Source organism: Canis lupus, chromosome 1, assembly GCF_003254725.2.
Source record: "Canis lupus dingo isolate Sandy chromosome 1, ASM325472v2, whole genome shotgun sequence".
Classification (NCBI taxonomy): domain Eukaryota; kingdom Metazoa; phylum Chordata; class Mammalia; order Carnivora; family Canidae; genus Canis; species Canis lupus.
The window spans coordinates 97,420,635-97,492,723 of NC_064243.1; the positions used below are offsets into that span (position 1 = coordinate 97,420,635).

The window sequence follows — 72,089 nt, forward strand, 5'->3', positions numbered from 1 at the left end:
CCTCTCCCCGTGCCATCGCACAGGTGCCCCCGAATGGCCTCATGTGTGAGCACGGTGTCCCCTGCTTCCTGTCGGCAGCATCTCTGCTGCGGTAACACATTCAGCCCATGTGTGGACACAGTCCCCAGGCTCCATGTGCACGGCCACCAAAAGGGTCCCCAGGGGCCCCGAGCTGTGTTTGCCGAGGGCATTCTCATCCTCACTGCCCCCACCTCGGGCTTCCCAGAATCCTCATTTGCTATCAAATCCTCATTTGGGGACACACCTCTGACATGGCCTTGCCTGCTCCAGGAACATCACACTAGCTGCCACATGGCTCATGGATCTACAAGCTGTCCCCAAACGCGCCCCCTGGGTGTAGTAGGTGCTGCTGCCGCCTGGAATGGACTGTGTCCACCCAACTGTTGGTCTGGAAGCCTCCTCCTCATGCTCAGGGACTCAGCTTAGCTGTTACCTCTGCCAAAACATCTTCCTGATGGCTGGCATGCAGGGATGCCTCCACCCTGCGCGCCCGGTCTCGGGCTCTGCACCCCCGTGTCCCATCTCTGTCTCATCTCCGGAGGTACTCCCAATGGTGGGCACATCTCCCCTGCTGATTCTGCTCTTTCTGTACCATGTGTTTCCCGTGGACAGGCGGGTGCAATCAAGGTAGAATTTGGGGGTCTGATGAGCACCTGCTATTTAGTGACAGCTCCAGCACTTCTACTCAGGAACTCAGGAGAGTCTTAGAGGTGACAGTGGTGCTGGAAGTGAACTCAGTACAGCTCTTCATATTATAGTTTGGGTACAATGGACACACACGTCCCACGTCAGTGCTTGGCAGGGAGCTGGCAGAGACTGGCTCCAGGGAGCAGCTCCCTGGGACACCAGAGCCATGTGAGGGCACAGCTCTGTGACCGACCCTGCAGTAGCCGCTGGAGGTAAAGAGGGGAGGAGGGCTGTGAACGAGGGCCTCGGGGGGAAGAACAGAGACACGGAAGGACAGAGGTGTCTCCAAGGGGCTTTACACTAAGGGCAGATGTCTTGAAGAAGGAATGTTCCCAACCCGAAGCAACACAAGTCGCTGGGGTTGGGGGACCTGGAGACAGTCCTAGAAAAATTGAGGAAGGGGGTGAAAGGGAGAGTGTGAATTAATCACCATGTTCCATATGTTTGAGGCAGACCGAGAGTTTATGTGGGGGATGCATCAGATGACATGAAGGAACCCAGTGATGAGAGCCTTAGCATGAGAGGCAGGGGGAGCCATGCATGGCACTCTAGGAGGGACTTCGTGCATGACAGGAGGGACCGCGTGCATGAAAGGAGGGACCACGTGCGTGGCGGGAGGGACCACTGCCATGACCAACGCTGCCGTTGGTGCTCCTTATTCTGTAGAGCCGGGCGCTGAGTGCACTCGTGGGGAGCGTGGGTGAGAGGCACAGAGTGCACCTGTGTCCATTTCATGGTCCCTACCTTCCAAGGTTCACTCCAATTGGGATTATCCGACTCTGGGAAGAATGGGAAGCTAAACACAAGACACACTGGAGCTTTTAGGTTGGAACCAGGGGGCAGAGTATTAAGAAGAGGAAGGGGTGGGAAAGGATGGATTCTCAAGGTGCACGAGTAGATGCACACACACCACATCTTTCCTTCCTCGTGTGCACCGACTCTGTGCTATGACTCTGGCAACTAAACAATTAATATGCACATCTTCATTTTAACTGCACACAAATGACCAGGAGAGTGCATGCGCAGATTCCTGGAGGGGAGGCTCCCAGATTACATTTGCTCCTCACATTCCGTAGACTCCAGGTGTTTGCTCTGATTGCAGACCAGCTGTCTCCTCAAAGAGGTCTTGCCTCAGGAATTGGGTCCATGGACCATCAAAGCACCCATGACACCCCTTTGCTGTGGGAAAGAACATCCAGCCCTAGCAGCTGAGCTGAAAATCCTACACTCACCTCCCTGTCACTTGCCATCCATACAAATGGTGATTTGAACATTGGGCATTAAAATATCAGGTTCAAAATTCTTTTACAACAGTAATCCAGCTATTGATTAGACCTGCCTTCAGTTTACCTGGTTGCTCATCAGCTTTTCTTTTTTTTTTTTTAAGATTTTATTTATTTATTCATGAGAGACACACACAGAGAGAGAGAGAGAGAGAGGCAGAGACACAGGCAGAGGGAGAAGCAGGCTCCATGCAGGGAGCCCAATGCAGGACTTGATCCCAGGACCCCAGGATCATGCCCTGAGCCGAAGGCAGACGCTCAACCACTGAGCCCCCCAGGCGTCCTACGATTTTATTTCTAATGCAGACATTTCTGATCCAGTGACCCAGGAAGGGCATGCTCTCCACCAGGCATCACCTCAAGGATCTGAGGCCCCTTCATCATGTCCTCACCGTCCCAGAGTTCTTCATTGTCCCCACGGCAAATGGCTGATGGAGAGCGGCCCCAGCGCGCTGAGGTCAGCAAGGGCGGGCGAGCACACATCACTGCCCCCCACACTCCACCAGCCAGAACTCTCTCCTGTGCTGTGTCCCTGCTGGGGAGGTCGGCGTCCTGTGTGCCCAGGAGAACCGGCGCACAGTCTGGTGGACAGCAGCCTGTCTCTGCTACAGCTCTGGCTTTGTTTCTTGCTTCAGAAATGCTTCCCTGCTCTCCAAGGGCTGAAATGTTTCCACCCCATTCCCTTCCGCTGTTTCCAGGTGGTGTCCCCTTTTTAATCCATCTGGAGCTGATTTTTGATAATACAGGAAAAGTCTCAATGGATAACCACGCATCTCAAAACCTCCGACTGAATGGTCCTCTCCCTACTATTTTAATACACCTTTCCCCCAGTTTTAGAGACCCAACTGACACGTAACATATATTTGTTCACCTTGTTCTACAACATAATAATTCCATGTTTGTGCATATTGAGAAATGATCACAATAAATCTAGTTAACAACCGTGACCATATATGATTACAAAAGAATTTTAAAGTCTATTCTCTTAGCAACCTCCAAATATAGAGAAGAGTGCTGTCGGCTAAGTCACTGTGCTGCACCTAACATCCCAGGACCGAGTCACCTCGGGACTGGATACTGGCTCCAGTACACCTCTTGATCAAACTGCATTTTCATACCTAAACTTCTCTGTCTATGGGCTATCTTCTGATAATCTTATGCACCCGTCACCCCCGAATAAACAGTTTCATCGTTTCAGTCACTCTGGGTTTCCAGCTTCCTTTCAGACAACCAACCCTCTCCTCGGCCTGTTTGCCCAGGACTTTCTCAGTGATTCATACACATTTTCTTTTCCATGGCAGCGTCACCATCTTAAATACTCCATTACGAGGACATGTGACCATTTACTGACGTTGGAATTTTCAGACTTTTTGCTGCCATGAACTTCCATGCAGCTAGAACTCTGTTCACATTCCCGATTTGTTTCCCCAGGGTGGTTTCTGGAAATAAAACTGCTGGCTTGAAAAATGGTCATGCTTAATTAAGGGTGTTGGCGTGTGCCATCGAGTCACCCTCCAAAGCAGTTCTGCCAAATGTGTTCCCACCTGCGGATATGTGATAGGGCTCCCTTCTCCATATGTTTGTCTGCCCTGAGCATTACAATCTTTAAAAAATATTTAATCTAATGAACATTTTTTGCTATTGTGAATTCATCTGAATTCAAGTAAGGTTAGATTCCTATGAGTGGATGTTTTCATGTCTGGCATAAATCAGTACTTATATATTCATTGCAAAAGATCATTAATTATAACAAATTTGCTAAGGAAAGCAACCCAGTGAGGCTTTGTGGCTCATGGCCAGGAGCAACAGCTCTGCCCTACGGCTCCACGCGGGCTGCTGTCTATGTCACTGACGTGGGACGTCACGAAGCATCTCAGCCTCCAGGAAACCTTCTTCTGGATTAATTAATTGGAGCACGTTTTGCTACCTGAAGCATTGGGGTCACCCAGACAGCATTCAGACAGGGTGGACCTTCAGGTGCATCTCCAGATGTGGGGTCCCTTCATCCTCGGGTGTGGATTGTCCTCACCCCCATGCAGCCTGCACTGACTGGGGCACCATGACATGCCCCATCCTGCCCTGCACAGCCTCCATCCCTGTCTGGTCCCTTACCAAACCCTCAGAAGGTGCCAACCCGACTGTCTGGCCACTCTATACCTAGGGTTCAGGGGAACCAGAACCTTCTGCTGCCCTGATGCTTGAAACTCTGGCACAAGGCCCATCAACAGGAGGTGGCCAATGTTTAGGGGGCCTCTGTGATAGTGGACGGGTCTGAGGACTCTTCATACAAAATGCCACAGTGTCAGAGGTGTCAGATGCCGTCACAGGGAGCCCCTCACACAACGCCTGTCCTGGGGAAGGGAGCCACCCGCTGCCTTTGCCCGTCTGAGTCAGCGGGTGAGCGGGACGCGGCCCGCCATGGCTGAATACCCAGATGTGGTTTCTCACCCGGAAAGTTCTCCGGGCCAGCTGCTGACCCACTTGGGGCTGTCCTTTGTGCATTCACCATGAACACTCTGAAAAGGCCCGTTGTCAAATTCTTCTGCTATTTTGCAATGTCAACAGACACGATGCTCTGAAGTGGCAAATGAGGCCCGGCTCCGACAAAGCCCCTTTATCCCCCGGAGGCCCAATGAGTCAGACGCACTTGGGAAGGTGAAAGGTCCCAGAGCATCGGGACACCCCGCATGGTGCCCCGCAGGAGGGAAGCCAGGAGCCGGAATGTTCCCGGTTCCTCACGAATGGACTGGGGGTGCCTGGGAGGGTGGGGGGTGGGGGGGTCAGGGACTAACCATCACAGCAAAGGGCATGTCTGGCTCGGCCAGAAGACACTTCCCAAGACCAGTAAGGCTAGGACTGTGCGCGCTCTGTGGTGTCCAGACCCAAGACATCCAGTTCCAACGTCAACTGAACAAACCATTTTTTAGTGTTCGTACATCCCATGCAACCTTTCTTGAACAAACAGCTCACAGTATTAAGGACACCTGTGAAGGGCTGTCAGAAGGGCTGGGGAGGCAGACACCCAATAACCGTGGTGTCGGTGCTCACAGAGAAGCCCCTCAAGAACCTCCCACTGACCAGAGCGACGCTCATGAGACCACGTGGTGCCACCCAAGCCAGAGGGCCCTGGTCCCCGCTTTAGTGCTGCCTGCACCCAGAGGTTGCCCTGGCCTCACTCCCACGCCTCGGTAATAAACGCAGAGCGCAGCAGGTGTCAGGGCCACATTTATGAGGCTTGTGAGAGCCCTGAGGGGAGAACTGACACGGACTCCGGCAGGGAGGCAGGTCTATCATGTTCACATAAAGCTCCAAGGACACATGCTAGATGGTGAAGTTTGATAATTTAGGACATTTACACAAGCGTGTTACTTTTGCCCTGACACCAGCCACTGGAAGTCCTGGAAGGACCCACTCTGTTTATTCATTACGAGGCCCCAGGCACCTGCCAGTCCATGTGAGCTGGTCAAGACCAAGTCCAAGACCCATAACCTACAAGAACCCCATTCAAAAGCCGAGGAGAAGGGGTCAGGTGGCTGTGCCTGTCATTCTGAGTCCTGCCACCCACGACTCAGGCCCCAGGTGGTTGAATCCATGGCCCCTGCACATGGTGGGTCAGGACAGCAGCTCTGGGTAGACACCGCCCCCCAATGCCTCCCACCATCTGATGAGTCCATTGCAGAAATAGAAGGAAAGAGGTAGAAACAGCAGCTCTGCTTGAAAAAATGGCCTGAGGGGTTTCTCATCAACAGTAAGTAAACCCAGAGGAGTCATGAGTGAGGTGCAGCCCCTGAGGCGGAGTGCCGGCATGTCTGGGGTCTGTCGAGGACTTGAGGTGGGCCCTCCGCTCTCCCGGCGCCTTCTGAAGCGACCATGGTGGCCAGGGAAGGAGGTGCCTGTCCGCCTGGGGCACTCAGAGCTCGGGTGGCATGCGTTCTGCTCTAAGACCCATTCACCCGGGGGGCAGGGACCCGCCAGCCAAGGCCAGGAGGCCACGACGGGTCCCAGCACAAGGCCAGAGAGGAGGCCTCCAGGGAGACAGCAGGAGATGCAATGGCAGAGTCAGCTGCTTGCTGACGGTCCCACCTGCAGCAGCCTGATGCTCCTAACTGGACAGGAAGAGGAATCAGAAGGTCCCCAGTCCTCAGTGAGTGACCGAGGCTGTGTGGTCCCTGTCAGTTTCTGTTGCTGTGTGACAAAGTCCTACAGACGTAGCGATTTAAAACGCCCATTATTATCTGACACTCTGTGTATCAGGAGCCTGAACATGGCTCAGCTGAGTCCTCTGCCCGGGCTCTTGCGGAACAGGGATCAGGGTGCCGGCTGGGGTTGGTGTTCTGTGAGGCTGGGGCTTCTCTCCAAGCTCACGTGGTCGCTGGTGGACTCATGTCCTGGTAGCTCCAGGCTACAGTGTCTCCACTCTGCTCCAATGCCACGGGGCTGCCCTGGGGTCCCCAGGCCACAGCAGAGCTGCTGGCCATGCTGTCCAGTCCAGCTGGAGGACAACTGCCAGGTCCAGGTGAACCCGCACAGATGCCCGGACTTGGCATCCGCGGCCACCACATCTTGAAGGCACCCAATCAATCATTGATTTCCTTCTTAGTGATGGGGAAGTGGGGACCCACCAAGCATCCTTCCTGTTGGAGAGGACAAGGGGCTTTACCTCCAGCAACCTCACGCGCCCATGCCGGTGTCTCTGCTACATCAGAGCTTCCGGGAGACACAACCTATACGACCTCAGCCTCTGTCTCTAACTCTAGGAACTACATGATCCGTCTAGAGAGAGTTTAGGGAGTTGGCTCACATGACTGTGGGGCTGGCTGGCACAAATCACAAGGGCAGGCCACCAGATTGGAAATTCGGCTAAAAGTTGAAACTGCATTTTTAAATCTGAAGCTAGAAACTAAGGCAGGGTTTCTGCGGTGCTCTCTGGTGCCGTAGTTCCTTCTTTGGAAAAGGCTTGGTCTTGGGGCACCTGGATGGCTCAGTGTTTAAGCATCTGCCTTTAGCCCAAGTCGTAATCCCGGGGTCCTGGGATCAAGTCCCGCGGGGAGCCTCCTTCTCCCTCTGTCTGTGTCTCTGCCTCTCTCTGTGTGTCTCTCATGAATAAATAAATAAAATCTTTTTAAAAAAGAAAAAGAAAAAAAAAAGTCTCAGTCTTTTGCTCTGAGGGCCTTCAGCAGGTTGCATGAGACCTGTTACAGACGGTGACCTGCTTTATCGATTGTAAATATTCATCACCTTGGGGAAGTACCTTCACAGCAACATCTGGACAGGTGTTTGACCAAACCAGTGGGCACCAGGAGCCCAGCCCACTATCATGTGCTGAGATTCTTTCTCCTTCTCAGCAGGGCACCAGCCACGAGCACCCCCAGCTCCTGCTTGTACACATACACCACCCCCCAAGATGTTCCCAACATAAAGCAGGACCGCCTTGCAGTTTATTTGGTGCAATGTGTCTCCATCTTTCATTAGTGCAAAACCACCACCCCAAACAAAGTAATCACATATTAGTACCGTCCTGAAGTCCATGCCGAGCAAGATGAGCTAGACGGTTCTCAGCAGAGTCTCACAGAGACCCGCAGGTAGTTCCATCCTCAGGTCTGCTTCCCTCACAGGTCCAGCTCCCGGGCGAGGAGAACTGGGACACCTGGGGCACATAACCACTGGGGCCCTTAGCTGTTTCCCTGTGTGGTCTCCTCACCACATGCCCTGGGGTAGCTGGACTCCTCATAACACCGCTGGAGCTGCTAAAAGAGTAGATGGCAAACGTTCTCGCTGCACACACGCACACAGAAGATCACTAAGCACACAGAAGATAACTAAGTGAGGGGATGGAGGTGCTAAATGACCCTATAGTGGTAATCATTTCACAAGTCACACATGCATCAGATTGTCACATTGTGCTTACACAGTGTAAGTAATCAAGCAGGGAAAACAAAAGTCAAAGACAGCTGGAGGCTCCCAGAGCAAGCGTTCCAAGGAGACCAGGCATGGCCTTGTGGCCTCCTCTATCCGGGTGCCAGAGGCCCACCCAGGTTCAAGGAGTGGCCACGTGGAATCTGAGGACATGTGTTCAAACCACCGCAGAAAGCCGCCTCCTCTGTGATCCGACTCTGAAATTCATCCCTGGGATCTGGGAGTAATTGCACATCTGTCTTTCGTAGGGCGATTCCCTCTGGCAAGGAAATTACAGTATCTTCGAGAAGTGGACTGGAGGCACCGCCTCCCCCACATCCTGTCCCAGTGCCCCTCGCCTCTGGTTCCCACATGATGCTTTGCTGTCACTGTAACTCGGGAAACCACTGGATGTAATTCTGCTTTTGATTTGTAGCTACTGTCACTGTGTGGGAACAAGAGATGAGAGATTCTTTCAACACATTTAGGGAGACTCTGGACTGGGGGCACAGGTTGGACTTGAACTTGGGTTTTTCCCATCTGCCCAATGCAGTAGCTCTCTGAGCCAGAGGCCCAGAGCTGGGAACTGCTAACGTCCTGCGTTCTGTCTCCCACTGGCTGCAGATTGGCTGCCAATGAAAGCTCGACTGTACTGAGCGATTGAGTCCAAGTGACCACAGGCAAAATGTGAGATGTGATTTCCTGTTGAGCCACTGGGTTCTATTTCAGTTTTCTGTCCTTGTAGACAAAACCACCCCCAAGAACTAGGGTCTCAAAATATTAGTTTGTACATCTCATGGCGGGTTGACATCAGCTGGCCATGCTTGGGTCCCTCACGAGGCTACATCCAGCTGATGGGTGGACTGTGTTGCAAGATGCCAGGGTCCGGGTGCTGACGGATGCCAGGGGCCCTCAATGTCTCTCCTTTGTTGTAATTCTTACAGTTGCAACTCAATGCCTATCATGTAACTATTTGTGGACTGCCTGTCCATGCAATTGCACACTCCATGGGAACAGGATCCATGGCGGTCTTGTTCACACCTGCGTTCTTTGGGCTTACCGCAGTGCTTCCTGTGTATGGGGACCGAAATTAGCAGCCACGAAAGGAGAAAATAAAGACACAGGGAACAGCGCATTCAAATACTGGTTCACTTATCTAGTGGCTATGGGGTTGACACACAGGGTCCCCACCTGTAAAATAGGAAATGTAGTACCTGTCTCACTGGGTTGCTAAGCCGGTGAAACCAGAAGACACACACGTGTGCTGAGCATGTGCTATTCATGAGAGGTGTGGGCAGCCCGTTGGCCTGGGGTTAATTACATGGAAGGTTTGCTTAAAACTCAAGCACTTGGGATCCCTGGATGGCTCAGTGGTTGAGCGTCTGCCTTTGGCTCAGGGTGTGATCCCGGGGTCCTAGGATCAAGTCCCACATCAGGCTCCCCACAGGGAGCCTGCCTCTCCCTCTGCCTGTGTCTCTGCCTCTCTCTGTGTGTCTCTCATGATTAAATAAATAAAATCTTTAAAAAAAACTCATGCACTGCACAAGATTGCTTTGGCTCTTCAGGATCTTCTGTGGTTCCATATGAATGTTAGCATTATTTGTTCTGGTTTTGTGAAAAATGCGGTTGATATTTTGATAGAGATTGCTTTAAATCTGTGAATTGCTTCGGGTAATACAGACACTTTGACAACATTAATTCTTCCAATCCATGAGCATGGTATATCTTTCCATGTGTTTGTGTCGTCTTTAAGTCCTTTCATCAGGGTTTTATAGTTTTCGGAGTACAGATCCCTCACCTCTTTGGTTAGATCTATTCCAAGGTATTTTATTCTTTTTGGTGCAATAGCAAAGGGAGTTTTTTTTAAATTTCTCATTCTGTGACTTTGTTGTTAGTGTATAGAAATGCTACCAATTTCTGGGTATGAATTTCATATCCTGCCACTTTACTGAAGTCATTTATTATTCTAGTAGGTTTTTAGTGGAGTCTTTAGGAATTTTTTTTTTTCGTGGTGTCATTATCTGGTTTTTGTATCAGTGTAATGCTGGCCTCATAGAATAAATTTGGAACCCTTCCTTCCACTTCTATTTTTTGGAATAGTTTGGGGAGAGTAGTTATTTACTCTTCTACAAATGTCTGGTAGGTCCTGGACTTTTGTTTGTTGGTAGTTTTTTTTTTTTTTTAATGGATTCAATTTCATTGGTTGTAATCGGCCTGCTCAGATTTTCTGTTTATTTCTGATTCAGTTTTGTATGTTTTAGGAATTTATCCATTTCTTCCAGATTGTCCAGTTTGCTGGCATATAATTTTTCATAATATTTTCTTATAATCCTTTGTATTTCTGTGGTGTCAGTTATTATTTCTCCTCTCTTATTTCTGACTTTACATACTGGCCCTTTCTCTTTTTTTCTTCATGAGTCTGAATAAGGGGTTGTCAGTGTCATTTATCTTTTCAAAGAACTAGCTCCTGGTTTCATTGATTTTCTCTATTGTTGTTTTAGTCTTTATGTCATTTATTTCTTCTCTGGTCTTTCTTATTTCCTTACTTCTTTTCATCTTGGGCTTATTTTGTTGTTATTTTTCCTGCTCCTTTAGGAGTAAGGTCAGGTGGTCTATTTGAGATTTTTCTTGTTTCTTGAGGTAGGCCTGTATTGCTATAAATCTCCCTCTTCAGACTGCTTTTGCTGCAGCCCAAAGAATTTGGACTGACAAATTTTTTATCATCTCTGTTCATCTGTTCATCTCTGTCTCATTCTGTTCTTTTTCTGAGTTATTCTTTGTTCTTTCTTTGTCCGTATCCTGCTGTCTCCCCATTTCCCTTAACTGTCTGTGTTTGTTTCCACGGATAAGGTGAAATGGCTTCTTTCTGTGCCCAAAGACAGAAGGATCGTCCCCACCACTGTTGGCCACGTTGGGGTGGGGGTTCCCTATGTTAATGTGTCTCACCCTCTTGCTGTTCTCTGTCTTTGGTTGTTCACTGGCTGTTCAGTGGGCCCTGGGGTCCTGAAACTTCAGGAGGCACTGGTCTAATTGAGGGAGCCCCACAAAGGAAATGAGTTCAGAATCCTTATGTCACCATTCTGGACCCAACTTCGTTCTGCAGGGACTTCAGAAGACATAGTGGATGGGGGCGCCTGGGTGGCTCAGTTGGTTACACACTCTTATAGAGCTGGAATCACAGACTCAGGAGCCGGGCCCTCAGAGGTCTCAGGTTCGGGGGAGAATGACGTCCATGTCTGAGGGACAGGAATTGGGCCTGAGGCCAGAGCACAGGAGAGAAAAAAGCAGGGACCCCACTCAGGTGAGGGTGTGAAGGGGATACATGTCAGGCAGGCCAAGGAAGGAGGGTTTATTCCGAGTGCATGGAGACCCACAAACAGGGGGAACAGTCCCTTTGGAGAGCTGACCCCACTGCTGAGCATGAGTCAGCCAGAAGACCCATTCTGTCATAGTTTTAGTTTTCTAACTTTTTTTTTTTTACCATGAACACATATTCATTCTGTAATTAAAAAAAAAAAATAAACAGCAGCTATAAAACAAGAACATTGCAGCTCAAATTACCCTTGAGGATTTCTTGGTCCTCGGAGCCAGAGGCAGGCTAGGCCTGAGGCAGGGAGTAGGGCTGAAGGCTGCCAGGTGCCCACTCTGCGGGAGGTGCTGTCACCAATAGGCCGGGAGCCAAGGGGCCATAGCCCGGCTGTCCCCGGGCCCCTCGCTCCCACCTCCTGCGGCCTGTACCCCCAGCCTCTGCGGGGGTGGGGGCCGTGGGAAACACCAGCAGGGTCTGAGCTGCGAAACGGCTCCCGGTGTCTGAATGTCATTTGCGTGGGTTTCCTTAACCTCTCCTTTGAGTTCCAACTATGTCAAGAGGGAAACATTCAGGCAAACAGTCCCTTGTGACCGTCACCGGGGAAACCCCGTCCCCAGCTCGGGGGCTGCCGCACAAGAATGCTGCACGCCCACGTGTCCTGCAGACATAGCTCTGCTCTGCCCAGCTTCTTCATTCCATCTGGAAGGACCTGGGTGGGATCTGCCTCCCTGAAGTGCCACGCATTCTGGGAGACACACTTACATCTGCAGGAAGCAGCAGTGGCCCCAGTTACAGAGGGACTGTGAATCCGCTCCAGCCCAGCAGCAGGGAAGGGCCTGCAGGGGTGAGACCCCTGTGTCCAGCAGGTGGTTTCCAGGGGCTGGTGCTGAAGTCCTCTTGCTGGCCCTGGTATTAACTCTTCCTGAAATGTCTGCAGAGCTTCAGCAGGTTAATGCACATTAATACATTGATTTCCATGATGGAATCAGGAATTCTTTCCCACAGCATTAGCCACGAGTTGTCATAAAGTATTATACTTTAGGGGCACCTAAGTGGCTCAGCAGTTGAGTGTCTGCCTTCAGCTCAGGGCATGATCCTGGGTCCTGGGATCAAGTGCCTCATCGGGCTCCATGTTCAGTGGGGAGCCTGCTTCTCCCTCTGCCTGTGTCTCTGTCTCTCTCTGTGTGTCTCTCATGAATGAATAAATAAATAAAATCTTTAAAAAATATATTATACTTTAAAATGTGCTGCTCTAAAATGAAAATTACAATGTTCCCAGGAAACCGACCAAAAATAACTCGCAAAGTGCACACTCTGTGCTAAATGGCTGGGTGCTGTCAGAACTCACGCTCATTTGTACTGGGTTTGCAGGACAACACAGCTTACTCTGCACTTTGAGGCACTAACCTCCCAGCTCTTTGTCCTGTAAGGGTTTGTCTTTTGAATTGATCTGTTTGATGTTTCCCAGGCATTTTTTCAGGCCTTCGTTTGCCATCCTGTAAGTTTTCTCATGCCAATGGTCTCCATTTTTTTTTTATCATTAATTGTTTTGATGGGGTTTTTTTGTACATCTATTTGCACAGAATCGAGAGTTAAAACCTGAGTCATGTGGGGGTTTAAGGGAATTTCGTTCTGTTTCACCTGTAGAAGGAAATCCCATAGCAACGCCCCCAGTCTACCGCGTAGAGACAGCCGCCAGCTCCAGTTGCGCGTGGTCCAGGGGACATGCAGGCATGTTTGAGGCGACCCGCTGGCTGCGTCAGGGAGGAAGGACCATCTCCAAGGAACTGCGCCCAGGGAAGCAAGGGCTGCCCCAGAGTCTCCCTCCGTGTCGAGGCTCCAGAGCCGTGCCGGCCGCGGATCAGCCAGAGCCCAGAGTCTGCTCGTCCGGGCTCAGCACACACACACCGTGTGATGGGGGCTGGCCTTTCTGTGCACACGCCACCCCCCTCCCCATCCCCATCAGGCTTCCCCATCCCCCAGCACCTTCCCCCACTCAGCATTCAGGGACTCGTTCCCTGTGGCTCCGAGGAACCCAAGAAAACCATGCTGCATGGATGCGGGCGGGACAGGGCGCAGCGAACGCAGCCGGGAACAGAGCTCACGCCAGCGGGTGGGGGGAGGCTGGCATCAGCGGGATGGGGGGAGCCGCTGGAGAGGCTGCCGCAGACGCACCCACACCAGTGCTCCCTGCTCCACTAAGTTCTGGGAATAAAGTAAGACCGGTCTTCTCGCAAGGCCGTCTTGGCCGTGCTGGGAGATGAAGCTGGCAGATTACTCAGACCTCGGGGGGATTTGGGGACTGGGGTGCAGACGAGCCTTCAGTCCCATGGAATGAGGAGCTCCCCTGCTGGCGGCGCATGTCTGACCCCCCAGTCTGTGCTGCACACCGCGGCCTCCTCCGCCCAGCAGGGCAGGGCTCTGCAATCAGCTGCTCCTGCTCCTCATCCTGCATGACGCTGGGGCCCGACCTGGAGTGCAGCCTGCTTCTCCCTGTCCCCGATGACAGCTCTGCTCTCCAGAAGCAGACCCTCGGCCCGGGCCAGGCTGGCCTGCCAGTCCTCATGACCGAATCCTCTACTTGGCAAACCTTTCTTAGGTATTCGTAGAAACTATTTCTCAGAGAGGCTTGTGGTGGGTGCAGAGGGGCCCCACCGGGGGGGTGGCAGGGAGAAGCATTCCTGCCAAGGTCCAGGGTCTGGGGGCACACGAGGGAGAGGGTGCATGTGCCTTGTGGGGGAGCACCAGACCAGCACCCCAGGGTGCCTGACAACATATGATCCCCTCCTGGTCCCTGAGGCGGGCAGTCCAAGGTCCCAGCGCAGGCAGGGCTGGTTTCCCCTGACGCCTCTCCTGGCAGGTGGACACCATCCTCCCTGTGTCCTCACATGGTCGTCACTCCCTGTGTGTCTGTGTCCTCATCTCCTTACAATGACACCAATCATATGGGGTTAGGGTCAATGCATATGACCTCTGAAGAGACCTTCCCTCAAATATGACCACATTCCAAGGCACTGGGGGTTAGGTCTCAACCCCCGATTTTGAGGGGATGCAATTCAGCCCATCACAGACAGCCTCTGTCACTCTGGTGAGGTTGGCTTTAGAGACGGCTCAGAGTGGCTGCAGCAAGGTGTTGTATTTGAATGTGCAGGACAGAGAATAAAATAACCACCACCATGAGGCTCGGGGGCCCATGCTGCGGGGGGACATGTCCCAGGACCTTCCTCCGGGTCCCAGAGGTCTCCCCAACGCGGGCTGCACAGAGGGAGCCTCACGGGTCTGCTGGGACATGACCCAGGGGCTCAAGGAGCCCCTGCAGAGAGAGGCCAACAGCTCAAATGACAGACCAGCCCTCAGAGGGACTTGGCGTTCTCTGTGCCTCCTGCCTAAGCCCACCTTTACTATGTTCTCACGAACGACGCTGGGTTTTGTTTTCCAAGAATTAAGCTTTATTTTTTGACCTACACGTGCCTGTTGAGTTCTCTCCTTGTCTGTCCTGTGGTCCTCCAAGCAGGCAGGAGGGGTGACAGACAGGCCTGTGTCCCCAGGCTGCACCTGCTGGGGTCAGGCAGCCCTGCCCCAGGGCGGCTGTGGGCCCCGGGCACCCTGTGCACCCACTGGGCCTCTGGAAACGTGGGTCCCCACCATGGCCTTTGTCACCAGGGCGGCTCCCCAGATTCCCAGCTGCTGGCGCTGACGCCCACTCAGCCTTGTCACGACCCCTGCTTTGATGCCTTCCCACGCCACCCTGTGGGTCATGACGACGCATGAAGCAGGCATCACAAATCGGCAGCGACGCAAACACACAGGCCCTCATTCAGCTGTCACCTCCAGGGGCCCTTCCCCCCTCCAGGGGCTGCTCTGCAAAGAGGCCCCATTACAAAGCTCCAAACCACAGGATGCCCAGAGCCCGTGCAAAATGCCCCCCAAAGTTCGCTGGTGCCACAGGCCACCCAGCACTGCACAAGGCCCTCCATTGACAGGCCCTGGCCCTCCCCGGGCAGTGCGGCCTCAGCAGGAGGCGATAACAAGGCACAAAGGGCGCGGCCCCCGAATGCATGCTTCAGAAGCTGGTAAAATGGTGGATGGTCCCCCAGCACCACGACCAAATCAGCCCCCATCAGGAAGATCCTGGCCTCAGTTTCCCCAACTGTGCAGATTGTTCCCACCTGTCTCTTCCTGCCTGGTCCCCGGTGGACATAAGTGGGACAAGCATCTGGCCTGCTCTCAGGGCTTGTCAGGTGGGTTCATGGGCTCTCACAAACGAAGTAGCTCATTTCTCATGGACTCCCCCCGCGGCCAACCGGTGCAGGCAGCGTGCACGCTCGCCCGTGTTCTCTTCCACCTTCTGGAGAGCGGGGCACACGAGGGTCTGGTCCACTCCATTTACTCAGGAAGCCTTTAGCGCACGCTCACCTCTTCCACCCAAGCAGTCTCAGGACCAACGTGGAGAGCCTGCCTTGCCCCGGGAGCCGACACCCCACCGAGCTGAAAGAAAGCCACGACGTTCAAAAGCAACCATGATGCCAACTCACGTCCTTCTCTGTGTCTTGTGGCAAACTACTCGCCCACGGCGGGCGTGGTTTGGGCTTGCTTGCTAAGGCGGGATTTCTCTCTCTCGTTCCCTGTCTCTTGTCAAATGAAAGCCTGTTCCTTTCGAAAGGACTCTTCCTCCCATAGCTCCTCGCGCCTGCCCACTATCTGAAGCCCGGGTTTACGCATTAGGAGAGAAGCGATGAGGGGATCCCTGGGTGGCTCAGCGGTTTGGCGCCTGCCTTTGGCCCGGGGCGTGATCCTGGAGTCCCAGGATCAAGTCCCACGTCCAGCTCCCTGCATGGAGCCTGCTTCTCCCTCTGCTGTGTCTCTGCTTCTCTCTCTCTCTCTGTGTCTCTCATGAATAAATAAGTAAAATATTAAAAAAAAAAAAAAAAAAAAGGAGGGCAGCCCAGGTGCCAGGTGGCTCAGCGGTTTAGCACCGCCTTCGGCCCAGGACGTGATCCTGGAGACCCAGGATCGAGTCCTGCATCGGGCTCCCTGCACGGAGCCTGCTTCTTCCTCTGCCTGTGTCTCTGCCTCTCTCTCTCTCTCTTTCTCCCTCTCTGTCTCTCATGAATAAATAAATATAATCTGTAAAAAAAAAAAGAAAAAAAAGGAGAGAAGTGATGGGACAAGGCGGTGTGTCCTCGTTTCGTCTGCCGATGGCACGCGTGAGAATCAGGCTGGCAGTGGCCGGGGTGGGGCGAGTGGAAGGAGGTCACACCGGTGCTGACACGGTGGGGGAGCCGTGACCAGGAGTGGGCCCACTGTTCCCCTGGAGGGGATTCCATCCATGTAACGTCATTTCATTAAGTCTGGGATTTGCTTTAAAATACTGCAGAAAGGAGGGACAAGATGCACGGAGCACAGCAAGATCTTGCTGATTTCTGAGTCTAGACCGTAGGTCTCTCGGCTGGGTCCCCGCGCGCTGACTCCAGTACGGGAGTTGGGAGGTAACCCAGAGCAGGGCCCACAGGCAGGAAGTGAAGGGGGAGGAGCCAAGTCCGGGGTAGGGTCCTTTAGCGGCACCTGGGGCCTCAGAGAGACAGGGGGGACACCTGAGGGCCATCCTCCGAGGGCACTGACCCGGGTGTCTGGCCTGCCCCGGGCTCAGGCGCCTCCCACCGGCAGGGCCACAAGCATCCACAGGAGCTCTGCTCGGGTCCCCAGCTCCGAGGGGCTGCACCGGGCACCATGGCCTCTGCTGGGAACTCCCAGCCCCTCACACACCCTCTGCTGGGTGTGGGACTGACTCGTCCCCAGACAGGTGACGTGAGAGCCACCATGGGAATTCACAGTTTTTCAGGAAATAAGTAACAAGGGCCCGGGGCGGCGTCCTGAACCCACACCCTTCCACTCCCCCTGCCCGCCTTATTTCAACCGGCGCCTTCTCTCACATCGGCTGAGCCTTCCTTCCCCGCCCTGTCTGCACTTTGGAACAGAAACAAACGTGTCTGAAGCTGCCCACATCCCAGCAGTTGGACTGATAAGAAGCCAGGATGGGTCCCATCCTAGTAAAAGCACAAGTGACAGCCCTTGGTCGGGGCTGTAAATAAAGGGCGCCCAGGTGTGTAAAGCCGCGCCCCTTGCCGTGATCGGGTAACATGCTTGCTGAGGACACAGGTGCACGAAGGAAACCCTAGGGGGACAGCACAGGGACATGGCAAGTTCCTTCAGAACGCAAGTCCCTGAGACAGTCTCATCCAACCCTCGTCCAGCTGGGGACACATGGGCCAGCAGCTTCCCTGTAGGGGATGCTCAGCGGGCTTGCGACTGGCCCCTCTGCAGTGCTGACAGGTGAAGGATGCACAGTCACCCAGGAGAGAAGCTGGCTGCTATGGCTTCAGCTGTTCACTCTGTTTCGTCCTGACCTGGCTGGCATCTGAACCAGAAGACGTGGGAGGAGACCCGGCAGGTGCGATGGCATCTCCAGGTCGTCCCGCTGGTGTCTCCCCACCCTTGCCATCCCCTTCCCCTTCATCCCCCTTACAACTGCCCTGAGAAACCACCCCAGCAGATTTGGGGGCTTCAGTGGGGGATGGATTAAGTGGGGGTGCCCTGGGGAGCATGCAACCCTGCCTTGTAGTCCCCACAGCCCAGAGAGCCCCCTGGCCATCAGTCAGTGGGTCAGTCGCTGTGATGGCTAGTTTTTGATGAGGACTAGGCTGGGGTGGCCAGACGTGTGGCCCAACAGGTTGCCAAGTGTTTCTGTAGGAGAGTCGCATTGGGATCTGCAGACTGAGCAAGGCAGGCCGTCTTCCTCAGTGGGTGCAGAGGAGGAGGGTCTGAATGGCACATAAGGTGAATTAAAGGCAAATTTGCTCCCTCTGCCTTCTCAGGAGGGCTCGGACAGGAGCCACACTGTCAGCTCTCCTGGGTCTCCAGCCTGCCGACTGCAGGTCCTGGACTTCTCAGCCTCCAGGGTGGAAGCCAATTCCTGATAATAATACACCTCTTGTAATCACCCCAGGTCCAGAAGGCAGAGCATCAAACCAAAGACGATTATTCTCAAGCCTCACAGTTTGCTGGAATCTGCCTTATTTTGTTTTGTGCCTGCTTGGGACCCATCATCCCTTCCTTCTTTCCAAGTACTCCCTTTTTGGAATGGGAATGGCCATCCTAGGGCTGTCTCATGCAACTTGTCCAGTGTCACAGGATCACTGCTGGGGGGGAGGGGATTTCTCCTCAGGATGAATTACACCTCAAGTATAACCTGCATCTGACTTAGATGGGGCTTCAGATGGCAGAGTGGAGAGCTGGTACAGGAATGACACTTGATCTTAGCCAAAAGGCTGAGAAGTGATGGTGCTGGAATGAATTAAGACTCTGGGGCAGGTGGTGTGGGATGGGGCAGGTGGCATGGGATAGGCAGGTGGATGGAATGGGTAGGTGGTGTGGGATGGGGCAGGTGGCATGGGATGGGCAGATGGAGTAATGAGTAAGTGATATGGGATGGGCAGGTGATATGGGATGGGCAGATGGCATAGGATGGGTAGGTGATGTAGGATGGGCAGGTGGAGTAATGGACAGGTGATGTGGAATGGAGGCATCTTGTGTGCCAGAAAGACAGGGATTTGGGTCAGAGTAAATTGAATTGTGTCCTCTGGAAAATCATGTGTTGAAGGTCTAGCCCTGAGTGGTGCTTGGAGGCACCACCTTTGGGAGGTAATTGGGTTCAGATGAGGTGATGAGGGTGGGGCCCCACAATGGGATTGGTGCCCTTACCAGGAGAAACCAGAAAGCTTCTGTCTCACCTCCATGCAGGGACACAGTGGGAGGTGCCCACCTGCAAGCCAGCAGGAGCCTTCACTAGGGAACCAAACTGGGGGGCACCCGATCTCGGACCTCCAGGCTCCAGAACTGAGAGGAGTACATTCCTGTGTGAGCCACGCAGTCTGCAGCATCTGTCACGGCCGCCCGAGCTGGCTGAGGCAGTCACTTGCACTCTCACAGATTCTCCTGGTCCCTGCAGGGTAGCCAGCGCTAGAGCAGAAGGACCCCAAACGAGCCCCCATCTTAGCCCAGGTCTCTGTAACAAAGCATCACAGAGCGGCAGCTTAAACAGCAGACACCTGTGCCTCACAGTTCTGGGGGCTGGACGTGGAGATCAAGGTGGGGCGTGCTCTGCACCTGGGGAGAACCAGCTTCCCGGTTCATGGAGGCTGCCATCCTGCTGGGCAGAGGAAGGAGCCCCTTCCTTCACGCGGTGGAAGAAGCCCCTGATGAGGACACTGGTCACATTCATGGGGCTCCACCCTCAGGACCTACTCACCTCCCAAAGGCCTCACCTCCTAACCCCATCGCACTGGGGCTAGGTTTCAACATGTGCATTTTGAGGGGACACGAACATCCAGGCTCCCTCAGCCCCATGAGGCTCTGCCGGCCACTCAGGACCAACACTAAGCAGGGTGTCCCCAGTGCACTTGCTGGCTCACACTGTCACATATGTCTCCTAGGGGAGGAAGACTCCAGCGTCTGGGGAGGCCCTGCTCTCACCAAGTCTGTGCTGCCTGCTGGGATGAGTCACCTGGCCAACTTCTGACAATTGATTTATGTTTTGATGGGGGAAGAATTTGAAATCTGAATGAATACTCTAGAGAATTCTCACCTAACAAGATCCATTTAAAATATAAAAATTGGAGGCACCAGAGTGACTCTGTTGGTTAAGTGTCAGAGTCTTGATTTTGGCTCAGGTTGTGATCTCGGGGTCCTGGGATCGAGCCCCGCGGTGGGTTCCTCACTCAGTGGGGAGTCTGCTGGAGATTCTCTCCCTCTGCCCCCTGCACCTCAAATAAATAAATATGATCTTTAATATATATTTATCACTCTTCATTTTGTAACTTCATAAAAGCCCAACTTTGCATAATATGTGCTGTTTGGAGCAGGGGGTTTGGCAAAGGATCTAGGGTTGCTAGCAAGGCAGGTCTTTCCATGCAAGTGCTCACTCCACCTGATGCTCTGCCTTGAGGACGGCTGAGCATGGAGACCCAATCTTCCTGAGTGATGAAGTACCTACGTTAAAGCCTTTGCTTAGTCACGGTTGTCAGTAACAGCAGAGTGATGGATACATGAGAAGTGACGTGTTCACTTAGGCATCAATATCTAAGACCGTCACAATTTCATCCCCATGCAGGGGAGTCATGATGAGAGAAGCTGGAATCTTAAACATCAGAATGGGAGAGTCTTTATAGTAAGTACAAGAAAAGGTTGAACATGTTTATTGTACAAATGTTACATAATAATTCATAAGAAAAAAAATCTATTGTCATAATTGGGCAAATATCCCTGTATTGTTAGGCCAGCCCAAACATCTCTACACAGCCCCCTACTGATCCATGGAGGTGGACAAAAGACCCAGAAATCACAGGACTAATGGACTCATTAGCCCCCATGGTCCTCACTGGCCCCCTGACCACATTGGCCTCATGGTGCTACTGGCCCAATGATCCTATTGCTTCCTGTGATCCCAATGGCCCCATGATCCCAATGACTCCTATAATCCCAAAGCCTCCCATGATCCCAATGCCCTCCATGATTCCAATGGCTCCATCATCCCAATCGCCCCATGATCCCAATGACTCCTATAATCCCAAAGCCTCCCATGATCCCAATGGCCCCCATAATCCCAAGGACCCCCATGACCACAAAGACCCCATGATCCCAATGGCTGCATGATCCCATTGGCCCCATGACCCCAATGGCCCCCCTGACCCCAACGGCCCCATGATCCCATTGGCCCCATGGTCCTACTGGTCCTCTTACTCACCTTCCTCTCACTCAACTCCACACCTGAGCTCTGCTGCCCCTTTAGGATCCCACTTCTGTTGGGTACTTGGAATTTGTATGAGGCTCTTTGTCTACAGATTCCACACCGGAATCAAGAATCCCCACCTACACTTCATGAAGACACTGCTTAAAACAGAATTTCAGAATGTGACTCTTGACAAGCTCTCCAGGATGCCCCCACAAAGCTGGGGTGGATTCAGGGGTTTGTAAGCACATGATCAAGACAGTGTTAGTGTGAAAAAGGACTCACCATCATTAGTCACCAGGAAGTATAAATTATAGCTGAAAAGGGCTTTTGCTTACACACCCACCAGGATAGCTAAAAATGACAGGCTGACAATGTCAAATGTTGGCGAGGACACGGAGCCGTCAGAACTGCCAAGCACTGCGGAGGGGGAAGCGTTGAACAGTGGGAACATCCTGGGAAAGGTTCCGGAAGCTTCACTTAAAACTCAACACAAACCTACCATGTGACACAGCCTTTTCCCTCCTGGACAAATATCTAGGATTGAAGAGATGAAAAGCCTACATCCACAGGAAGAGCTGTCATGGAACATTCACAGCAGCTGTATTCACAACAGCCCCACACAAGCCGGCAGTCCATCAACAGGAGGGGGTCCAAACAGTGATCCAGTCATATGGCGAAATACTTCTCAACTGCAGAGTGCAACTAACAGCCAATACGTTCAACAACACAGATGGGTCTCAAAAATGTTACAGCAAGTGAAAGAAGCCAGACACAGAAGGGCACACACCTTATGATCCCATATTAATTCACTTCTTGAACCAGGAAACCTGATCTCTAGAGGGAAAGAGAATCAGCCCAGTGGTTGCATGTGGGGTGAGACAAGGATTGACGGGTAAGAACCGTGGAGTATTCTGGGGTGATGTGAATGTCCCACTGATAAAGGTCAGGTCACACAGGTGGATCACTTGTCAAAACACCGTGAAGGGCACACTATAATTTGTGCATTGAGTTGTATAAAATTTTCCTTGGGGGGCATAAAAAGATTTTGTTTGAGACAGAGCACAAGCAGGGGGAGGAGCAGAGGGAGAGGGAGAAGCAGGCCCTCCCTGAGCAGGGACTTGATCCCAGGATCCTGGGATCATGACCTGAACCAAAGGCAAATGCTTCGCCGACTGAGCCAGCCAGGTGCCCCAAAAATCCCAACTTCTTAAGCAGCCTTCTAAACAGCTTAGGTTGGCTGGTTCCATCATTAACCAGTTAAAAATGAGTCTCAAAAACCACTGAACATAAGCCCCTTTGTGTGTGCAGGAATTTGGCTCCTAAGATGACCCAGGGGAGGCTGCAGGAGCCAGAAGCAGGCCGGGAACCCAGAGGCTCCGTGGACACCAGCAGGGGAGCGTGGGGATGCACGCTGGGAAGGGGCCGCTCTGAGCTGCAGATGCATTTGTTGAGAATCTTGATTCCCGTTCCCATCGTGTGAGCAGACCTGAGCAGGCCGGGGAAATGGGCTGCTTCTGCGTCTCCCTTGTACGTCAGTGGGAAGTGGTTGAAATGCACCAGCCAGCTGCCACTGAAGTGGATTCACAATACCGGCCAAACGGCTAGTTAATAAGCACATGGGAAAATGCTCAGGATCATTAGTGATCATAAAGTATAAATTAGAACAATGATAGGCCCTTTTGCCAAGCACCGTGGAGAGTAAGGAGATTCGCCAGCACTCCGCGAAGGCAGCTGAGGGCAGGCCCTGCCGAGGGCAGATGGCGCAGGCCCTCGGGAGGCAGGCCGTGGTCGGCAGCAACTGCACAGCCAGGCGTGGCTGTCATTATTTCTAGCAGCAAGCAGTCGACGGCTTCCCAGGGGCCCGCCGCGGGGAACGGTTGCGGAAACGAGGGTCTCCATCCGACGGATGTGCAGTGGAATGCTACACGTCGTATTTGAGAGGCGGCTGTTATTGCTTTTACAACACAGAAAAGAAATTAGGAGCCTGACAAGCTCGTCACAGCCTATGGGAGCCCTGAAACCACCCTTCAGCTGAGGCCCATGAAATCCAAATTGCTTTTTAAATTAACTGGCAGGAAACCTTGAATGAGGATTTTGTCTCCAATTCAGTTAATAGGAACCAGATGCAAAGTTTCAATCAAACCCTCATTGTCTAGTGGTCTGGTACCCATTTATCCATGTGCTCGCTAAGCTAAAAATATTTTATTCATTTGCATCTTTTGTTGATTAATACCTTAGATACATAGTAACTGCCTAAGATACATTCTTTCTGTGTCGTAAAAATGAACTTGCAAGCATTCATGTGGGAATGCTAGAAATGTCTCATTTTTCCCCCGAATCAAATGAAATCTGAGTCGAAGTCTCCATCCCACTCAGCTGGTGGGAAATTGGATCTCTGTCTTCATGGGAACCTGCCCCCATCGCTCCCCAGGGCCACACGGTGATCCTGAGGGGCTAACGCTGAGTAGCATATTCTGAGAGGTCCTCTGCTCCCCTGTCCACACCTAGGGTGGCAGCCACCCAGCACCCTACAGGTTTGTGAGGACGCTGGGCTTCTCCCTGCACACTGGGCTTTCCTGGGCTGGGAAGGGGTTCTTCCTGCAGGGCCATCGCCTCCTCCTCTGTCCCAAGAGCCCTCCATCTGTGCCTGCAGCCTCCTTCCTGGGGAAGCCTGGCACACAGTGACTCAGTCTCATGTCAGACACACAAACACGCACACTACTCACATACACACATCACTCCAGGAATGTGGGGTAGTGTCGCAACTCATTTCCACCCTGAGAATGGGCCTGAGGCAACACCTTTTGGGATGAATGAGGAAAAATGTGAACTCAAAGCTTTTCAGGTTTTTTGGTAGGTAAGTAAACTATCCTGGTAGGCAAGGAGTCATTCTTTCTCATGAACGGTGCAGAATGGCCTCTTACGCAGGGTCCCCACCTTCGGTCAGAACTAATAAATCTAGCGGTTAATACCGTTTCATGTGCGAACCCTAGATATATATGTGAGTTTGCTCCTGCAGATCCCAGGTTCTCATTGTGAACCACAGCTAAATCATAGGATTACCTAAGAATTACCGTGTCCTGCCTGACACAGCGTGTTCTCAGTAACCTGGCAAGAGATCCACTCTGTCCAACACAAAATGGCAAGTCGCCTGTGTTCCCCGAGTCTTAGTCTCCTGGAGAAAGCTCTGAGGGGTGGATATCATCAAAAACAATCCAAAGAGCCAGCGGCAGTTCATGGAAGAAATGCAAAGAGATGACAGAGGATCAAGAGGGTGAATCAAAGCCATGGGGTCATTCTCCCTGAGCAGGTTGGCCAGGGCATAGGAGACGGCAATGCCCGGTGCTAACGAGGGAAGGAAGGGGCGTTAAGGGAAGCAACCCCTCATGGGGCAGCTTTGCAGTAACCTGACTCCAGGAACCCAAAATTCAGAAAGTTTGCACATGTTCTCAAGGCCATGGCCACAACGTTGTTCAGTGCTTATGAAGGCAAAGGTGTGGAGGCGACAAAGACGCCCGACTGGCAAGGCCCTAACAGGTCACAGTTCAGCTGCTCTGCGTGACTTAGATGTCCACACGGCAAGACCCTAACAGGCCATGACTCAGCTGCTCTGCGTGACTTAGATGCCCATCTGGCAGGACCCTAACAGGTCATGGCTCAGCCTCTCTGCATGACTTAGATGCCCACCCAGCGGGACCCTGACAGCTCACATCTCAGCCACTCTGCTTGAGTTAGATGCCCACCTGGTGGGACCCTAATGGCTCAGCTACTCTGTGCATTGTCACACAACTCTAAGAAAAATGAGAGGAATACACATACGGACCTGGAAGAATGTCCATATGGATGATTGGGGTTCTTTCTTTTAAAAATTAAAAAAAAGTGAGTTGAAAACCAATGCACGGGCAGCCCAGGTGGCTCAGCGGTTTAGCACCACCTTCATTCCAGGGTGTGATCCTGGGGTCCCAGGATCGAGTCCCATATCAGGCTCCCTGCATGGAGCCTGCTTCTCCCTCTGCCTGTGTCTCTGCCTCTCTCTCTCTCTCTCTCTCTCTCTCTATATATATATATATATATATATATATATACACACATAAATAAAATCTTTTAAAAAAAGGAAAAAAGTACAAAAACACTATGTGGTATCTGCTGAAAATTAAAAAAAAGAAAAAAAAAAGAAAACCAATGCACAAGAGCTTCCACTTTGTGAAATACACACAGGACACATGTTTGTGTACTCGTGAGGATGCATTTGAATATGCATGTGTGGCTGTAATTTGCATACACATAGACAAATTCTGGGCAGAACACGATGAACCGCCGGTAATGCTATGTGGGGTTCATACCCACATACCCAGAGAAAGGGACTCTGTACAGCAGCAGGTGCAGGGGCGCTGGCACCGCTGTGGTTCCCAGGCCCTCTGTCGGTGCACACGTGTACAGTCCCATCACCACCATGCACCACGGCTACCAGTACCCAGCAGCCCCTTGCACAACGACAGCACACCACCACAGTGCGCTACTGGCACTGATATAGCCCCTGTTCTCCTGGGTCTCCCCGGTCTTGCCCGCACACACTCGTGTGTGAGCGTGGTTATGTGCAGGCTCCTGGGTTCACCCCACGGTCGGGACAATGCTGCATATCCATCGCCACAAGGATCCATCCCGTCATAACCACGCCGCCTGTCCCCCACCATCCCTAAATTTCACAACTACCCTGTGGTCCCTTTCTATAATTTTGTCAGGCCGAGTATCTTATAAACGCAGAATCCTATACTATGTACCCTTTGGGAGTGGCTCTCTTTCACTCAGCCTGGTTCCCTTTGGGTTTGTCCTCGCTGCTGTGTGTGTCACTTGATGGCTCCTCCCTGTCGCTGACTGTTGTGCCGTGGCGTGGGCGCACCATTCCGTTCCAGCATTCCCGCTGGGAAGGGCTTCTGGGCTGTTCCCAGTTTCTGGTGATCACAAATAAAGTTGCCATGAACCTCGAAGCACAGGCATTTGTGAGAACATACAAAGTCCCTTGCCGGAGAGGAATGTCCAGTAGTGCGGTTGCTGGCCGTGTGGGAGTCTTACATCTTTACGGGAATTGGCCATGGTGGCCACAGGAGCTGTCCCAGCGGACGTCAGCCGGCAGGACATTGGTGTCCAGTCGCCCTGCTAGGCTTCAGTCTTCTTGTCGTTGCTTTTAGCTCAGCCACTCCGATAGACGTGCCCTGCTGTCTCATTGTGGCTTAGGTGTGCATTTCCGCGGTGGCGAAGGACACTGAGTGCTCTCGCGTGTTCGTTTGCCATCTGCACATCCTCCTACGGGAGGCATCTCTTCACGGCCCGCACCCACTTCCTACCTGGATTGGTTGACTCCTACTGCGTTTTCCAGGTCCTTGTGTTTCCTAGGTCCCAGAATGCTCCGGGCACAGTGTAATTTGCAAATCTTTTCTCCCAGTCTGTAGATTGTTCAATCTTTTAACAGCAAGGTGCTAAAATGTTGGTGACATCCAGTGTAACAATCTTCCTTTTATGGTTGCTGCTTCTGGCATCATAGGTTTGATAGAGCTTTCTGCCCAGCCCTACACCCTGAAGGTTTTCTCCTATCTTTTTCTAGGGTTTTCTAGTTTTACATTCTATATTGAGATCTGATGTCCCTCCCGACCTTATTTAAGACGTGAGGTTCTGATGGAGGCTCCCTTGGTTTTCATTACCACGGCCCTCCAGTTGCTCCAGCACCTTTGCCAAAAAGATTCTCTTCCCTCCATGGAATTGCTTTTGTACATTTGTCAAAACTCAATTCAGGATGCCTGTGGGGGCCTGTTTCCAGGCTCTGTTCTGCTCCACGGCTATTCTGCTAGGGCCACGCTGTGCCACTCACTGCTCTACTCACTGCAGTACACAGTGGCCTCAATGCTGGCCAGACTGAGCCCTTCAGCTATTTCACCTTACAAAGTGCATTAGCCCTATACATTTTGAATAAGTTTGTTTGCATTTAACAACAAAAAAAAAACCTTTCTGGGGGTTTTGATAGAAATTGCATTAAACTCACAGATCAGTCTGGGGAGGATGGGATGAAGGCTTTGGGTAACCCCGTGGGGCCCCGGCTGCTGGGGGCAGGACCACCCTTGGCACCTGTTCAGCATGGCCGTGCTTCAAGCCTCACCTGGTCCTCATTTCCCATCTTCACCCTGAGATAAGTCCTTGCTGCTGATTGTTACACCCACTCTCCTGGAACTTGGCAGGTTGGACTGTTTCTTAAATGGGATGTCGGTTCATTAGATGAAGCGCAAACCTTAACATGTTCTGCGAGGTTCTGACAATGAGATAGAAGTGGCTGAGTCCCTCCTGCAGCTCCTCACCTCCAGACGGAGAACCGCATACACGAGCATCCTTCTCTAGGTCCAGGGACTCTGGGAGCCATGCCAACAGCTCTAGCCAGAGTGCTCCACCCCCCAGAGAACCCCTGTGAAGGAAAGGTACCCACTGGGACGGGTAGGCTTCAGACTGTTTACTAATAATCATTAACTTCTTTACAGGGTCTGCCATATAGAATATTTCCCTGAAAACTCCATCACTTCTACATTAGCACAGTAATGAGAAAAGCAAATTAGTGAAAAGGGAATTGAAAGTGATTGACTTATCCTTTTTCTCAGGAACTGATAAGACAAACCAAAGCCATGCCTTAATCTAGAATTTAAAAAATCAAATAATTGCATGAACTGGAGAAGGCTGGCCTCTGGTTGCTCTACAGCCCACCTGAGAGGTTTCTTGTAATTCCCCAAACTGAAGTGCCTCCAGCAGGCCGCCCTCCTCATGTGTGGGTTTCTGTCCACATGAGGGTTTACGCAAGAAAGACACAGAGCCTTCTTCAGACTTACTCCGTTTTCCTTTGCTCCTCCCTTTCCAGGTTTAAATGGCATCCTTTCTGTGATTTTTAATTTTAAGTGTCAATTTGACCAGGCTATCGAGTGCCCAGATATTTAGCTAAATGTTATTCTAGGTGTTTCTTGACAGATTCTTTTGGATGACATTAACATTGCCCTCTCTACTGTGGGTGGGCCTCATCCAATCAGTTGAGGGCATTCATAAAATTAAAGAATTCCCCTAAGTTAGAGGAAATTCTCCAGCAGACAGATGGCCTTAAGATTTTTATCTTCACCGTTGGCCTCCCTGAGTCTCCAGCCTGCTGGGCCCCTATTAGAGATTTGGACTTAGTCTCCATAATCACACAAGTCAACTCTTTATAATAAATAAATGAAAGAAAGAAGAGAGGATATATTTCCTATCAGTTCTGCCTCTCTAGAGAATCCTAATATACTCCCCTTTGCTACAACTGAAAAAAAGCAAAGCGACTACTTTGAATCTATTTACATGGTTAACCTCCTGCCATATCCATGAAATGGAACCAAAAGAATCTAAACTCTTTTGACAAGAAATTCTCCTATTCAGTGAATGGGTACTGGGAGCCAGCAAGAAATTATTTTTTTTTAATTTGTGTGCTGTATTTTTGTCTTTGAAAACCCACATTTTTGGAAAAGTTAAGTTTCTGAAGGACATGGTCAGAGAGCTTATCATCTCCAGGCATTGGAAGTATTTCCAAGATCCCCCATGGACAAGTAGCTTCCGTGAAAACACAATATTTGGAAATGTAACTGGGCTTGTTCGTGCTCACCACAACGAGAATATTTGGTCCTTGTGGCACTAACATGGGGGCCAGGCTACCTTCACATTAATTTTAAAGGCATGCCAACCATGAAGGGCAACTGCTTCACGGAAAATGTTTCCAGACTCATCTGTCCACAGCCTTATCAGTTGCTTGGGTCCAGATGCAAACTGACAGACCCTGAGAGGTCAGTGCAGTGAGTAGCTCCACTGCAAGGACACATGCCTCTCACTGCTCAGGGCACGGAGGGCGGAGTGTTTCTTGGGCCCGTGGACATGAACCTTCGGGACTCGCCATGCACACACATTCCTTACAGCCCCAAGATCATGTGCGCTCTCCTATGTGGGGATCCCACACAATCCGATCAGTGTTTTCAATATTTGAAGAATGCTGTGTTGGGGGCAACGGTTTTCTGAGAAAGCCACAAAAGAATAGAAGCACTTTTTCTTGAGAAAAAAGAATGGATTTCTTTTCTGAAAAACCTTTCTTGTTTCTCTTAGCTGCTGCTTGTTGGTACCTGTACACAGCGAAGGTTTGGGTTTGTATTGAGCACTGAGTACGTCAGGTCTCCGTGAGTGGCGGCCCATGGAGAGAAGCGGGAACATGCAAGGTGCCAAGGCGTTGGCTTCTCTGGGCATTTGTACTGGTGCATCCCAGTTTCCAGGCTTATGACCAGTTCCCGCTGAGTACACTGAGCAGTCCACCTCCGGGCTGATGGAGACTTACCTCCAGGGGAGACACACACTGGGGCGTCCAGCACTGGGGAAGCGCCCATGGTACAGGGGGTGATACAGTTCCTGCCCTCACCCTCACCCCCCGTGAGAAGACAATGGAAGTTATAATGAATTATCATATTTTTCCACATCTGTTCCTTCATTTTGCTTATACTAATGACATGCCTGTCCTGTAACATCATGGGACACCTGGGTGGCTCAGTGTTTGAGTGTCTGCCTTCAGCTCAGGGCATGATCTCAGGATCCTGGGATCGAGTCCCTCATCAGGGTCCCCACAGGGGGCCTGCTTCTCCCTCTGCCTGTGTCTCTGCCTCTCTCTGTGTGTCTCTCATGAATAAATAAAATCTTTTAAAAAGAGAAAACTAAAACTTCTATATCCACCTTTCATTTAGCCCATAGAAATAAAAATACAAGGGTATCTATGATTTCAATGCTCTGGATTCTGGAAAAGGCAAAGCCCTGGAGCCAGTAGAGGGATCAGTGGTTGCCAGGAGCTGGGGAGAGGGAAGGGTGACCAGGAGTCACATGGGAAATTTTTAGGGCAACGAGTCTATGCTGTGGAACACTGTTGTGCCAAATACACAGCATCACACATGTGTCCCAACCCACAGAACACGCAGCACCCAGTGTTACCCGGACATGAGCCATGTACCCGGGTGAGGATGAAGCATCCATGCAGGTCCATCCAGTGTGAGAAATGCACCATCCTGTGGGGATGTTGATGGTGGGAGTTGGGGGTGGGCAGGGTGGACTCGGGAGGTCCCTGAACCTTCTTCTTAATTTTGCTGTAAACCTAAAATTGCTCTAGAAAATACAGCATTTTTTTTAAAATGTGAGAACACAAGTACCTACTGAAGCATTGTTCATAGTGGCCAAGAGGTGGAGCTCAATTAAATGCTTTTTATCAGAGGCCAAAAACATTCAGGTTCATGTCAAACCAAGCAGAACAGTGTTTTACTCTCTTGCCTTCAGAACAATGAGGAGCGGCCCCTCCTCTGTAACCTGCGCAGTGAGCACCACTGGAGCACACACACGTGTGCCCTGAGAGCCACAGGCCATGCTCTGTCCCCGCGCCTGTGCGGGACGCAGGGATGGAGCTCCTGAGGGACACGAGAAGATGAGCAAAAAACATAAAGAAAAAGTTTGAGGAACAGCATTATGACACAATCCGTTACGACGCTGATTTAAAACTCCGTGCGTGTGTGTCTGTGTACGAAGAGAAAACGTCGTCACATGTGGTAACGTTCCCTGTGTCTCCCATCGGGTTTATCCAACAACAGCAACCCTCTCCCCCCCACCCCCACCCCCACCCCCATGGTGCTGATTCTCCAGAAACCACCCTCTCTCCCCAGAGATTATGACTTCATAACTGGACGTCCAGGGATGGCTCTGGGTAAGACGACAGCTCTGCAGGGCGAGTCCCCCGCTGCCCCCCGGTGACCTCCTCCAACGACATTTTCATTGTTCTCTCCAGCGGGTGCTTCTCCTCGGAGAAACAACCCTGTAACCGTCTGAAACTGGCACCGCTTCACACGCTGAAGAAAATAGGGTTGCACAGAAAACCGACTCTGGGAAGTTAAAAATTGATGTACTTTGAGAATGAAGCAGGATGGCAAAGCGGCCTGGTCCACATGGAGATGCCTGCGGATGCAGAACAAAGGCAGCCACTGCCACGGAAAGAAGATCACGAGGGAGGCCATTCGCCAGACACACACGAGAAACGCAATTGTGCAAATGGGAATGATTAACCTTGCCTGTGTCTTATTCAAACGTGCATTTGGGGGAGATGTCGCACATGCAAGTCATTGCTCATTGCCTCCTTTGGAGCCTTCTTGGTGGCAAAATGTCTAGGGTGATCCTAGCCCAGGGACATGCTCTTCTCATCAAGGTCCTCACTGATCGTTCCGACTTTTACCTCATTTCAAAGTCACTTTACTTTTAAAGATTGATTCCAGATCTTTGTATCCAAAAGTGTTTAAATGTGCTTGTTTCTGTTATTAACTACCCAAACTTGGGGGAGTTTAAAACAGAGCTGATAATATGGCTTTAAAAACTTGTAAGGGGGAGCACCCAGCTCAAGATATGATCCCGGGGTCCTGGGATCGAGTCTCACGTGGGGCTCCCCGCAAGGAGCCTGCTTCTCCCTCCGCCTATGTCTCTGCCTCTCTCTGTGTCTCTCATGAATAAATAAATAATTTTAAAAATTAAGAAATAAATAAATAAAAATAAAAACTTGTAAGGGTACGGCTGCTTTTCTGGCTCCCATCTTCCAAAAAGGACAGGCCGGCCTCTGAAGGACGATTCGCCTGCCCCATGCAGGCCTGGGCCTCAGATCCGGGCTCCAGGGCTGGGAGCTGCTTGTCCAGGGCCGGGCAGGCGGGGCAGCAGGAGTCTGCTCTTCCTACGCCCCTCTCTAAGCGTCCCCCTCTGTCGGGACAGACACCAACCTTCTGCCCACAAGGAGGAGGAGCGCAGGCTAGCGGGGGGAGGCTGCCCCCTGGTGGCTCATCCCGAACGTCCTTCCCCACACTTCCACTTGGTGCTCAGAACAACCCGAGGGCATGTGATGACGATGACACGTGTCCTCACCTCTGTGAGGTGCCTGTTAGAGGGTGGGCATCTTTACTGTCTTGCTCAAGGAGATGTTCCGTGCACCGACACACTTCTGGCTCAGTGTGGGTGTTCAGCAAATGCTTGCTGGGTGAATGGCCCACGGGGATGCAAATGAACCACGGCCGGAGATGACCCTCCGAGGGACCACCCCCTGGCCAGGCATCAATGTCCAGAATGCCCCATGACCACCTGCTGTCCCGTGGGTGCTCGTTCTGCTGTCCTGTGCGTCCAGGGAGATGCTGGGTCAGGCCTCCCCCAGAAGGTCCCGTCTGCCGATCTGTCAGTGACCATGAACTCCCTTTATCTGTGCACATGACATGTTCACATCCTGGACTGCGGCATCCCGTAGGTGGCTCGTTACACGGAGACATGAGCAAACAACATGGAATTCCCAGGGGCTTCTCTTCTGGGCTTGAGATGAACTGTTGCTGGATGGACATCAGCTCAAACCCTAGAGAGCCGTTAGTTATGTCCAAGTCTTTGCCTTGGCTCAAATCAATGCAGGCTTTGGCTATATTTTGACCATAAGAAGAAAATATCCATTTTTTTCTGACCACTTGGGTACCTGCCATCTCCCCCAAGTGCACATGCTTTTGGCCTGGCCACACAGAGGTAACATTAGATCCTGGGAAACAAAGCGCAACAAGTCCCTGGCCTGAGCCCACCAGCCTTGGGCCCACCTGCCCGCCTCCACCCCCCATAGAAGCAAGGGCCCAGAAGACTCTAATTCAGAGACCTCATGTCCCCAGATGCAAGACCCATGACCCCTCCAGGCCGGAGCCATGTGGCACTTTAAAGACGCTACCAATGGGGCACCAGGGTGACTCAGTAGTTGTACATCTGCCTTCAGCTCAGGTTGTGATCCCAGGGTCCCGGGATCGAGTCCCACATCGGGCTCCCTACATGGAGCCTGCTTCTCCTTCTGCCTGTGTCTCTGCCTCTCTCTGTATCTCTTGTGAATAAATAAAATCTTAAGAAAAAAAAAAAGATGCTGCCGTTGTGTGTACTTGGCAAATGTTGAATATTCTATTGGGTGCTGAGGGTCACTCCAGAGAGGAGCTGTAATGTTTGCACATCACCCAGAGAGACACAAGGTCGAGTGTGTATTGACCCTGCCCCAGGCACAACCTCAGGGTCAAGGAGACCTCCTGATTATGGATCCCCCTTTCTGACCCACAGCCTGGGTTTCACTGTTCTTTGGGGCCTGGACTGACTCTGTCCTGTGTCCTCAGCCTGGATCTGACATGTGGATCCAGAAGAAGCTGGCTGGCCGTCTGGTCCCATCTTCCCTCCACTCCAAACCCTCAGTTACTCTGGGAAACAACTAGATCCCATGTGGAAGCTCTAGGTAAGAGCACTGACATCTTCATCTGTGCAAATCTCAGACGTGGAACATGTGGGTGAGCCACATACTGCTTATTGCTAAGGAATCCAGGGAGACCTGGTGCTTGGATGGCAGGGTCTCCCACAGGTTGTCTCCTCCCCACATCTCTTGACACATCATGACTGTCTCTGTGGTCAGCCCACTGCCGGCAGACACACAAATCCTTATGTGCAATTGTGCAAACTGGGGAAACTGTCAGAGCAGTCAGCAAGGAGCATGGGTGTGTGTCGGCACTCTGTGCCTCATGACCGCATGTCCCAGCATGCCACCCTGTCTGGGGCCAGGCACAGTGCCACCTCGGCAAGGAGCAGAGGGGCAGGCAGACAACTACCTAACGCACAGTCCTGCCAGGAATTCGCCAGAACTGAGGAGCTGGTGAAGCAGCAGAGCTGGAGGTCACGCTCAGGCTTCCACTGAGACTCCCGTTGTGAATCGGACTAGTTTTTCCAAGAGTGAACTGGGAGTCCAACCTGTCCCACTTCACACTGAGAATTGGGACACATTCCAGGAACGTGAGATGCACGTCGTCTCTCATAGAAATGTATCTACATTCACTGTGTGCTTGTCCTGGTGCTTCATGGACTTTCCTCATTCTGTGCTTCACCAAGACCCAGGTGAGGAGAGTGAGGCATGGCCAGGTGACGCTTGCCCAACTCACAGCCCTGGCATGGGTGTGTTCTGTGCCACTTCCATGAGGTTCGCCTCTTGGCTACACATCCTCCAACCCATGGTTCTCACACTGGGTCCCTGGGACTTGGCAAATGAGAAAGCTCGTGCTCCCCCTGCTCCACCCTACGTGTGCCAAATCAGAAACCCTGGGGGCTGGGCCCAGAAATGCGTGTTTGCACAGGGTCCTCAGGCAATTCTGATGCATGCTGATTCCAGAGCTGCTAGATGGAGCCCTGTGGTGAGGGTTCCCATTCTGGCATGTTTTAGGGGAATTCTTGGGAGGAGAGAGTGGCTGACATCCTTGCCAGGAACAAGTTAATGAACAGCCTCCCTTTCTAGGGCACTGTGTGCAATGCTCAGAATTCTGAGAAGAAACTATATTTATGAACACATCAGTGAGAAATGTATTCACTCTGTGAAAACAGTACTCCCCTGAGAGAGGGATGCACATGGACTTGGTGATTGGTCAAACAGGATGCAGAGTCCATGTGCATTGACTGACTCTTCCCCACCCTCTCCGACCGCAGCACAAACCAGACTCACCTCGCACTTGAGAAATGTACCCCAGTTTCCTGACTCCCCTTCTGATGTTTCACCAGGCTCTTCTCCACTGTGAAGCCAGAGTGATTTTTCTGAAAACCTGAATTGCTTAAACCATCCTTGCTTCAAGGATGACTATTTCTCACAGGATTAGGACCAAAATACTTAATAATTGTATGGAAGCACAAAAAGACCCCAAAGAGCCAAAGAAATCTTGAGAAAAGAAGAGCAAAGCTGAAGGCATCACACTTCCTGATTCCAAACTATATTATTCCAAAGCTGAAGTAAATCAAAACAGTTTAGTACTGACATGAAAATAGACACTTGGACCAATGGAACAGAATCAAGAGCCCAGAAATACCCCCATGCTCATATGGCCAATTAATCTATGACAAAGGAGCCAAAATATACAAGGGGGAAAGACCATCCCTTTGGTAAATGGTATTGGGAAAACTGGACAGCCACCTGCAAATGAATGAAACTAGACCCCTATTTATATCATACACAAAACATCAAGTAACATGGATGAAATATTTGACCATAAGACCTAACACCATAAACCTCCTAGAAGAAAATATAGGTGATAAGCCTCTTGACAATGATTTTTTTGGATTTGACACCAAACACAGAAGGAACAAAAACAAAAATAAGCAAATCTTAAAAGCTTCTGCACAGCAAAGGAAACCATCAACAGAATAAAAAGGGAACTTACTGAATGAGAGAAGATATTTGCAAATCATATATCTGATAAGGGGTTAATATCCAAAATATTTAAAGAACTCATATAACTCAATAGCAAAAAAAAAAAAAAAAGATTTAAAACAGAAGTACTGAATAGTCATTTCTTCCAAAGAAGATATGCAAATGGCCAACAGACACATAAAATGATGCTCAACATCACTCATCTTCACAGAAATGCAAATCAAAACTACAATGAGATACCACACTTGTCAGAACAGCCATCATCAAAAAGACAAGAAACAACAGGTATTGACAAGGATGCAGAGGGGAGCCCTCATGCACTGTTGGGAATGCAAGCTGGTGCAGTCGCTCTGGAGAACAATGTGGAGGCTCCTCAAAATGTGAAGAACAGAACTAGGATAGGATCCCGCAATCCCATTCTGGGTACATATCCACTGGAAATAAAGCAGGATCTAAAGAGACCTCTGCACTTCCATGTTCACGGCAGCATTATTCACAACCCAAGATGTGGAAACGACCAAAGTTTTTTGTCCACTGACCATTGAAAAGATAAAGGTGTGGCCAGTGGAGCTGACAAGTGGGGGGAGCCCCGGGAAGGAGTGTGGGTTTGATCCAGAGGCACAGAGAGCCTTGCAGACAGTCCAGTAGGGACTGTCCTCCTCAGCCTGTCTCCACTCAAGGCACCAGTCTGAGTAATGCTCCTTCTCATGGTGCTCCCCCTCTTCCTCCTCATGATGCTTCTCCTCCAGGTGATGCTCCTCCTCCTCATGATGCTCCTCCTCCATGTGGTACTCCTCCTCTGTATGATGCTTCTCCTCTGCATGGTGCTCCTCCTCTTTGTGGTGCTCCTCCTCTTTGTAGTGCTCCTCCTCCTTGTAGTGCTCCTCATCTCAATGGTGCTCCTCCTCCTCCTGAGGATGCTCCTTCTCCTTGTGATGCTCTTCCTCCAGGTGGTGCTCCTCCTCCTGGTGGTGTTCCCCATACCCCCACGTGGGATCAGGTGCCCTTATACCAGTTCTTTACCAGGACAGGGGGTGTGCAGGAGCAGCAGACCAGGACCAGCTCTGGACTCTGGGCTGATGGGTCTCACTCCTGGGGGGTGATGGCTGATCTTATGTGTCACCATATTGGACCACGGGTGCCCAGGTATGTGGTTAAACACGATTCTGGGAGATTCACACTTGAATCTGCACACAGAGTAAGGCAGAGGATGGGGCTTGGCCCATCCACCAAAGCTGCCCAGGACTGAATAGGGAGCACCCCCTCCATTTCCAGCCACTGAGCAGGGACGCAGTCTCCTCCTGGCCCTGGACCAGCACATGCACCTCCTGGGCCCAGGCTCCCAGGGCTTTGGGCTTGGACCTTCACCACCGGCTCCCATGAGGGGCTTTGGTGAAGGTGACTGCTGCAGGCCCAGCACTTTCCAGGCTGCGCAGTCAGAGGAGCCATTCCTGCAGTACACCCATACACACATCACATACACACTACACACACGCTACACTCTACACACACATGTGCACACATTCTCAGTTGCTCACTTGCTCTTTCTTCCCCCCTGCACTTCTCCTTCGGCCCCTCTAAGGGGAGTAGCTAGGGAGGGCGTGCAGGCTGCTCCCTCTGTCCGATGTCCTGCTGGCCTCCCTGCCCTCCGAGACCCACTGCTCTCTGAGGCTGAGTGCCCGGCCCTGCCATGCCTTCTGCGAACAGCAGAGGTGGGCATGGGTCTCTCCTCCCCTCGCTGAGAATCACTGCCGCCTGATGTCCCGCACCCCCCTCACCCCGAGCCCGTCACTGACTACAGGGATCATAGCTCTTTTGTGTGCAGGCATGTACTCCTCCCTATGGGAAGAGCAGGTGGGCACGGGAGATCTCAGCTCACTGCCATGCTCTGAATGGACACCCAAGGTGTATCAGGACCCTGAATTAACACTCCATTTTATTTAAAAGTCCTGCAAATGTAAGTGCATGCATGATACCATATGCACATAAAGACTTAGAAAAGGGACGGGGAGGACCTTTGCTACTAGGCTGTTTGGGTTGTAAGTTTACAGGTGGCTTTGTCGTATCCTGTATTACCCAGTTTGGGTACAAGACATAGGGAGCAGTTTTAGGATCACAAAAAGATATGATGCAGAAAGTGTTTATGGCTTTAGTATTTAAGGAAAATCACATTGCTTTTTAACACGTGGCTTTAAGAAAAGCTATCCGTGCCATCGTCCTCATTCACAAGGGTTCAGGGCAACGGCCACAACAATGTACCAATGACATCTGGCCAGTTGGTATCACAAGCTTGTACTTTCCAAAATGTTTCTAAAATCTGGGCTGGGGACCAGGTTGAAAAGAAAACGTGGATGTTTTAGGGAAGTTTTTTTTTTTTTTTCCAAATAAAGGTTTTGATTTATAAAAAGGATGTTCTAAGAATTTACATCCTCATTTCGAGCAGCAGTGAGCTTCCTGATAAATCCGGATGTTCACACTTCCCGGGAGAAGAGTTTTGCTTTATAACCAACTCAAAGAGAAATGGCACGTGAAGAAGGAGGAGCCACGTGGAACCTCAGCGATAACCAGGCGAATGGTGCAGTGATGTGGTTTTATGTCGTTCCAGCAAACGTGGCACAGGTGAGCCGGGGGTGTTGACCTGTGTAAATGCCAGCCACGAGGGCCCTTGTCCCACCTGGGATTCCTCTGGCCACGTGGACAACTTGGGGAATGTGTTGAAACCGGCCCTAAAACTCAGGAGGCTCCTTGTAGGGCTCCCTCCTGAGCTTCTGAGTCCACGCACATAGCTCCGGGGCCGGCTCCTGTCCCAGCAAACCACGGCAGCGTCGTGCACACAGCCTGCCCCTGCGGTGCCGCCTTCCAAGGGCTCTGTGAAATCAAAGCTCGTTTCATAATAACACAAAGAGACTACTTGCCTTTTTCGCTCTACTTCTCTTATGTGCACAATGGAACTCTCCAGAGGTTGCACGATGAGTGACATCACAACAGCCTGAAGGCAGAATGAGAATCTTCACTAATTGTCACTAAAGAATCTTACTAGGTAAGCATTAAAAGATATTTGAAAATGTAAAACAGTGTCCCTCTTCTCATCACATTTTTTTTAATTTTGGAAAATATAGTTATTTTTATTAAAAGATGTCATTTATATCAGCATGGAATAGTTTATTATTCTTGTTTATAAATAAATTAGTATTTTTCCATTTCTTTCATTAGGATGATGATAAATATCTATAGCCATAACACTCATAAACAAAAATCTGTGGGATCTTCAGTAATTTTTATGAACAGGAAGGAGGCCTGACACCAAACCATTGACTACTGCTCTTGTAGTACAAGTAACAACAAAGTGTTTTTGTCAGTGGGCTTGTTTAACTTGGTCCTGAGTGGTGATGTGTTTGGGGCCAGATGTTGTGGCCTTGTAGGGAGGTGATGACCAGGCCGGATGACCTTTCCCTAAACCCCCTCTCCAGCACATTGCTGGCCAGGGCTCCCCAGAGAGGACACCCCCCCGCCCCCACAGCAGCTCACACCCAGCCCTCACCTCTTGGGCACCAGCTACGCCCCTGCCTTCCCAGAGGTGTGTGTCGCTCCCTAATGATAGGCCCTGGCTCCCATGGACAGGCAGGCCAGCAAGGTCAAAGACAACAAGTATGGACTTGCATCTCCGTCTGCTCTTGTGGGCTCCCTGTGTGTCCACTTGCCATCCTTCATTTGTATCCACGTCCTCATCCCAGGGGCTGCAAGCTCCAGCCGCGACATAAAGCTGGGCCAGTGGCTACAGCTTCATGATTCCCTGTGACAACCACCTGTTCGTCAGCCCCTCGGGGTACAGCAGGGCAGTGCCTGGGCCGGCTGAAGGCGGGAAGAAGAGCGAACAGACTCAGGAAGGCGTGATGGAGGTTACAGGGGACCATTTCCTTTCACATCCGTGTTTCAAGTGTTGGTGAACTGAGTACCCTCCATTTGACCAGCACAAGTTCTATGGGCAAATACTTATATTTTTCCATCTGAGGACTATACTAGTTATCTATGACTGAATAACAAATTACCCCGGAACATAGCAGGAAACTAGCAAGCATTTATTAGCTCACAGGGTCATCTCTGAAAGTCAGGAGTCTTGGGACGGCTCCACTGGGTCTCTTTGGCTCACAGTCTCTCGAGATTCCAGCAAAGAGGTTGGCTGTCTGTCATCTGAGGGCTTGAAAGGCTGGAACATCTATGTTTGGGGAACAGCCACTTTGACGTCCGTCAGATGGCTACTGGCCAGAGGCCTCATCAGGTGGAATGTGCCCCGGGACGGCTGATGGCGACAAGGCAGCTCACTCAAGAGCAAGTGAGCAAGAGAGAAAGAGACAGAGCCACACTGGTGCCTTTTACAGCCTAATCTCAAGCAGTATGACATCACTCCTGCCACACTCTGCTGGACACACGATAACACAACTGTGAGAGGCTGACCACACAGGGTGTGAACCCCACAAGGTGGGGCCACTGGGACCACCACGGAGGCACCATCATGATTCCACCCAGGGAGAGACCCAATCATGAACACACAGTCCTCAAGCAAGACAATTAATTATTCTTTATGTTGATTCATTAGTTCACTGGATTCTCATGGGAAAAAAACCTGAGACATCAGCAAGGGAATGTTATCATTTCTATTTTGCAGACTAGGAAAATAAAGCAAAAGAAATCTTTGGTTCAGTGCACCAAATGGGTCTAGAACTCTTAGCTGACTGGTTTCCCCCCATTTCCTCATCATGGAGTGAGGCAATGAGAGGCCAGGATGCAGCTTCCCGGGGGAAAAGGAGGACTGGCACGCAGGCAGGGGATTAGGATTCCACCACTGGAGGAGGACTCTACACCATCCTCCCCAGGGACTCGTGGTGAGTGGTTCTCAAAGGATGCCCCCCCTCCCTGGCCTGAACAAGGTGTCCTACTGCTAAGACAAGATGCCAGTTTTTTACCACTTCGTACAAAGATTGGAGAGAAGTTTCCCAGTTTTGAGTTTTTATCCTAGATTCATCCTAAAATCTGCAATCTGGTACCAATTGTTCCAACAAGAGCTAACAGAAAATGAATGAATGAGAGCAAATGATGGTTAGAAAAACCAGACACAGCAGGATGTTCTGTTAAATGCCCTGTGGTATTCCGTAATGTATGTTCACATGTGCTTGAGATTACCTCACAGTACGCAAATATACATTCTTCACTCTTATGTTTCATTAAATCCCGTGGTTCACCAAGGAGTCCAAGACCATCTGGAGGCCCCGTTCCTGAACAAGATCATGCCACTGAAGATGAGACTCGTTCCAGCTCATTACCTCTCCCGCCTAATAAAACATTGATCTTTGGCCTCCATGAACAAATATGTTGGGAGAAATTTAAAACATTTTCCCCAGAAGGGTAAGATTGGGGCAATCTCACACAGTACTGAGATCATGACCTGAGCTGAAATGAAGAATTGGACACTTAACTGACCAAGCAACCCAGGTGCCCTGAGATAAGCTAATTTATTACATATGTTGGTTGCCTTAGGGCAGTGCACTTTATTCTAGCAGGCAACCTTGTTGAGAAGGGTCCACTGAGGTTTTCTAGCTAACCTGACTTGTAGTGGGAGCACACAAGGTGGGTGGGGGTCTCAGCTCTGCCTGAGAAGGAACATGGAGCCATGCTCGAGCTCCCTCGGTGAGCAAAAAGCCTGAAGTCCACGAGCACAGAAAGTGGACCCATGTTTGCCAGACACTAGGAGCAAGGGGTGGGTGGGATAGCACATGGCCACAAGGGACCCTTCCGAGGAGGTGAAATGTTCTAAAATGGATAACAGTGATGATAGTTGCACAACTCTATAAATACACTAAAAATCACTGGGGTGTACGCTTAAAACAAGTGAAATTTTATGGTATGTATATTTTTCTTCAAAAAATATTTACCCATAAATATCTCCTATAGGGACCCAAGCACCCAGATGTGAAAGGAAAAAGCTCAGGAGGAAGAGAACCACAGGCTGACTTAGGGCCAGAGTCACACCACTGCCAAGAACAAGGATGGTGAACACAGCCACGTAGCAAATAGGGATTTTGTAATGTTCCTACTCCAGTGGTTTCCTCCCCACATCCTATAAACATGTCCAATTAAAAAAAAAAAAAACCTCCCTCAAAACTGCCCACTCCCCAGGCACCACATACTTACTTCTGGCCATGGCCAAGCTTCTTAAATGTCTCTATTTTCAATTCCTACTGATCCATGCATTCATTTATGCAACAAGTATGTAGCAAACATCTATCCTGTGACCAAGAGTTTGTGCAGCACATAAATACATTACAGAACCTATTTACTCTTAAGAAACTCACTTCTGTGTGATGAGAGCAAAAATGTCAGAGTAAGGAAATCCAAAATCCACATCTGCATAAAAAAATCAATGGGACAAAAAAACAGGCAGAATAAAATCCTTTGGAACTCTGGACTCTACCCAAAATCGTGCAGTAACCTGGGAGAAGGAGTCACTTATTCCAGAAAAATACCTGAGTCTCTGTAAGCAGCATTTCAACTTCCTGTAGCCCATCCCCATGACCCCCCATGAGTGTTAGCCTTTAAAATAACAGTCTGTGTCCCTGGATCAGAGACACCAGAGGGGGTAGAATGGACATTATTTGCAAAGAATTGTCATTATTTGATCTGTCTGGAGGTTCCCTGGAAGACATGCTCAAAAGGGTTGGATTTCTGGACTAGTGATAAAACAGCTAGATGGGGGCCATTTGTCAAAAACCTTCCCAGGCAAATATTTTAGTCATTGGTGTATGAGACAGTGGATAACATATCACAATAGATTGGCCAGAAGGTGAGCTGAAAACATTAGGGAATGAGGAGCTCTGGGGAATAAGGGCGTTGAAAAGTCCCCACATATTTCTGGGAATCTAGAAGGTCACATGTGTGCCTAGGGCTGCATAAAGGCTCAGAAGAGACCACAAGTTCTCACCTGTGGCTGACCTTGAGGCTCTGTGAAAGCTAAGTTAAATTAAGGTACAGCTGTGAACTGTCTCCTTGATTGTTGAACCCATGCCCCAAGATAGAGCCCCCCAGCAAAGACTAGGAGGGTTTTTTGGTCCCAGTCATTTGAAGACTCTCTGCTGAATCATTAGCTGACCACTGAGCTAATGGAAGGGACTTCACCAGCTATACATGACAGAGAACACAGACTTTACAAAATTAGTTCAGAAAAGTCACCAAACAACCACTACTACAACAAGAAGCAAAAACAACAAACCCTGGGGTAGGGGAAGAATCTAATGCTGACACATTATAACACACAAAATGCAAAGTTTTCAACAGAAGTTAGGAGGCATGCCAAGGAACAAGAAAGTATAGCTCATACACAGAGGGACAAGAACCAATCAGTAAGAATTTATTGGAAAAGTTATTGAAAACTCATTGAAAAAGATGTTGAATTTACTATTTAATAGTATAAATCAACTATTTTAAATATGTGCTAGAGGAGATCAAGGAAACACTGTGAAAAAACTATAGAGTATGGGAAGGATGGCCCGTCAAATAGAGACTATAATAAAGAGAAAGAAATTATAAAAAGAAACCAACCAGAGGGACACCTTGGTGGCTCAGTGGTTGAGTGTCTTGCCTTGGGCTCAGGGAGTGATCTCAGTCTGGGAATGGAGTCCCGTATTAGGCTCCCCGCAGGAAGCCTGTTTCCCCCTCTGCCTATGCCTCTGCCTCCATGTGTCTCTCATGAATAAATAATTAAAATCTTAAAAAAGAAAGGAAAGAAAGAAAGAAAGAAAGAAAGAAAGAAAGAAAGAAAGAAAGAAAGAAAGAAAGAAAGAAAGCCGAAATTCTGGAGCTAAAAAGTACAATAACTAAAATGGTAGTTTCAATAAAAGAGTTCAATAGCAGATTTGGACAGGCAAAAGAAAGAATCCATGAAATTGAAAATAACAAAATTAAGGATATCCAATCTGAGGAACAGAAAAGACAAAAGAATGAATACAAATTAGCAAAATCTCAGATTTTGAGGGACACCATCAGGCGCACCAACATATATCCTAGAAGGAGAGGAAAGAGAAGTAGAATGTTCCTTTGGAGAAATAATGGCTGCAAATTTCCCAGATTTGATGAAAGACATTGATCTACCTACCAAGGAGCTCAACGGGATAAATTAAAAGACAGCCACACCAGATATATCATAATCTAACTACTGAAAGCCAGAGACTGAAAGTCCTGGAGCATGAGAGAACTGACTCACCATGTGTAAAGCATCCTCATCAACGTAAAGAACTGATTTATCATTAGAAAGCAGAAAGGCCAGGAGATAGTGAGACGATGTAGTCAAAGTACTGAAACTTAAAAACTGAAAAGCAAGAATTCTGTATCCAGCAGAACAGGAGAAGATTCCCAGTTTCTGATCCAGCATATAAGGAACCTGGAAGGCATCACCTCTATGCTCACAAGAAGAAACTGAAAATCAACAAGTATTCTTCAGCCCATCAGACAATTGAGGTCGGGGGCAAAGCACTGCTCAAAAAATTGGGGAGATGGGCAGGAGCCATGCCAGTTTCTCACAGTGAAGATAGAAAAATCACCTCATGTTATGACAGGGTGGAGGGAAAGTAGCAATTCTGAAATACACCCACAGCACCTGCTCTTTTTCTTAATGTTTTATTTAAGTTCAATTGTGTTAACATATAGTGTATTATTAGTTTCAGGGATAGAGTTTAGTGATTCATCAGTTGCATATAAACACCCAGTGCTCATTATATCACATGCCCTCCTTAATGCGCATCACTCAGCTACCTGTCCCCCTCCTGCTTCCCCTCCAGCGACCTCAGTTTCTTTCCCAGGGTTAAGAGTCTCTTATACTTTGTCTCCCTCTCTGTTTTCATCTTATTTTTCCTTCCCTTCCCCTTTATTCATCTATTTTGTTTCCTAAATTCCACATACAAGTGAAATCTATGGTATTTGTCTTTCTCTTACTGGTTTATTCCACTCAGCATAATATCCTCTAGTTCTATCCGTGTCATTGCAAATGACAAGATTTCATTCTTTCCGATGGCTAATATTCCATTGTGTATATAGACCAAACATTCTTTATCTATTTATCTGTCGATGGACATCTAGGCTCTTTCCATACTTTGGATACTGTGGACATCAGACAAACTATTTCAGAGCAAGTATTTCATCAGAGCCTAACTGATGGGATTTTCCAAAGCCTATTACCTGGGAGAATGAAAACACACTACCACAGACACCTCTAGCCTTCCACAGAGAAAGGGAAATACCCTAATCCACCTCCTTCTAGTCTGTCTCATCTAAGGGGGTAAAAACCCAAGGGACACTTATAGAGGTCACAGCTTGGAGGGTATAGGCTCACTAAAAGACTGAGGTCTAATCATAGGAGTATAAAATGTTTCTCTTATATAATAACTGAGGAATACAAGGGAAAGAACTGCATCTTTCAGGTTTTATTTTAAAAGAGTCTCTAGGGAAATCCAAACACACAGAAGAGACAACAATAGAGACATCGGGGGAACGATCAGCCTCTGACATCTACAGCCAATGCAGCCAGTAAGCATAGCTGGACTGGCCATCAGATAAACATAAAACTGCTCACTAAACACCCATTTACCTCAGTTCCTTTCACTCAGTACAACATTTCCAGCTTTTAGCAAAAAAAAATATATATATATATCACAAGGCATACTAAGGGACAAAACACAGTTTGAGGAAACAGAGCAGCCATCAGAACCAGAATTAGATATGGAAGAGATGTTGGAATTATCAGACTGAGAGTTTAAAACCATGATTAATATGTGCAAAAGTCTCACAGAAAAGGTGAAAGACTCTCAAGAACAGATGGCAATGAAAGTAGAGAGATGAAAAAAAAAGAAAGAAAGAAAGTAGAGAGATGAAAACTGTAAGAAAGAATTATCTTAAATAGCAGAAATCAAAATAACACAGTAACAAAAGTTAATGTCTTTGATTAGTGATGATGAATAGACCAGAGTGGCTAACAAAGGAAGAGACAATAATAAACTTGAAGAAATGCCCATGGAAAATTACAAAACTGAAATGCAAAGAGAAAAAAATAATAATAACAAGGATAGAACAGGCTATCCAGGATCAGTGAGATAATTACAAAAGGTATACCATGCTGATGATGGGAATGCCAGAAGTGAAGAAACAGAGAAAGGAATGGAAGAAGAGAACAAATACAGAAGCCATGGTGACAGAATTTTCTAAAATTAAAGATAGTCACCAAACCACAAATCCAGAAAGCTAAGAGAGCATCAAACAGGTTAATATACTTTTAAAAATCTATACCTAGCCATATCACATTCAAACTGCAGAAAATCAAAGACAAAGAAAATATTTGGAAAATGCCAGGGGAGGAAGTGGGGGGATCTCTTTACACATAGGAAAGCAAGAGAAAGAATTATACAGGACCATGCAAGCAAGAGAGTGGAGTAAAATATTTAAGAGGTTAAAAAAAAAACAAAAACACTAAGCTAGAATTCTGTATTCAGAAAAATTATCCTTCAATAGCAAAGGAGAAATAAGAATCTCCTCAGACAAAAAAAAAAAAAAAAAAACTTGATGGAATTTAGCACCAACAGATTTCCCTTGCGAGAGGCATTGAAAGATGATCATCAGAAAAAAAAAAGGAAAATATAGGTCAGAAGCTCAGGTCCACATAAATCAAAGAAGAGTGTTAGAGAAAGAATAAGTGAAGGTAAAAATGAAATTTTTTATTCTTCTTATTCTTAATTGATATAAGAAAGAACAGTTTGTTCAAAATAATAATAGCAATAAACTTGGTGACTGTAGTTTACTTTCAGTGAAATGAGGGGCAGCAATGTTATAAAGGATGGGAGGGGAAGGGGGAGTGCTCTGTGTAAAGTATTTGCAGTACTCAGGAAGTGGCACAATGTTATTCAAGAGTCGGCTTGGATTGGTTATAAATGCACATTGCGAACTCAAGGGCAACCACTAAGAAAAGTAAAAAAAGAAGTACAACTGATATGCTAAGAGAGAAGGAAAATTAATATCAGTGAATGTTCAGTTAAAGTCAGAGCATGCAGGGGTGCCGGGGCAGCTCAGTCTGTGGAGTGGCAAGCTCTTAATTTCAACTCAGGTCATGATCTCAAGGTCTTGGGATTGAGCCCATGTCAGGCTCCATCCTTAGCAAGGAGTCTGCTCGAGGATTCTTTTATTCTCTCTCCCTCTGCCTCTACCCCTGCTTGATTGCTTCTTCTCTCTCTCTCTCTAGAATAAATAAATTAATCTTTTTATAAAAAGAACAGAGAATGCAGAAAAAAGAGTGGAAGACAAAGAACAAGAGCAACAAATGTGAAAAAGAGACATGATCAATATTACTCAAACTAAGTTACCCCCTTAAACATCAATAATCAAAATATACCAAATAAAATACTGTCAGGACAGATTTTTAAAATAAGACCAAACTACATGTTGTGTATAAGAAATCAATTCTAAATACAAAGATCAAATAAAAGTGAGGGGTCTGGGGCACCTGAGTGGCTGAGTCCATTAAGTGCAAGACTCCTGATTTTGGTTTAGGTCATGATCTCAGGGTTGACACAAAGACCCATGGCTGGCTCTGCCCGGGTCATGGAGCCTGCTTAAGATTCTCTCCCTCCCTCTTCCTCTGCCTCTCCCCTTCCCTGCTCAAGGTCTCTCTTTTTCTCAAAAAAAAAAAAATTTTTTTAATAAAATAAAAGTGAGGGGGTGGATAAAGATAAACCATGCTAACATTCATCAAAAGAAAGTTGGAGTAGGGGATATTAATTTCAGACAAAGCAGATGTCAGAGTAAGTAAAATTATCAAGATAAAGAAGGGCATTCATTACATGATGATAAAGTGGTCAATTCTCCAAGAAGACACAATAATCTTTAATGTGAGTGTACCGAAAAACAGAGAGTCAAAATACATCAAACAAAAACTAATAGAACTAAAAGGAGAAATGAATGAGTCCACTATCGCTGTTGGAGACGCCAGCACGCTGCTGTCACTAATGAATAGATCCAACATGCAGAAAATCAATAAGGACATGGTTCAACTGAACAACACCATCAATCAACTGGATCTAATTGACCTTTAAAGAATACTTTACCAACAAAGCAGAATATATATCCTTCTCAGGCTCACACAGAACTTGCACCAAGATAGACCACATTCTGAGTCATAAAACACATCACACATTTTGCTCTCTGACCACAGTGGGCTAAATCAGAAATCGGTAATAGAAGGGTAGCTGGAAAATCCCCAAATGCTTGGTGATTTAAAAATGCACTACTTGGGATCCCTGGGTGGTGCAGCGGTTTGGCGCCTGCCTTTGGCCCAGGGCGTGATCCTAGAGACCCGGGATCGAATCCCACGTCGGGCTTCCGGTGCATGGAGCCTGCTTCTCCCTCTGCCTGTGTCTCTGCCTCTCTCTCTCTCTCTGTTACTATCATAAATAAATAAAAAAATTTAAAAAATGCACTACTAAATGACACATGGGTCAGAGAAGGCCAAAGAGAAAATTTTTATTATTTTCAACTAAATTTTATACAGCTTATCACAATTTGCAGGATGCAGGGAAAACAATGTTTGGAGGAAATTTTATATTATTGAAAACATATACTAGAAAAAAATAAAGATCTAAATCAATCATCTAAGTGTCCATTTTAGAAAACCGGAAAGAAGGACACCTGGGTGGCTCAGTGGTTGAGAGTCTGCCTTTGGCCCGTGGCGGGATCTTGGGGTACTGGGATCGAGTTCCAGCATCCGGCTTCCTGCATGGAGCCTGCTTCTCCCTCTGCCTGTGTCTCTGTCTCTCTCTCTTTCTCTCTCTCTCTCTCTCTCTCTCTCTGTGTGCCTCTCACGAATAAATAAATAAAATCTTTTTTAAAAAAAATCCAAAGTAATAAGAAGGAAAGGAATTACAAATTTAGAGCAGAAATTTTAAAAATCGGACAGAAGAAATCAATAAAGAAAATCAATAACATCAAAAGCTGTTTCCTTGAAACGATCAATAAAATTGATAAACCTTTAGCCAAGTTACTTAAAAAAATAAGAAGAAGCAAAGACACAAATTACTATTACCAGAAATAAAAGAAAGGCCATCAATACAGATCCCATGGATATGAAAAGGATAATAAAAGAATACCATGAACAACTCTCCAGCCCTAAATTGAATATCTTATATAAATAGAACAAATTCCTTTAAAAATGCAATTCACAAAATTCACATAAGAAAGAGGCAGGCACTTCAGCCCAACCGAGCTGCCCCTATGTGCCTCTCATGTATGCTCATCTTGGCAAATCTGCCAGGATGTCTCACCAAGGGCTATGGATCGGCCTTAATAAAATAGATTTGAAAACAAAATCTGAGAATGAACTAGAGTTTACCAGTTCAGGCTCAGCCAACCCTGAGTCCACCAAAGTGATGGGCAATGTGGAAACCAATCTGTACCATGTTACAGAGAAATGGAATGTGACCACATGCCCCAGCACCAAAATTACTGTGGGAGATCAGCTCACACATGGACTGAAGCTGATTTTTGACTCCTCTGACTCCCCTAACCCTGAAGCCAGAAGGGGGCAGGAGGGGAGATGCTAAATTTGAGGCAGGATACAGGCAGAAGCACATCGACCTAGATTTCCACATCACTAGGCTTTCAATCCAGGGTGCCGTGTGCGGAGTCACCAGGGCCAGCTGGCTGGCCACCAGATGGATTTTGAGACCACAAAGTCCCAAGTGACTCAGCAACTTTGCAGTTGGCTACAAGACTGATGAATTCCAGCCTCACATCAATGTCAATGGCAGGACAGAGTTTGAAGGCCCCATTTGCCAGAAGATGAACAAGAAGTTGGAAACTTCTGTCAATGTCAACTGGACAGCAGAAACAATAACCCTTAACTTTGGAATAGCAGCCAAGTATTAGATTGACCCTGATACCAGCTTCTTGGCCAAAGGGAGTGATTCCAGCCTGGTAGGTCCAGGGTATATTAAGATCCTAAAGCCAAGTATCAAAATGATACTGTCAGTTCCGCCAGACAGAAAGAATGTCAATGCCAGTGGCCACCAGCCTGGTCTGGGACTGGAATTTCAAGCATTAATAAATATCATACGACTGTTCAGTTTAAAACTATTCATAGCTAACTTTGGAACTTAGTGTATCTTTTAATATTGTGTGTCTGGGATGCAATTTTGCTAAACATCATGGTAGACCTCCAGGTTAAAGATGATTTAGCCTGAAGGTTACCAAGGTACGTAAGAAATCCAATTCCAAAATCATCCCTTCATCTGTAGGCTTGGGGGGAACTTGGTGGCCGCGCTAAAGAGCTCAGGGTTCTTTTTTTTTTTTTTTTTTTTGGTATTTTTTTTATTGGAGTTCGATTTGCCAACATATAGCATAACACCCAGTGCTCATCCCGTCAAGTGCCTCCCTCAGTGCCCGTCACCCAGTCACCCCAATCCCCCACCCACCTTTCCACTACCCCTTGTTTGTTTCCCAGAGTTAGGGGTCTCCCATGTTCTTCACCCTCACTGATATTTTCACTCATTTTCTCTCCTTTCCCCTTTATTCCCTTTCACTATTTTTTATATTCCCCAAATGAATGAGTTCATATAATGTTTGTCCTTCTCCGATTGACTTATTTCACTCAGCATAATACCCTCCAGTTCCATCCACGTCGAAGCAAATGGTGGGTATTTGTCATTTCTAATGGCTGAGGAATATTCCATTGTATACATAGACCACATCTTCTTTATCCATTCATCTTTCGATGGACACCGAGGCTCCTTCCACAGTTTGGCTATTGTGGACATTGCTGCTATAAACATGGGGGTGTAGGTGTTCTGGCATTTCACTGCATCTGTATCTTTGGGGTAAATCCCCAGTAGTGCAATTGCTGGGTCGTAGGGCAGGTCTATTTTTAACTCTTTGAGGAACCTCCACATAGTTTTCCAGAGTGGCTGTACCAGTTCACATTCCCACCAACAGTGCAAGGGGTTCCCCCTTCTCCACATCCTCTCCAACATTTGTTGATTCTGTCTTGTTAATTTTCCCCATTCTCACTGGTGTGAGGTGGGATCTCATTGTGGTTTTGATTTGTATTTCCCTGATGACAAGTGATGTGGAGCATTTTCTCGTGTGCTTCTTGGCCATGTCTGTGTCTTCTTTGGTGAAATTTCTGTTCATATCTTTTGCCCATTTCATGATTGGATTGTTTGTTTCTTTGCTGTTGAGTTTAATAAGTTCTTTATAGATCTTGGATACTAGCCCTTTATCTGATATGTCAATTGCAAATATCTTCTCCCATTCTGTAGGATGACTTTTAGTTTTGTTGACTGTTTCTCATTGCTGTGCAGAAGCTTTTTATCTTGATTACAAAGCTGTGATCATCAAGACAGTATGGTACCAGGCACAAAAACAGACCCATAGATCAATGGAACGGAATAGAGAACCCAGAAATTGGCCCTTAACTCTATGGTCAACTACTATTTGACAAAGCAGGAAAGACTATCCACTGGAAAAAGGACAGTCTCTTCAATAAATGGTGCTGAGGAAAATTGGACAGCCACTTGCAGAAGAATGAAACTAGACCATTCTCTTACACCATACACAAAGATAAACTCAAAATGGATGAAGGATCTAAATGTGAGACAGGAATACATCAAAATCCTAGAGGAGAACACAGACAACACCCTTTTTTGAACTTGGCCATAGCAACTTCTTGCAAGATACATCTATAAAGGCAAGGGAAACAAAAGCAAAAATGAATTATTGGGACTTAAGATAAAAAGCTTCAGGTTTCTTTTTTTATGCAGAAATGGCTGCCAGTGGAAGCTTACAATGCATAGGTACTTTGTAAAATCCATTTTGAGTAAATGAATGAAATTGTGGCTTTCTGAGAATCAAGTCTAGGTTTCCTGCCCTGAATGAGGAGAGGCTCATTGTTTGACGCTGTGCACAAACTCATCTATAAGGGTTTTTTAGACAGAATCTGCATGACCTCTTTCTACCCTGCTCCATCACTTCCTTTACAACAAAGCGATCTGCAGGGTACACTACCTGTTTCTTCCGTGCTGTTTTGAGGCAGAGAGAATGGATGTGATGATGCCAATGACTCAAGACTTAATTCTCTCTCTTGTTGGTCTGTTGCCCTTGCACCAGAGTCTGACATAGCTGCCAAGAGCTCCAGCTGCAAGGTGGAAAAAGCGTCCATCACTATAGTCACATGGCGAAAACCCTTGGATCTAAATCAGACTTCTGTTGCATGATCACCTCTCAATTGGCTTTTTAAAAGTTTAATGGGTTCATTTTAGTCTTCCCTTTTGTTTGGAATTAGACCCTCCCCTTCAAATGCCTTAATTACTTAAAATAAAACTTGAATAAAATATTGAAACCAGAGGAGAGCCTCAGGATGGTCACTCTCATCACTCCTATTCAACATGGTACTGTAAGTCCCTTCTAGAGCAATCAGGCAAGACAAAGAAATAAAAGGCATTCCGATCAGAAAGAAAGAAGTAAACACGTCATTATTTGCAAATGATGTGACTTTATATATTGAAAATCCCAAAGACTCAACTAAAAATCTATTGGATCTAATCAATGAATTCAATGATGCTGCAGGATATAAAATCATTATGCAGAAACAAGTTGCATTTCTATGCACTAACAATGAAATATCTGGAAAAAAAGTAAAGAAAACTATCCCATTTACAATAGCATTAAAAACACTAAAATACCTAGGAATAAATTTAACCAAGGAAGTGAAAGATCAATACAATGAAAACTACAAGACTTGGTTGAAAGAAATCAAAGAAAACACAAACAAATGGCTCATGGATTGGAAGAGTTAATATTACTGAAAGTTCCTGGTACTCAAAGCTTGCTATAAATTCAATGCCATCCCTATCAAAATTACAATGGCATTTTTCACAGAAATAGAATAAACAACCCTAAAATTTGTATAGAACCATAAAAGACCCCCGAATAGCCAAAGCCATCACGAGAAAGAACAAAGGTGGAAGCATCACACTTCCAGATTTCACGCTACACTACAAAGCTATAGTAATTAAGACAGAGTGGTACTGGCACAAAACAACATGTAGATCAGTGGAGCAGAATAGAGAACCTAGAATTGAATCCTCACATGTCTGGTTAGCTGGTTTTTAAGGGAGCCAAGAACATCCAATGGGAAAAGAACAAATGGTGTTCGGAAAACGAGTTAACTACATGAAGAAAAATGAATTGGACCCCTGTCTTACAATGCTCACAAACATTAACTCACAATGGACCAGAAACTTAAACAGAAGACCTAATACTATAAAACTCCTAGACCAGCCCCTCAACATTAGTCTTGGGAATGACTTTTTTGATATGACTCCGAAAGCACAATCAACAAGGGATTAAATCAACAAGTGGGTCTACATCAAACTTAAAAGCTTCTGCACTAGGAAAGAACCAATCAACAAAATAAAGAGGTAACCCAAGCAATGGGATAGAATATTTGCAAGCCATATGCATGTGATCAAGATCCAAAGTTTACAAAGAACTCATACAATTCAATAGTAAGAAAACCTAACAATTGGATTAAATAATGAGCAGAGGAGCTAAATAGACATTTTTCTAAAGAAGACACCCAGAGGGCCAATAGGTTCATGAAAAGATGTTCAACATCCCTCATCATCAGGAAATGCAAATCAAAGCCACAGTGAGATATCATCTCACACCTATCAGAATGGTTCTCAAAAAAACAAGAGATAGCAAGTGTCAGTGAGGATGTGGAGAAAGGGGAACCCTTATTCACTGTTGCTTGGATTGTACTGGTCCAGCTACTTTAGAGAACAGTATGGAGGTTCCTCAAGAAATTAAAAATAGAATTACCGTATAGCTCAGCAATTCCACTGGTGGGTATGTACCCAAAGGAAATGATAACAGGTCACGAAGGAGACATCTGCACCCCCATGTTGACCGCACCATTATTCACAATAGCCAAGATACAGGAACAACGCAAGCGTCCCTCAGTGGGTAAATAGATAAAGAACACACACATAAAGTAGAATACTGCTCAGCCATGAGAAAAATCACATCATGCCATTTGTGACAACACGGATGAGCCCTGAGGACATTATGTTAAGTGAGATAAGTCCTACAGAGAAAACCAAATCCTATGATATTCCTTGTATGTGGAATCTAAAAAACCTTGAATTTGAAAAGACAGAGAGTGGAAGAGTGGTTACAAAGACCAGAGGTGAGGAATGTTTGGAATGTTGGACGTTGTTCAAAGATGCACACTTGCAGTGTCTAGATAAATAAGCCCTGAAGATGTAATTAATACACAGTACAGGGATTACAGGCTCCCCTCCCCCCCCCCAAAAAAAAACTATAAAAATTAAACTTGAGATGCTTGGTGGCTCAGTGGTTGAAGATCTGCCTTGGGCTCAGGGCATGATCCCAGGGGTCCTGGGATCAAGTCCCAGATTGGGGTCCCCGCAGTGAGCCTGCATCTCCCTCTGCCTGTGTCTCTGCCTCTGTGTGTGTGTGTCTCTCATGAATAAATAAATAAATCTTAAAAAAAATTAAGCTTGCTAAGAAACTAGTTCTTAATTGATCCCATCACTAGAAAAAATGGAAACTAGGTGACACAGTAGACATGCTGGCTGACGCCACGATGGCAGCCATATTGTGGTCATATTGCAGCATGACAGCATCAAGTCAGTGTGCTGCACACCTCAGACTCACACAATGTTGTATGGCAATTATATCTCAGTGTAAACAAACAGGGAGAAAGATCTTCTTCCCTCTCCCCATCCCAATCCCTCCCCACCCCCTCTCTCCCCCCTCTCTGCCCTCCTCTATCCATCTATCTCCTCCTTATCCTCTTCTCCCCCTTTCCCTCCCTCTGGTCCTCTCTGGTTCTTCTTCTGCCTGTCCAGGTATTTCTCCTCCATCTCCTCCACGAGTCCCTTTGCCCACCCTTGGAGAAGTGTCCTGTTCTCATCCCCTTAGACCCAGTTGGCCACTCCTTGGTTCCATTCCGCCCCCCATACTTCTATCTTGGGCTTCTCCCTTGCTCTTCTAAGCCATGTGTCTCTCTGCCCATAGGACGATGCAAACTGGACACTCCCAAGATGTTCAAGTTCAACATGGCTGACGTTGGATTCCTCGTCTTCCACAGCAAACCTCCTACTCTGTCCACACTCTCTGATATGTGTAACAGAAGAACTACAAACCTGTTATTAAGCCGTCCAACCCCATCATCCAAAGCACAACACTGGAAGCCTCTACTGCCCTCACTGTATCCAAAGGGCTCCTGAATCCTGCAGATTATTCTGCTGATATGGCCCTTGGCTCTTCCAAATCTTTACCATTTCTTTTCTGGACTATTATTTTAGTCACTTTAATGGATTTTCCTCTTTCTTCTCCCCTCAATTCATTGTCCACATTGCAACGGATCTTTCCAAAATTAAAATGATCTTGTTACTCCAAACAATGCTATTCAAGACACACACATATGCATGTGCCTGCACACAGGTGCACACACACATACATAAGTAAAGTCAAACATCAATTTGGTGCTTAAACATTACTGAATACTGAAAGGCTAAAAATGGGTTGCTCCACTTACCCACCAGGTAGTGCTTCCTTCCAGAGCCAGCAAAAAAAAACCACACTTCTGTAAAATCTTCCCTTAAAGTTTCTCTTAAAGCCCCACAGACATGATGATACCCCTTCTTGTGCCCCAACTACCCCCCCCCAACACACACACACATGTCTCCTACCTCATATCTCAGTCAACCCCTAAGCTATCAACATCTCCCTCAAACTCCAAGACCCTTGAAGGATGGGCTACAGTGTTCACTCCTATATACTTGGTGCATACATCACTGTCTAACACAAGAGATACTTTTGCTTTATTAATGGATTATCAAGAATAAAAATATTATCCCAGACAGCAATAGTAAATAGAGCCTGCTACTTATTCTGAGATCAGCATGGTCTCCACCCCACAATTTAATCTGTGTACAGAGAATTCAGAGAAAATAAGAAGAAAATATCTGAAGTTTTGGGAAAGGCTAAAAGATCATCTTCAACTTGAAAAATGAAGGCCGAGGAGGGATTTAAATGTATCCTCAAATGAATTCCATATGGTGAAAAGAAATGCTCTTGGGGCCCAGGAGACCAGGGCTCTCTGCTACCAACCAGCTGTGGGAACTTGGCCTCCCTGGGCCAGTACTTCTGCTCCTGCTACATCACAGAGCTATGCACTGAGCATCCTTGCAGCACTGGGGCTCTGCAATCCTCTACCTACGCACTGCAAACAGTAAATATGTACAAATAGCAACTATCACATTGCACACCTGAAAGCAACATGACACTATGTCAATTATACCTCAACTTAAAAAAACAGATGAAAGAAAAATACACCAATGTCAACACAAGGGACTGTTAGATGCAAGAAAGCCTTTCCCTGGAGCAGAACCCATTTAGGGTGGAGCAACTTGAAAGGGTGGTGGAGAGTTGTTTCCTGAGGCCCTGATTAGCAGAGCGTGTTCAACCATCCTGAAGGATTTGTGTTGTCTTCTTCCTGGAGTTAGTGGTGATGCTGATGGGTTGGGGTTGGGGTGGGGGTGTCAAGCCAGGTTCCACAATCCTGAACCTTTCTGATATTTTGATAAACATTACAGGTCAGAGAATAATCAGGAAGATGATTATGAATGCTTCTTGCCATCAAATAATCATGGCTGATAATCCCATGATGACATGTAATGGGATAAGGGAGGAGGGTACTTTTTGTGAACAAAAAGTAGAATTTTGTCCTAAAATTGTATAAATCCAGATACAACTGGGGATATATTTTCATAGCAGTTGAGCTTCCCTCCAGAAATCAGCAAGGGATGAACCCTCTGCTTTATCTTAAGGGAGCTGAGTGCCAGGATGAATTTGCCACTTTCTGAAAAAAAGACACAAATATCCAAGAGCAGCTGTGGCCTCTGTCGATGTTCTGCTGTGACTCCTCTCTGAGTCTCTATCTGGCACAATACGATGGAGTGAGCTCACATGCCTGGAGTAAACTCAGCCCAGAACATCAGCCATGATTTACTTCCAGAGGCAGTAATAAACCTCCCTGTTGGAACTGTATTTGGTTGCTGCTGGCCAGGTTCCTTATCCATTTATATTATGCTTCAAAGCTATAAAAAATATAGAATTAAAATGGACAAGAGATATCTATATTTATATACCTATCTGCTCCATGGATTGCATCCTGTAGAAGAAGATCAATTCCTTTAAAATATTAACTAGGGTCATTTAAGGATCCATACAATGGAAAAAATAACAGCTTCCAGGAACCACCAACCTCACTGTGGTATTTCTCACTGAGAAAAATAAATTCTGAATTTCTTGCAGCTGTTGAAAATGACAAATTCCATCACAGCAACAAAAAAATAACCCTAGTAGGTAAAGATACTTGAGCCAAGTTAGACTTTGGGAACTCAGTGCCCTGGTCTTGGGCTGAGGCCAGAGAAAATGAGCTCCCTGACCATTTATGGAAACTGAGTTTGAGCTTGGTAGGGGATGTGGGCACATGCTGGACGTGACAAGGTTGACATTTGCATTCCAGTGACTCCAGCCTGACCTATCCCAGGATGAACATGTGGCCTTCCCCAGACGATGCTAGGCCCTCTGCCTGCCTAGATGAGCATCCTTGCCCTGGGATTCCAGAAGGGTGAGATAAGAGAGGCATCAAACCTGGACCTGATGAGGCCAAGATGCTTCATTCAGTTCCTAAGGTTTGTGCCCATTGAAATGCAGCTTGATGTTCCTTCCCAAGCAAAGCTGAGACCCCCACCCACCCTGTGTGCTCCCACCACCAGCCAGGTTAGCTTGGAAACCTCCATGGGCCCTTCTCAACAAGGATTCAAGCAGAACAGAGCTCACTGCCTATAGCCACAAACATATGTCATAAATTAGCTGGTCTCCTCTCCTCCTACAGTGGCACTAGCTATGGAGCATTCTTGGGAAAATCAAGAAAACAGTCCTCCAAATGACTCCACTGTAATCTCATTCTCCTTTGGAACTCAGCTGAAAATGACTGGAATTAGAAAGGCTTAGGAATGAGATCAGACCTTTTTTTTTAGATTTTATTTATTTATTCATGAGAGACACACAGAGAGAAAGGCAGAGACATAGGCAGAGGGAGAAGCAGGCTCCATGCAGGGAGCCTGACATGGGACCCAATCCAGGTCTCCAGGATCAGGCCCCCGGCTGAAGGTGGCACTAAACCCCTGAGCCACCTGGGCTGCCCAGATCAGGCCTTCTTAACTTCTGAGCCAGACCCCAGTCTAGAACACAGATGGACATTGGTGCTGGGCTCTGGGTCTTATCCAGGCTTAGGATGGAAGTCATGCCTCTTGCCTGCCAGGATTTCACAGCAATGGTTGAGGCAGCTCTCCCCATGCAGATTCACCATCATATTCCTCCTGCTGCCTAGAGGAGCCACTTATATCAATGAAACATGTTATTGTTTCATACAGTTTCTATCCCGTATGTGAGCACTCAGGGTGAGTTCCATGTTGGTGGCACAAGTAGGCTGAAAATCTTGGTCAGGTGCAAGGATTTAAACAGAGATGTCCTTGTAACATTTCTCTTTTTAAAATGCCCTTTGAGGGCACCTGGGTAGACCAGTCAGTTAAGTGTCCAACTCTTGATTTCCACTCAGGTCATGATCTCAGGATCGTGAGATCCTGTGTTGGGCTTCACACTGAGTATGGAACCTGCTTAAGATTCTCTCTCTCTCTCTCTCTCTGCCCCCCACGAGCTTATACTCTCTCTCTCTCACTCTCTAAAAGAAGAAAAGAAAAGAAAAAATGTCCTTTCACTGGCTTTGTGGTATGGAGGTTACAAGTGTGGGCCCTTGAAACAGACCAAACTGAGTCCGGTATTGCTCTGCATCTCTTATATTATGTGTTCTCAGAAAACGTACTCAGCCTCTCTCCTTTTGACATGAGGCAATGAAGAACGGTGTGCCTGAGAAGTGGAAAACCAACAAGATGAGTGTCCAAGGACAGACCTGAGAGAGTTACCAGTCATGAGACAGGGGATAGTCCAAGAAGAGGAAGTTTGTGGATTCCCTGAACTGGAGACATTGCTGGGATTCCAGAGAGACAAAGGTAGCTACAGTTCCGAAGACCTGCAGAGGGTTGCCCTGAGCATCCATCATGTGTGCAGAAGGACACTCTCCAAGGCTGGTTCCAGAATTGAAGGCTAGTGAGAACCACAGCCAGTACTCACACAGAGCCAGGACTGCTGTGTGACTCCACCAGCCAGGCCTAAAGCATCCACAGATCATACATTCACAGGTGGGGCACTCAGATAAATCTCTCCACAGTATTGGGGGATAATTCACCCTAGACAACACTGCTGAGGTCACAAATCTTAAAAACAAATCTTAACAGACTATAAGGAATCAAACCGATTCCATGAAATATAACTGTCCCAGAACAAAGCTCAAGAATATTTATGAGAATATAAAAATATCTAGCACCCAAAAAGGTAGAATTCACAATGCCTGGCACTTTATAAATATATATGTGTGTGTGTATATATATATATATATATATAATATATTAGGTATGCAAAGAAGCTTATAGATACAATCCAGAATGAGGAGAAAAGTCAATCAGTTAAACCAACCCAGAACAAACACAGATGGGAGAATTCACAGAAAAGGATGTTAATGTTAGTGTAAATGTGTTCTATATGTTTTAAAAGTTAAGTAGAGACATGGAAAATATATTTTTAAAGCCACCCAAATCAAACTTTAGACACGAAAACTACAATATCTCTGGGGTAAAATAAACTAGATGAAGCTACCAGCAGATTAGACATTTCTGAGGAAAATATTAGTGACCTTGGAGGTATGGCAATAGATATTATCCAAGTTGAAACTGGAGGAAAGTGATAAAAAAAAAAAAGAAAGATATCAGAAAAAATTAGTAAGTAAAAAAAATTAGGACAAGTTCACAAGGCCTAATATACATTTAGTTGTAGTCCTTAAAGGAGAAGGGAGTAAGGAGGACAGAAAAAAATTAGAAGAAATGATGAACAAAATTTTCCAAATTTGATGAATATGCACAGATGCATGAGACTCAATTAAGTCTAAGAAACTAGAAGAAAATGACACCAACTTACATCATAATCAAATTGTTCCAAATCCAGTGATGAAGGTAAGATATTTTTTAAAGTCAGGGGAAGGGGCCCCTGCATGGCTCAGTGGTTGAGCATCTCCCTTCGGCTCAGGGCATGATCCTGGGGTTGGGATCCAGTCCCTCATTGGGCTCCCCACAGGGAGCTCACTTCTCCCTCTGCTTGTGTCTCTGCCTCTCTCTCTGGGTCTCTCATGAATAAATAAATAAAATCTTTAAAAAATAAAAATAAATAAAGTCAGAGAAAAAAATTATGTACATAAGGAAGATAGTACATATAACAGCAAATTTCACATCAAAAACTATGCAACTAAAAAAAACTATGCAACTGGGAAACAGTGGAGTAACAAAATATTGAAGGAAAAAAAAACTGTTAATCTAGAATTTAATATCCAGCAAAAAATACTTTTAATTAAAAGGACAAAATTCAAACTATTTCAGATAATAAATGCTGACAGAATTCTCCACCAGGAGACCCATGCTTCAAGAAATGTTTAAAGGAGGGATGCCCGGGTGGCTCAGTGGTTGAGCATCTGCCTTTGGCTCAGGGCGTAATCCCAGGGTCCTGGGATCAAGTCCCGCATTGAGCTCCCCACAGGGAGCCTGCTTTTCCCTCTGCCTGTGTCTCTGCCTCTCTCTTTATGTCTCTCATGAATAAATAAATAAAACATTTTGTAAAAAAGAAATGTTTAAAGGACATCATTCAGATAGATGGATAATGATGCCAGATGGACACAAGGATCTAACAAGTCAATGAAGCACCATGAGTTGAATATGTATGATTTTTTTCATATTATTTCAATCTTTTAAAAAATAATTGTTTCAACAAAATAAGAACCAGATATTTTGAGATTTCTAACATACATATTAGAAAATGTCTGGTGACAACCCCATAGAGGGTGGGAGGGAGAAGTGGGAGCATACGACTATAGCATCCCTATATTCCACAAGCAGTGGTACATCACTTGAAAGTAAACTCTGGTAAGTATACCCCTAGCCCTAAATAAACCACCAGAATAACAAAACAAGGCATTATCCCTAATTATCCAATGAAGAGAGAAGACACAAATCACTAATATTGGGAATCAGAAGTGGCATCAGCACAGAATCCACATATATTAAAAAGATAATACAGAAAAGCTATGAACAACTTTAGGCTAATAGATTTGATAACTCAGATGAAAAGAAGAAAGAACCTGGTAGAAATCAAATAAGTAGAAGCCATATAGTCAAAATACATAAAATTCACTGTTCTAAGTAGGTTCAGAGACTCAAAATCTTTGGAGTTTGCCCAGATTGTCAGAATGTGATGACTGGCTTCTGCATTAACTTGCTATTTAATTTAAATCTTGAAAGCAAGCCCATTTCCATGAAGTTGGCCAAGGACTTCCATGTGAAGAAATGTAACTTGTGGTTAAAACTGTTCCCATGAAGGAAACTCCAGAAAATTAAAGAGAAGGGAATATATTCCAACCTCTTCTATGAGGCCAGGTACCTTAGTTACCAAAACCAGATAAGGAAATTACAAGAATAGCAAACTAAAGACCAATATTCCACATAAATGTAGATGCAAAAAAAAATCTAAAAACAATTTTAGCAAATCAAAGCCAATAATGTACAAAAGGGAAAATATATTATCATCAAGGTGGGTTTACCAGGAATGCAAAGTTGGTTTAACACTTGAAAATCAATGCAATGGGACATAGTAATAAACTTTAGGATGTAAAATATTAAAAATAAGAAACCTGTATGATTATTTCAATAGATATGGGAAAAGCACTCAATAGAATCTCACATCTATTTCTGATTTTTTTAAAAAAATTTTTGAGAATTAGGATCAAAAAGGAGCATCCTCGGTGTGATAAAGAACATCTACAGAAAACCTACAGTGAACATAATACTCAGTGGGAGAAACTGGGCACATTTCTCCTAAGATCAAGAACAAGACACAGATACCTGTTCTCAGGATGCCCAGTCGATCCTGCACTGGAGGGTCTTTCCAATGTGAGTGGCAAGAAAAAGAGATAAAAGACATTCATACTGGAAAGGAAAATTAAAAATTTTTGTTCACAGATGACATAATCATATATATAAAGTTTGATGGACCCTACAAAAAGTAAATGAGTTTAGTAAGTCTGCAGGATTTTAGGTCAATACACAACTGTCATCTCTATATTTATATGCTAGCAATGCAAAGTCAGAAATTGAAATTATTAAGATAATGCCTTTAAAATAGCTGGTGGTGTGAGGCCAGGGTGAGAGCAGACGGCGGTGAGGTCCCAGTCCTATCACGACAGCAGGTGCCTGCTGCCCCATTCAGAGGACACAGCAGTGGACAGTCCGTGGAGCTTGAGGTGGGCTGCTGCCCTTGGCTACGTGGCTGCCCAGCTGGGCTCTCTGACCTTACCAAGGATTCTGAGTACCTAACACGCTGCGATAATCCTCTTTTCTTTTTAAACCAGTGGAGCCTGGCCCAGAAGGCAACTGCCCACAATCTGGAAAGGAAAGGGCTGGTGAAGCAATCCCGGGTGGCTCCTTCCACTCCATGTGGGGCCCCGAGGACAGCAGCTGGTGGCCTCTGAACGTCTCAAGTTCCAGGGAGATGGATGGCCTATATGGCAAGTGCCTGAATAAGAGCCCAGGAAGCAACCCTGCCCAACACAAGGATTATAGGAAAGTTCCCTATGGAGCTCGGAGCGCAGCTGGGGAACTGGATTTTCCCATTTTATCTCATTTTAATGAATTTTAGTTTAAACAGTACCATGGCTGATGGCTACAGGGTGAGACGTCTCTGGATGAGTGAAGCTTCCAGAAACATGTTACTGTCAGCTCAGTTCCTGATGAGCATTAGCCTCCTCAGGGAGCTGTGGGGCACAGAGGGATGGTCCCCAACTGCCCCCCAGGAACACGTGTGCAGGACCTTCAGGCGGCCACTTTCGGTGACTGGAGGCTGCCCCCCTCTCTATTGACACCCTGCCTTCTTCCAGGTCAGCGCGGCTGGGGAAGGGTCTGTGAGACCAGGCCAACCCACCAGATCACCTCTCCATCTTTTTTAAAGATTTTTTTTAAATTTGTTTATTCATGAGAGACACAGAGAGAGAAGCAGAAGAAGCAGGCTCCATGCAGGGAGCCTGATGTGGGACTCGATCCTGGTCCCCAGGATCACACCCTGACCAGAAGGTAGATGCTCAACCACTGAGCACCCCAGGCATCCCCTCACTTCCCCATAAGGCCAGCTGTGCCATATAACATCACTTGGTCACCGGAGCATAATCCATCATGGCCCACGATCCCAGGACTGCAATTCTGGCCAATACAGCACTCCGTAGGCAAGAACTTGATCTAGTTTAAAAATCAAAAACCAAAGTGTACTGGATTCATCCGAGTGCTGCTAGCAAAATCATCGATCCCACTGGGATGCATATCAGGTTGGGGGCTGACTTCATGGTACATATCGAAATAAATGTTGCCTGGATTAAAAAGCTAAATATAAACCTGAAATTATAACAATAGTAAGGAAATGTAAGTGAGCATTTGTCTTCCCTTTGCTTGAGGGCGGGAGCTTCCTATGCATCAAAACAGCAAAAACCACAGAACCAACCACATGCTAGTCAGAAATTTCCATGAAGAAATGAAATATGCAGTGAGCAGGGGGAATTATTGCATCAAATAGTGTACAGGCTGACAGCCATAATACTTTCAAGACTCACAAATTAGGCGGGATAAACCTAACTGAAAAATAAAGAAGAGAGGGGTACCTGGGGGGCTCAGTCGGTGAAGCCATTGGCTCAGGTCATGATCTCAGGGTCCTGGGATCGAGTCCTGCATCAGTCTGTGTGCTCAGGGAGAGTGTGCTTCTCCCTCTGCTGCTCCCCTGCTTGTGCTCTCTCTCTCTCTCTCTCAAATAAATAAAATCTTTGAAATAAATAAAATAAATAATAAAACCTGATTTTTTTAAGATTTTATTTATTTATTCATGAGAGACACAGAGACCTGTTCTGTTCTGGGCACAGAACACCATGGGAGACATAGGCAGAGGAAGAAAATAAAATAAAAAATAAGAGTTGGTGGGGACCAGAGGAGGGTGGTGGAAAAGCCATCGTTCGGCTGTCACTCCTGGGGTGGGCCACACAGGACAGTGACTGGCAAACACTGCTCTATGGTTTGTTTGAAAGTTGCTAAGATCCTAAAAGGTCTCATCCCAGGGACCAAACTACATCTGTAGTTGTGTGAGATGATGGGTGTGCACTACACTCACGCTGGTGACAACCCCACAAGCTGCTGTCCTCCTGTACGCCTTCAATGTACGCGGTGCCCTGACACCCCAGTGAGCATAAACCAAACAAGGACAAGGCACAGACCCTTGAAGACCGGAGGTACAAACATGCAAGTGTGTGACCGTGTAATGACCTCCCGGGGATGAGAGAGGCGCACTCCGTGGGCACCGTCATCCACACGCGGCTGCTCAGGGCAGCTCCTGGCTCAGGCGCCCACCCACGTGTCTCCCAAAGCCCAACCGCTGTGTTGTATGTGCCACTGGGTGAGTCGAGGGAGGGCCCCCGGGTGCCGGGCTCCCGAGGTCAGATTGTGGGGTGAGCACTACACAGAAACACATACCTGCCGCTGCTGACATGTTCCCTTCTCTGGCTGACTGCAGGAGCAGGGCGCAGACAGCCCCTCGCGTGCCCACGCTTCTGTCCACAGCCTCACAGGCACACGGCTCCGTCCCCTGCCAGCCACCACCCAAGCCCGTCTGCTGCCAAAGCTCGGACGCGGCCCAGATTCAGAGCGCGCAGAGCGAGGCACGAGGAGCCCAAGGTCCCAGGAACAGGTGCCGACACTCACCTGCAGATGAAACGGTGTGGCTCCGGTGGAGAAGCTGAGTCCTGGGCGAGGACTGTGCGGGGTGCCACCTGGGCAGTGGGGCACAGTCCTCACAGGAACCACGATGACCCATCCGTGCACTCGGTTCCCCTCGCTGGGAGGACACAAGCTCCACGACAGCTTGTAACCACCTGGTGAGTGCCGGGCAGACAGTGGTGGTCTGGATGCTGAGGGGCAGGGGGGTGTTAGCTAGTTGGACTAGTGGCGGCGTCGTGTGAGTAACCACCGTGACGCCCACGGGCAGAGCGCTGCGCCTTGTTCCCGGTTTCACTGAGCTGTAACTGGCACACCGCACAGTGGAAGTTTAAGTGACAGGCCTTCACGTGGCCCCCGGACTCCAGGCATCCACTTTCTTGGAGCACCTGCACCCCCTGCTGGGCGGGGACCAGAGCACCCACAATGCCTGAGACCTAGGGCAGGGCCCTGGCGTGCACCCGCGCGCGCACGCGCACGCACACCCACACACACACACACGCATGCACACCCGGAGACCTGGACCCCCCACCTGTACCCGGCTGCAGACCATGGTCGGCCACCCTCCTCCATGCACACAGAGGCCTGTCTGTCTGGGACACACAGAAGATGCCAGAAACAGTGTCTTGGAGGAAAATAAACTTGCAGTTGCTGTTAGCAGCAGAAGGGTCTGCTCCCTGCCTGGGGAAGGGAACCACCTTTCCAAAGTGCCTCGTGTTCCAAGATCAGAGCACGGGGGGTATTTTTGTTGTTGTTCAAAGTGAGAATTCATGTCCACTCTCGTCACTGTGGAACTCAGTTACATGTAGCACTTTTGACTACAAGCAAGTTTCACATTAATATTTACTCATTTCAATATGTAAACATCCCCAGTGACCAAGCCAATGTTCCTTCACCTGTGGGGGGGGGGGGGGCAGAAGGATGGGCAGGAATTGGAGCTGAAGGCGGGATCTGAAGCCCCGCTGTGGGTTGGGCCTCTGACAGCACAGAATCCTGCAGTGGGTCCGGGCCGTGTCGGGTGCATCACTAGTATTTTACTTCTCTCATCGGTGCTGGGAATGGGATCTCTGGGGCTCCTGGACACCTGGCCGGGACCCGAACCTGTCTGCGATGGGCAGCTGCTGGGTCTGCGCACATGAGCAGCACACACCCAGGGGAACCCGTGCTTCCGAAGGCCCAGAAGTGAGACTCCAACAGTGAGAATGAACGTGGTTACCGCAGAAAACCATGTCTACGACCATAGTTATCTGTTTGGGGTCAAAAGAATGTTAACACGGCTTCTCGGGGTGGGGGGGACCAACCCCCCTGATAGGACATGGGCACAAAACTGACCATTTTCCAAGACAATGACCGAATTTCAGCTTCATCTAAATTGCACATGGAATTTCTGGCTTAGAAAAACTTCTGGAACTAGTTTGTCGATGGGACCTCTGTTGGCATGCGGGGACGTGCCCTTACTTCCAATGAGCACGCAGCTGAGGAAGGACGAGCTACGCTGCACAGACACATGGAGACGGATTGCTTTCTCATTATTTTATTAACAGTTTGGTGCTTAAAGCCGTGTCAGCGGTGGCTCCCGTCTCTCCCCGTGGCAGACAGCTTGCAAATGGGGCCAATCATTTGCCCTTGCGCTCATGCCCTTGGGCAGCCTCCCCCTCAGGACTTTGGGCAGAACCGCAGGTGGAAAGATGGCAAATGCGACAGAAGCAGAGACTTGAACAGAGCTGCACCTGCTTGGACTCCCCAAATCCCTGTGAGAATGAATCCAGGGCTGCCTGCTGGGGGACAAGAGGCTGCGGGTGCAGAACCAAGAACCCCGCTGCCCACTGGCCGCAGCGCATGGGAGCACCCAGCAGAGGCCACCACGTTGGCCCACCCAGCTCTTGGACAAGTAAGGTGAAGAAAGCAGGTGGTGTCTTACGCCTCTGGACTCCGGGTGCTTCGCTATGCAGCACACGCTTGCTAACCGTGCAGGCCCCATATGAGAACAGCCTCCCCTCTCCCACCCAAAGTTCTGTTTCTGTTTACAAAGACATGGCCAAGGGGGTAGCAAAGCACAGTCCTCGACTCAAATACCCTCTTCCAGAGCCCAGGTGAGGGTCAGGGGCCTGCACAGGAGGCCCTGGAGAGAAGCGGGTAACAGGAGAAGCTGGGGCCTTCACCCATGAGGATGCTCACCGGACGCCACTGCTCCTGCTGCCCACAGGCCAACATTCCCTGGAGCCCGCCACCTCCCAAACGTGGAGGAAAGCTCTTTGTGCTCAACGAAGTCCATTTGAACCACGCATCTGTGGATCTGCACACAGTGCATCCACAAACAAACCAATTGTAAAACAGTTGCTTCACTGAAATCACCTGCACTCAGGGCTCCTGGGGGGCTCAGCTGATTGGGCGTCTAACTCTTGGTTTGGGCTCAGGTCCTGATCTCAGGGTTGTGGCATCAAGCCCCACGTCGGGCTCTGCGCTCAGCATGAAGCCTGGTTGCAATTCTCTCTCCCTCTCCCTCCACCCTTCCCGCTCATGCTTGCTCTCTCTCTCTCTCTCTCTCTCTCAATTTTTCTTAAATTTCATTTATTTATTTGAGAGAGAGCATGACTGGGGTGGAGGAATGGGGGGAGGGAGAGAGACAAGCAGACTCTGCTCTTAGCCAGGAGCCTGATGTGGGGCTCGATCTCAGGACTCTGAGATCACCACCTGAGCCAAAACCAAGAGCCAGATGCTTAACCAAAGAGCCACCCAGGGGACCCATAAAAATCTTAAAAAAGGAAAAAAAATCACCTGCACTCACGCTAAGGGCCAGGAAAGAGCGGTACTATTGGCGTCGTCTCTGACATCCCTTTTCTGGAGCCTGTTAATTGGGAGCTGACCATGAGCCCAGTCCCATGTCGGCCCCCTTCCCTGCCCAGCTGATCAGCTGCATGTGACCCCTCCCTGCAAGTGGGGCCTGAAGATGGAAGCTCCTTCATGAGGACAAGGCTGAGGCCGCAGCAGGTGCGGGGAGACTCAGCCTCAGATGTCCCACGACGCGCGTTCAGAGGTGGGTGTTGAGACCCACACTCATCACACAGGAGCGGGGACAATGACAGCCTTATGGACGAGCGACTGGTCCACCTCATGTGGTCAGTACAGGCATGCTTCCAAGAGCTCCTCTGTGGCCTGTGCCAATGCCTCGGGCCGCTGCCGTGGTGACAGCACCGTGAATGCAGACCACGTTTGGAGCACCTGTTCCTCAGTGGATGGCACCTGCTTGTTTCCACTGTTTGTGAACACTTATGAATGCTTATATTTATGAACAATGAGTATCTGTGAATAGTGTCTGATGAACGTCTGTGCACGACCATTTCCATGGACATATGTTTTCGGTCCTCGTCAGTATATACGTCCACTTGGAATTGCTGGAACACGCGGTAAGTCTTTGCTAACTTTTCACCTGTTAAACTGTTTTCCCAAGCGGCTGTGCCATGTGGCCTTCCCGTCCCGCGTCTCCCATCCTTACTCGCTGTTACCACGGCCGCTGAGGGGCTGTGAGGTGGCACCTCCCAGAGTCCTCTCTGTATTTCCCTCCTGAGGAATAGGTTGAGCGTTTTTCCCTGTACCATCCACCATCAGTGGATCTCCTCTTGGAGGAAATACCCACACAGATCTGCTCTTTTCATTGTGGTAAAATACTCGAAATACACAGTTTACCACCTTAATCGGCTATAAGTGTACCGTTGGGTAATGTCAGGTCTGTTCGTGTTGTGGTGCGACAGCCGCAGAACCTTCTCACACCCGGTAAATGACCCTCTGGCCCCCAGCCCCGCGGCCAGCACCCCGCTGTCATTTCTGGGAGAGCGCCGAGCTGCCTGTGAGCACGCCAACCCTCTGTGCTCCCCCATCGCACAGTCCCGTGCAAACATCTCCATTGTGTTAGGAACTTTTCTGGGCACTGACCTCTCTGTGGTAGCGTTGCTCGGATGCTACCAGAGACATCACGGGTATTTCAGACTCAAGATCATTGTATGAAAAAAAAAAAGATCATTGCATGTCCTTGGGTCGCGATGGCATCTCCAGTCACCATCCGACAGCAAGTTAGCCGCTCCAGTCCAGAGTCCCAGTGGAAGCTGGTAGATGGTGCACACAGGCTTCCCTCAATGAACCCCATCTCCACCCCACACAAGGCTATGTACTGTGCAGAGGATTTGTCCACACCAGCGCTCCAGTTTCCAGTCTGCACTGTTTTAACAACACGTGCGATTTAACAAGACGTGTGGGTTCGGGCACCTTCCTGGTTCCCATCTTCGCGGCCCAGTAACGCTGCCAGTAGGACGGGCTTGCCAGCCTCCGTCCTCATGACGCCCCTGCACGCGCTCAGGGAAAAGCTTGCACAGACACGCCCCCCCTGGTTTGTCCCAGTGTTCACCTCAATCCGTAGATGCCTGCGCTCCTCACTCTGGGACTGTAGGACCTCGCCAGAAGCAGGGGAAATGCATTATAACACCCACTCCCGGAAAACTGGGAGCTCCCATAGACAGAAACAGGGCGTCAACCGACCAAGAGAGCACAGGTCCTGAGTCCGCCAGCTACTTCATCCGTGTGCAAGGCTGTCCCACCTGCAGGCCCCGGGCTCCTGCCCACGCGGCAGGGCCTTTCCACACACCTGCAGCTCAAGCTCCATCTGACCATTGGAGGCCATCGAGCTGCACTTGGGCTCCGCCAGCTAAACCTGGTATTCCATGTTGTTAACAACTGAATAATAGCACTGATTATAGTAATAGCATTTACATGATGTTTATGGCGGATGCTGGTCTTGGGAGTTTGTGTGTGTTAGTAACCGTTTGCTCCCCAAAAGCCTATGAGAAAGGTGTAGTGTCTATTTTACAGACGAGGACGTGGCATTCTTACACCTTTATAGGTGAAGACATGCACAAGAGCTTCTTTCGTTTTTTCTTTCTTTCTTTCTTCTTTCTTTCTTCTTTCTTTCTTTCTTTCTTTCTTTCTTTCTTTCTTTCTTTCTTTCTTCTTTCTTTTCCTTCTTCCTTTCTTTTTTAGATTTTATTTATTTATCATGAGACACACAGAGAGAGGGGCAAAGACACAGGCAGAGGGAGAAGCAGGCTCCTCACAGGGAGCCCGATGTGGGACTCGATCCCAGGACCCCAGGGTCACGACCTGAGCCGAAGGCAGATGCTCACTCACTGAGCCACCCAGGTGCCCCCATAAGAGCTTATTTCTAAACAAAAGATTGAACCCCGAGTAGCATGGTTCCATGTTCTCTATTTGCCAAAAGAAAAAAACATCTTTGAGAAGCACGAAACAAGCAAAACCAAGAGTTCCACCTTATGTAAAACCACCCTGTGCATACCACACTTGTGAGTGGGCAATGCTCTGCGTGGGTAACAAGGTCTGCAGAAGCAGGTGGCACATCGTGGTGTGTGGTGGCATTGACTGCACGATTGGGCTGAAAAAATAGCATAAAATGAGCAGTGCTATCTATGAATATCTCTGCAAATAGCCTCAATAAAATAATAAAATTTAATTCTAAGGCTCATTAAAATAATAATAAGCCATGGCCAAGTAGGATCTATCCCTTAGGAATGCAAGGATAATTCAAACTAGGACATCTATTCATTGAATTCACTGTGTTAATAATTCAAAGAAGAAAAATCATATCATCGACTACAGAGAAGCTAAAATGGCATTTAAAAAAAATTCAGCAGGGGCTCCTGGGTGGCTCAGTAGGTTAAGTGTCTGACTTGATCTTGGGTCAGGTCCCAATCTCACGGTCCTGAGTTCAAGTCTCGCAACAGCCTCTGTGCTAGCACGGAGCCTACTTTTAAAAACAGAAATTCAACATCCATTCCTGATTAAATTTTGAAAACACTTACCAATAAGTGGATATTTTCTTCTTATAATGAGAAAGGATATCTTAAACCAAAAAGAGTATCAAACCTGACAAGGAAAACTGGAAACCTTCTCACCATGTCCCGGCTATGGTTACAAGTCAACCTAAGGTGCACTGAGGACCTGCAGTTGGACACGGTAGTCTACAGGTGCCACCCCTGATTGTGCTCAGTAGACATTAGAATACAGTAAGCCCAGGGTGCTCGGGTGGCTCAGTTGGTTCAGGGTCTAACTCTTGATTTTGGCTCAGATTATGATCTCAGGGTCCTGGGGTTGAGCCCCACTTAGGGCCCCCTGCTCAGTGAGGAGTCTGCTTGAAATTCTCCCTCTGCCCCAACCCTGCTCATGCACGCATGCTCCCTCTCTCTGTCTCTCTCTATATATCTCAAATAAATAAAATCTTAGAATTCAGTAAGTCAACAAAAAGTCATGGAGCATCCAGTCTGTACCAATTCTATGAACCAGGTAAGTATGCAGTTTCTGCTGTCAAGGTAATTCCTTGCTGGTCAGGGAGAAAGATGTAGATAGACATGATAGATTATTGCTGGATAGATAGATAGATAGATAGATAGATAGATAGATAGATAGATAGATAATAGACAGGTAGATAGAGATGGATGGATGGGTGATTGATATGACAGACTCAGTAGACGAGGCAGATGGATGTGATAGATGATTGACAGACATGATGAATGACTGGCAGACAGCTAGAAAGACAGATGGACAACCCAGAGAAGGCTGTCCATGACAGTGATGCACGAAGATGCAGCAGGTGCCATCTGGATGGGAGGGTGAGGGAAGGAGCCTCTGAGGAGCCATGTGGGCAGCATGAGCAGGGTGAGGAGGTGGCCACTCCGGGAGAAGGACAGGGTGGTGTGTCTGGGAAGAGAAACAAGTGGGCACCTCCAGGAGGGCCTGGCCGCAGTCAGAGGCTCTGAGCGGCAGGGACACGACTCGACCTGATTTCCACACGAAGGACGGGCCTACCTGCTGTGTGGATGGCACATTCCAGGAGGTGGGGCATAGACACCGGATCCCAGCCAGGGACTGTGGTGGCCATCCAAGTGACAAGCAGGATCCAGGAAAGACCCCCGCCGCCCCCACAGGAAGCCCCTAGTCTGTGCGGGTCGTATTTTTCAGTCCTCAAGACATGCTCTGCGGGAACAGCCCTGGCTGCAGGGTGTGCGTCCACGGGCGGCCTGGGACCCGAGGCCCTGCTCTGCTCTGCCTCATGCCTAGTGGCACTTTGGCAGGTCCCTGCAGCCCCTTCCGATCCCCATGGGTGCTCCGTGGACAATGCGTGTGCCCACTGTCCTCCCTGCTAGTCACCCACCCACTATTTCTGTCACAGGAATGGTCACTTTACGCAAACCTGAGTCACACAAGTTGCATTTATCACCCGGGCTCTGTCCTGACACAGCCGCGGCACCTCTCATCCTCCCCTTGGCCTCCTTCCAACCCTCAGGACCTGCACTGACCTCCGGGCCTTTCCAGCCAACAGCATCCCTCCTCACCGGCCCCCAGGGAGGCAGGCAGGCGCCCTGCAGGTGGCACATGCGGAGCAAGCCTGAGGCAGGAGGCTCGAGGCCCAGGGAAGGCGGCCAGGGGCAGGCAGGCCTGAGCTGGTGGGACACGTGTCCGACTGGTCTGGGAGGGACTGTCATGCAGGTGATTCAGGCTTTAACCATCTTCGCTGAGGCCAGAATCTGCCCGAAATGGTTTAAAGCAGCAGGTGAAGCTGTGCATTTGGGTTTCCTGATGCCGAAGGGAAGAGGCCCTGATTCCTGAGAAGCCACAGGTGCCCCCGTGCAACGAGGCTGGAGAACAGAAGACAGAGGAGGGG

At 48.3% G+C, this 72,089-nt stretch overlaps 1 protein-coding gene, 1 long non-coding RNA gene and 1 pseudogene across 2 annotated transcripts in view; 1 reads left to right on the forward strand and 2 right to left on the reverse strand.

The window, feature by feature from the left end:
* Positions 1-14,622: 14,622 nt before the first annotated feature.
* On the reverse strand, positions 14,623-25,009 carry LOC125752399 (uncharacterized). Its single transcript, XR_007401833.1, has 2 exons — positions 20,999-25,009; positions 14,623-15,684 (listed from the first exon to the last, which is right to left on the reverse strand). It is a non-coding gene; the product is annotated as an uncharacterized LOC125752399 (long non-coding RNA).
* Positions 25,010-48,589: 23,580 nt separating this feature from the next.
* On the forward strand, positions 48,590-49,812 carry LOC112643652 (voltage-dependent anion-selective channel protein 1-like; annotated as a pseudogene).
* Positions 49,813-65,881: 16,069 nt separating this feature from the next.
* The window catches only part of NXNL2 (nucleoredoxin like 2), a 15,855-nt gene continuing 9,647 nt past the window's right edge, over positions 65,882-72,089 (reverse strand). The window contains exon 2 of the mRNA XM_025423597.3: positions 65,882-72,089. This exon is cut by the window's right edge and continues 2,513 nt beyond it. The gene's annotated coding sequence lies outside the window, so the exon portion shown is untranslated.